At 37.4% G+C, this 72,089-nt stretch overlaps 1 protein-coding gene across 1 annotated transcript; it reads right to left on the bottom strand.

The window, feature by feature from the left end:
• Positions 1–15,554: 15,554 nt before the first annotated feature.
• On the bottom strand, positions 15,555–65,178 carry SLC41A2 (solute carrier family 41 (magnesium transporter), member 2). Its single transcript, XM_010005791.1, has 10 exons — positions 64,485–65,178; positions 61,915–62,022; positions 55,296–55,367; positions 54,351–54,495; positions 52,324–52,470; positions 41,137–41,284; positions 40,501–40,580; positions 27,358–27,489; positions 25,752–25,900; positions 15,555–15,740 (listed from the first exon to the last, which is right to left on the bottom strand). Exons 1-10 carry the CDS (start codon positions 65,037–65,039, stop codon positions 15,555–15,557), a joined length of 1,722 nt encoding a protein of 573 aa, XP_010004093.1. The 5' UTR covers positions 65,040–65,178.
• Positions 65,179–72,089: the final 6,911 nt, after the last annotated feature.

Below are 72,089 nucleotides of genomic sequence, written 5' to 3'. Positions count from 1 at the left end.
TCAGCAAAGAACAAATTAACATAACAAACAGCAGCTGAAGTCTTTTCACAATTGGATTTAGTCTTAGGCAGGATTCAGGTCATTATTTTTTTATCATTCCCTACAAATAAATCTCTCATCCATTCTGGAACAGCCACAGTTTTTATAACTGGGGTCCTAGTTATTAGCCAGAGTGCTGACCCAGTGGCTGGTGAGGAGCTGGTGTCTGCTCCTGACAGCTCTGAACTTCGGAGCGGTTGCTGATCACTGGCTGGTGTTTCACTTGGAAGCAGTTTTGTCTCATTTAGAGGCTGCAGAGCTGTTGCAAGTGCCTATCACAGTGTGCCCTGACTTTCTTTTGTTTGTAGTTCAATGATTACATGTTTGTGAAAAAGAAATTAACCTGCCTGAGGGTAGTTTTCCCCTCTCCTCCTCCAGTATTCCCTACAAGCTATTTGTGTGCTTGTTTGGTCTTGTGTCCAATGGTGCTCATATTTTGATCCAATTATCTCTTCAGTTAGCTGTTAATCTCTCCAACAGATTGTGATGTGAGTTCTTTCATTTAAGAAAAAAGTTGCCTCAGAAAGTAAATATTCTAAAAATTGGATGTGCTTCCCCCTTATCATTTTGTACTTTTCTGTCCTCTCTATATTTTTATCTGTTTTGAGGTACTCTTAAGTTACACAGCTTTGGAGACACAAAAAACCTATTTGACAGCTATGATAAAAAGCTTTAGGTGAAAAACATGTTCAGGAGATCTGAGGGGTGAGTGCTACTCTTGCTGGAATTTTTAGCAGCAGCTTTGGGTTTAATTACCCAAATTCTGCCTCCTCGATGCTGAGCATGGCTTTTATGTGGCCTTAAGCAGTTACTTAAAAGTCACTTGCTTTCTACAAACCTTTATCCCAAACTACTATAACCTGCCCATTTAGTGTGTTATATCTATTTTGGATGCTGTGGTCAGGCTGTAGATTTGTGTTTAAAATGAACAGCTGACATGTTGGGTATGATGGTGTCCTGCATGGTGAGCACGAAGCCCTCACCAGGTCAGAGGAGGACCACAAATGTTAAGGAATAGCTATTTTATTTTATTTTATTTTATTTTATTTTATTTTATTTTATTTTATTTTATTTTTATTCTTTTGTCTGCTGGGTGCATTGTTTGACTGAGCCAAAATAAAATAAAATAAATCTCTTTTCACTGTCCCCACACAGGAGGGTGTTCAGGGTTGTTCCTTCTCATCTCAGTGAGCTGGTGGCCACCACCTCCTGTGTGGGGGCAGCTGGGGAGATGGGTTGGTTTTTCCCCATCCCTTCACTGGGTTTCCCAGCCAGAGGAATGGAGGGTCTGGTCTGCTCTTGAGCCCTAACTCCCTCCCAGGTTCCATGTCTGCCATGGCCACAGCTGGTCCCAGGAGACAAACAGGCAGAACTGCAGCCGCAGCAACATTCAAACTACAGATGTGCCTGTGGGGCCACAAGGACCACCCAAGGAGCTGCTGTTTTAGAGGGATGGTTGAGCAGTGGTGAGCACAGATAGGACCCAACAGAGAAGGTCTCAATTCCCCCTTGCTGCCCCCAGCCTCCTCAAAACCACTGGGCTCAAGGAGTGGTGATCCCTGGCCTCTGAGCAGCTGGTGCCTCCCTGGTGTTTGGCAGGACCAGCACTGAGCCCAGCAGCACCCGCGGCTCCTCACCCAGTGCAATATCCACAGCTGGGACTCATTCCCCCCTGGATTTAACCCATCTGAACATGGTGGTGACTCCTGGGCAGGGGGAAGGCCCCCCAAGCCTGACTTAATCCATGCTTCAGCCTCTTCATAAATCACGTCCATTATCACAGAAACGTGCAAACTGCCTGAACCATGCGCTGCGTAAGACAAGTGAAATAACTAATCCATGAGCAGAAGTGCTTTTAGAAGTAAGTTGACCCCAGATGTTTTAGGGTTTCACTGTAGTCTGCTGCACTTTTCAGGTACAAAAAGGGACTGTCCTTACTATTACTCTTGTTACAGAGAGTGTTATTTTCTTACATGCATGCACAATACAATGTGTACGAATAATTTAACATCGATGTGGGGTTGGATTTTTTTTTTTAACCTATTTGTATGCAGTAGAAGGCTTGTTGTAGAGAAGTATCTCCTCATACTTAAATATACTGTTAATAAAGAAAAAGCTAAATTATACATTGCCAACACAAGTGTGAACTGCTCATGAATCTTTCCTTAAAAAGCCATTCAAGCCTGATTATTTTTCTAATTAACTTCAATTAAATTGAAGAAAGAAAGATCCTCTCTGTGTGCTTATTTCTGGTTCATGCATTCAGGGCTGAGGGTGGGAATTTTTTTGTCTGCATAGCTTGGCTTTCTCACAAGGGTTATTGTGGAAGGACAAGCAGAAGGCTCAAAATTATCTACTGCTATGAAGCAGGAAAGCTAAAGTCATCTGATAACATCCTTCTTGCTCCCTCTTCCTTCTCAAGCTCCCATCCATCAAGAATGAAGGCTGTCAATTTGAGACCTGTTGCATGCCCAGAAATGTCATCCCACCTCAAGCAAGAGTGTTTTAGAGTCAGTCAAATGACATAAACTCCAGTTATCTGAGGAGCTGTAGCCTGTGTGGTTGCCCACCTTCATGTGAATTTGCTAAAGCTAGCTTTGAGTTAAACATTTCCAGTGGTCCCCAGACCTGGATGGTCTCATTTATGGGTTTCACTGAGGCCAAAAAGCTGGCCTTTGAAGACAAACTTGGGTGAGGAAATCAGCACCAAAAATTACACTTAGGAGAAATATATAGTTAGAACATAACTACTCACCATTGTGACCATGTTGTTGGAGGAACCCATGAGGTTAGCTGGGCTACCCTACTGCTGAAGGTCACCAAGACTAGGTTGACTGTGGTTTTGGCAAACAAAGGCTTCAACGTCTCTGAGGATGGAGTGCTGAGATCAATTCTGAGCGACCAGCAGAGATGTTTTTTCCTAGTGGCCCTATGAGATTCCTAGCCTTCAACATGTGTCCATCATCTGTCACTACTGGAGGAAGAGTTAGGATTCACTCCCTAAGTTCTCTTCAAGTAGTTGTAGACTGCTGTTAGATTCCCAGTTAGTCCTGTTGTCACCAGAATAAATAAGGCCAGATGCCTCAAAGTGTCCTTTTCAGTTAGATGCTGTAGGTCACTGAACATCTTTGTGGTCCATTACTGTAACTTCTCCAGTATCTCAACATCCTTCTTGAATTGGAGAGGGCCCTAAAACTGGATGCCGTATTCCAGATGCAGCACTGCCAGTGGTAAACTGACCATTTAATCTGCCAGTCCCACTCCTCACAAGGCAAACATTATTCACAGTGAGAGCAGAGACAAATGGAAAACAGGAAATCTGCTGAGTAGTGTCATAGCACATAGTGGGGCACTTGCTATCTTCAGAGCCCAAGCCAGTCCCACCTCAAACGCCCGGCTACCTGCACTCCCTAATGAACAGGCAGAGCTGCAGCACAGCTTCCTGAAATCACAGCCTGGCTGTGCAGTATTAAGACAAAAACCTCCAAATTTCAAAACATCAGTGATTTGTTTTCTCTACAATCTCATTCAGAGAGGAAGGTAATTCAGAAGGACTTGCTCAAACTGAGCGACCAGCCTGGTTCCAGCCACGGTGCTGGTTGCTCTGCTTCCCTCAGCAGTGTGGCTGGGCAAGGATTATATATGCTTCAAAACAAAGAGATCCTGTTCTGGCAGTGCACGGGTCTCAGCAAGCCCTACACTGCCCTGAGAGAGTCCGTCAGTACCATCTGCATTGACAAAGATGAAGTGTGACACAGAAATGAGGGGCAGAAATCCTCTGGCTCCATGGGGGCAAGTGGATCAGGACATGCCAGGGGACAGGCCAGGCAAGAAAGGACAAGCAGCTGCCAAACTCAACCATGGAGGGGGTGATCTGTGGGGGTCTTTAGGGAGTTGGTATCACATACACATAAAACAAGAAAGTTCTGGTGTTGGGGTAAGAAACAGCCTCTCCACACAGCCCTTGGGCACACAGCTTTTGGGTGGATTTCTTCCTTGCTTTTAAGATAGCAGAGAAGAGCCTAATCCCCACCACTGCCACAGGGACTGACAAAATTGGATTTGCTCCAGTTGTCTTTCTGGCAAGCCTCAATTTTTCCATTAAATAATTAAAATTTTTACAAAATCCCTTCCCATTGGCACTCATCATAGTTTCTGTCCTGCAGCTCCTCTGCAGTGCAGCCCACCCGCTGCTGCTGTACCACAGGGGAGCTGCTGGCAGCAGGACCGTGGCACCTTGGGCACTGGGGAGATGAGTGCAGAGCACTGGGGGACACAAGGTAGCATCAGCATCCTGCACAGCTGAGGTGTCCTCTCTCCTGGGCAAATGACAATATCACCCAAATAAGCCCAGGGGAAGGGATGCAAAGTTTGAAGTCTGTCCCCGTGGTTGCAACACTCTCTGTGAGGGCATGAGCTCTGCCAGCACTTCCCAACCTTTGTTCAGATGAAAGCACATTTCATTTAATTCTACTATAATTACTAAAACAGCCCCCAAAGCCAATGCTCTAAATAAATCTGAGAAACTGGAAGGAAGAGAGAAGAAAAATTAAACTGCAGCCGAGCAGAAAACCAGAGCATATGCTTCCTGATGCAGCAGTGCTGTGCTTTTCTGGCTAGCTGTGTTAGACATCATCACCTCCAAGACTCCTGATGTCACACAAAAATATCTTGCTTTTCCAGATGCACTTACAACTTCACCAAAGGTTGAACATTTTGAAAAATTAGGACAAGATATCTGAAAGCCAGCTCTCCAGATTGTATGCAAATCAAGTTTTTGTTTGTTTGCATGTTTTAAAGAAATCTGTTAAAAGAAAGAAAAAGTCAACTTTATATTCCCTATTGAAATGATGACCAGGAGACCTTTTCCCTCCCTACTGGAAATGTCAATCTACTGAGGTGCTCAGATCTCCTGTGAGACTTGGCTCACTGTCATTGTATGGCTTCTGTTGGCCAAGCCAGGGGCATTTAGAACTGAAACCAGTGACTTACTTACGGATGAAGAACGCAGAAAATATTGTAATTCATTGATAAGCTGTTAAAAATATATTTTGCTGATATTTTTTTAAATGGTATTGACTTTGACATTGAAATTCTACTCTGTCTCCATGTTTTGAGTAAATGCAGACTTGGCATAACATTTCTCTAGGTGGTTAGCAATATACGTCCTATCAGTATACCACAAATAGCGTATTTTGGAAAATAAGACAGCATTTAAAGTAAAATTATGTGAGTTTGAAAAGCTTATTTCGGTCAGAGCTTTTAATTAAGAAACAAATAACCAGCAAAGCTGTTTTTCCTCAGTAAGAGAAAAATCAATCCAAAAGTTTATGCCTTCATTTCTATTTTTTTACTAATACATAAAGCTGTCAGGGTAGCATACAGCTGTTTAATAACAGCTAAGCCATTAGGCTTCAGTTTATTCTAAAAACTAGAATTATACTGTGGCAATTCACGACTTTTTGGCCATCAAGAGCTCTCCATGCTGTCAACAGGTATTTGCAGCCCTATATTAAGTCAAAACCTGCAACCCACAAAAGGCCTCAAGTTTTTGTAAAAGCCTCTGCAGAGACTGGATTTGGGCATTACTGAGGCCTTTCTCAGGCTCCATTTCATAGAATCATAGAATGGTTTGGGTTGGAAGGGACCTTAAAGATCATCTAGTTCCAACCCCCCTGCATGGTCAGGGACACCTCCCACTAGACCAGGTTGCTCAGTGCCCCATCCAACCTGGCCTTGAAGACTTCCAGGGATGGAGCCCCCACAATATCTCTGGGCAGCCAGATTTGTCTTAGCAGACAACTATTCAAGCTAAACCAGGTTCCATTTTATGTTGAAAGTAGAGGCTTTGGTTGTTTGGGGATTTTTAAATAATTGTTTATTCCATTTATGCAATCAACTACTGCATATTTTTTACCATTTTTGTGAACTGGAAAGAGATGGGTGTGGAAAGAAGGTCAAATGAGAGCAACCAGTCATGCCATGGAGAGGCAAGTTCTGCTTGTGGAGGTGGCCAAGTAAATGCTGAGATGCTAATTCAAGAAAAACAAAATATTTTCCTGCCTGGAATTATAGCTATGTGTACTTTATTAAGAGATTTGCCTGCAGTTATATGAAAAGACATAACAATTCAGCTGTGCTATTTTATAATAAAAATAATATTTCTGTGTGTGCAGTTCAGTTTTACAGGCAGTATTTATGATTCCTACAGCAGATGCTTTTAGCTTCCCTTTGCCACTTAGGAAAATTTCAAAAATTAAATCCACAATATTTTTTGTTACGAAAGTTAAAGTCAGTGGTGCAAGGATTTGAAGGGGGAACAGCCAAGTGCAATTCAGGTGAGAAATTAAATCTGTGTAACTACCAAAAAAGATTGTAAGATGGGAGGAAATTTAAGTTGGAAAGTCTCAGTTTGGGAAGTCTCCCAGAATCATTTAGGTTGGAAAAGACCTTTAAGATCATTGAGTCAAGATATTGATAATTAAATTAGGGAAAGCATTTAAGAACACAGTGAGGTGAGTAATCTTGCTTTGCTTATTATAGCAGGTTTGAGGTTACATGGTGAATATTTGCCTGAGCTATTGGAAGCTAATTAAAAACTATTAATAACTCACATATAATGTGAACAAGTATTTCCATGCTGGGAAATGCAGCCGGAGGAGTGTCCATAGGCTCCATCCCAGTTGCTAAGTAAGGAATTTGCACTTAGTTTTTAGTGTCTGGATTCCAGTTGCATTTTTCACAAATGTAAAGATGTCAGATGGAAAACATTTGACTGAAAGCTTCCAAAATAATTAACTAGTTTCAAGTTTCAGAGATTTTGGGCTTGGTTTTGAATGGCACAGGCTCCCACTAAAGCCCTTAAGAACAATGTGCCCTCCACACCTTAAGACAGGATGAGGCTGCAGTTAGCTTTTTGCTGCCAGGTGCTGTCCCTGTGGTAGATGTTACGGTTAACTCCTCTTTAGTTACTAAATGACCACGCAAAGTGACTTTTGAGGCGTGCAGATATTTCCAGCTGGCCACAGAGATGCTAGCTTTCCCTCTAGCAGGACATTTCAGTGTACTTATTCAACTAGGTGTTCTCCAGCTTCAAAGTAAAATAACATTTTTTCTTTGATCAAATAAAAAGCCTCGGGATAATCAGCTGAAGAGATGATGGTGATAGCTAATGGTTTCCTTCTGCAGCAGAGATCTTATTGATGTGATCTGGAAATATGTCATGATAGACATGAACAGAGCTCTGCTGCATGCTGCTCTGCCAGATGCTTCTTCCCTCTATCTTAGAGGCTGTTAAGACAGCAGAGAAGCATCTTAAACCTGGGCATCCTACCTCCCTGTCACTAACAGCAGTTCATTTCTATCAAGTGACCATCAGTTTGCCAGGCAGAGAAATTGTGACTCCCTGTGGTTTTGGACCTGAACTTGAAAATTTTGTATGAAGCCAATTAAATTTGGTGTGGGTTGTTGACTGAAGATTTCAGGTCATATTTCCAGTTTCAGGAGAGGAATTCAGTTGGTGCCAGGGCTATAATAAAGCTAGCTTTTCTCTATGGCCATTGGTAACCCCCTGTAGCCCCGAGAAGGAAGCACACATACCCCCTCCTAATTCCACGGGCAAACCGGGCAAGTTACTGAACTTGCACAGCTACACCTGATACCACCACCCTCCTACTCCTGATCCTGAGGGCTCATGTTGGAAAAGGGACTCCAGATTATTAAGGGGCTTTCAGAGGCTGCTGCAAAGAGGAGACAGCTACCCTCAGAGCATGCAGAGAATTCATAGATCTCACCTCGTCCACGGGGCTGTGAGTGATACCCTCCTGAAAATAGGAAAAATGGGGGGAAAAAATCATTTCTTGTATGTAGCAGGAGAATTCTCTGTAGTTAAGAGCAAGATTAAATCGATTACAAGACTTGGTCCTTTTCTAGCAGGAAACTTGACCATGGCAACATGTGAGGGTTAAGCACAACCATAATACAGCTGAGGTAGCAGAATATCTGCAGGTATGCTGTGCCTCTGAAAAAAAACAGGTAACTAAAAATGAGTTACACCAAACACCTCCATTCCATGAGAAAGAAAACTGAGTGCAATGTTGTTAGAGTTGAATGAGAATCAACACTTAGAAAGGTGAAGAGTTACTAGTGTTGTCTCAGGAATACATGTGGTGAGAGGCTTCCTATGGTAACGGGGCATTTTCCTGCTTCTTGTAATGAGTGCTAGGAATGGTCAGGTTTGTTTCTCTTAGTGCCAGTCTGAAAACTATACATATGCCAGAGGTATGTATGCATTAATCATGGCTATAAGTGCAGCTTCTGTACCTATTAAACATTTATGTAATGCAATAATCTCAAGTCGGAAGGATGCTAAAATATTTACAGGTCTTAATAAATGTTTAAAATGTAATTTTTGTAGCAAATAGCAGAACTGGACTTCCTTGAACTTGTGGATATTTCTGCATCTTCCTACATCTCTAGTAAGACATGAAAACACAGGGAACATGGATTGCAGAGGTATCTGCAAGTTCCCACTGCTATGAAGTTAATAAGGTAAACGAGAACCTAAGCAGATGGTTGAGACACCTTGCATGGGGCAGACTGAAGGCCCGTGGAGCAGAGAGGGGGTAGCTCACTAAGAATCCTTGGAGGGGTTAAAGGAGCTCCCAGCTTTCAGCAAAGTCTTATGATGTACCAGCAACACAGTGGGTGTCTCAGTGCCAGCTCTTCCAGCTATAGAGCTGTCTGAGGAACCCCACACAGCCAGTGCTGCATATTCAGCACAGTGCCAATCCTATATAGTGCCAAGAATATATAGCAAGGCTTTGCTCAAAGCAAGGGATTTGGTTCTCTCTAAGGGGTGGGAGTAGTCATTCTTAGCTCCTGTTGATCTCCTGCACAGAGCACATAACCAGACATGGTATCTAACAGAAATGGGTTTCATGCTCTTTGGTTTGGTGACCTTACAGTGCTTTAAAGAAGTGTCTACAAATGAATCATCTTTCTAATATGGGAATAGAATGAAGGCCAGCTGGAAATGGGAGTGTCTTTTTGTATCTGAATTTGCAGCATTTTAGATCTTTCATTTTGCACAAATGACATGCAGGATTTGTGGCAGTGTTTTCCAAAGGCCTGGATGTCTCTCGTTACAGAGGGGGGGACAACAGTTTCCATCCATATGCAGCAGACTTACGGTTCCAGAGCACTTAGTAGCTTTAATGGATTGGCTCTAAAGAAGGAGCAATGGAAATCTCAAACCATAAAGAGTCTAAATGAATCAGAGGGGAGTTACCAGCCCATCTCCATGTATTAGATAAACGCTGAGCTTGCTTACATCCCAAAGTCATCTATGCCTTTGTCCACAAATTCAGATGATCTTGGTGCCTGAGCTGATGTCAGCTTACAAGCTAACTTCTGTTTTGGAAATGCTGCAAACTCCAGAGATACTCTTCTATTTTAAGTGAAAGCTACCATTCATCTCCCTAGAACTAGAATTAATCAGACATGTCTAAATTTTCCTATTCTTATGTAACGAGTAAAAGTTGGTTCAGTCAGAAAACAGTTGAGATGAAGCATGTCCTAACGGTACTCCAGAATCTTGGAACCTATAAGAGAATAAAATAATTGGTTGCATCAGCACAGAGAAAGCACCTGCTTCAAAAACAAACAGGAAAAAAAGGACTTTGAATAATCTAAAGCTAACCATAGCATGAGGATTCATAGGAAAGTACCTAATGGATGATTGCTTCCCAAGAATAAAACAAGTAGTATTGCTCCTAATTTTTTGAAAACCATTTAGAATGTCAATTTTATTAAAATGTTGCTTTACTGTAGACAGGACATGGCAACAACTTCATTAAGCAAAACCAGGAGATTACAGAAAAAAAACAGTAAGCAGACAAAATGCTTTTTAGACCCTGTTCATAGTCAAACTGAGAATGTAAATCTGAGAACCTGAAGATATTAATTCTCAGGGAAGTGTTCAGTAGCCTCAAAGATGTCTACCATATAATTAATTCAGCACCTCATTTCACTTGCACAAAGCAGATTTAAAAATATTCAAGGAAAGCATTTCCTTGGCCTTTCAAGACTTCTAGCAACTCTTGTAGAGGAAACAATCTCCCAAAAGAGCAAGTTGAAGAATGCTAGGTAAAGGAAGAAGCAAATTTAAAGTATAGTTTGAGTTGAGAAATAAAAGCATAAATAGACCATACAATGAATGAGCCTACATATTAAACAAACAACTAGCAACACTTGAAATCAAATTCAGTTTTTAGATGCAGAGAAAGAATAGCCCATCCAGCCATGCCAATGCTGAATGATTAAGGGGTCCAGTGCTGCTCTTGGGTAGCCAGCAATATGTGGCAATCTTGTGTATTTACTAAACATGTTGGTTCTTAGCTTCAGTTGTGAATTATTCATGTTTTGTTAATACTAGATTCCCTAGTGCTTCCATGCACAGCATGCAGGATGATCAAATTACCATTGATTTTAACAGAAACTTTCCTTTATGATGATCAGAATGAGGCTGCAATGACAAAGCCCACTTCTGCACTTCTTTCTGCCCAGCTTCATATCCAGAAAGCTGATTTTTTGACTTTGAGTACATCTGGGAAAATGATAATCCACAAGATAACTGAACAACAGCCTGACTTGATTAGGAATGGATTAGAGAACACCATTAAAACAATGCATTGTATAACAGAAAACCTACCCAAAAAGAAAAGAAAAATCTTACTAAGAGACTCCCCATCACTTCCAGTACCTTGGGTAGTGTTTTTGAACAGTGTCTTACTTTTTCTTAAAGTAGGTGATAATTCAATTACCATATTCTATTGCCATTTTCTGCACCTCTGAAGAGAATATCCCCCTTCCAACAGCAATTTTGCCATTACTATAATAATGAAGAATTTCAAATGAGTGCTTATACTGCTGTATCCTGGTGTGTGCATCCTGGGTTACTGGTGGACTTAAGAGCTCTTCATGATGCTCAGAAGAGAAGACAAACAGCAAATTCACTAAAAAGATGACAGATCTTATTTTGACTCCTGATTCTGCAAACTATTCTGCATTAGTAAAGCTTTAATCCTCATGATGTTTTAATCTTTGTATGAGAAAAGTCTCATTTAGTAGGCAAATAATAAAAAGAAGTGAAATGATTTGCTGCTTGCCAGTTTCTCAACAGCATTCTAAAAGCCTCAGTGAAATTAATGTATTAAACACAGGAGTGGGAGAGGACATTCCAAATTTAAACATCAGAGAGTAAGGCAAGATGTACAGTGATGCTATGAAACTCAAAATACAGATCTAAATACATTAGAAGAAGATTCCTTCCCTATATATCAAACAGCATAATAAAGCTGAGGAACTATCCTGGTCGTATAACCACTCTAAAAATAAACTGGAGTCCTTCAGTAACTCACTAGAATGTAAAGATCATTTCAAAGCATTACAAAGAAAAAGAAAATAAAACACCTATGGTATGAAATGCTTTTGACTCCAAATTTTAAAGCTGCATTTAGTCATAGTTTAACAAATGAAATTATCCCCTTTCACGCATGTTCATACAATAATTGAGATGGTCAGAAATCCTTCAGAATGGCAAACGATAAACCTTTCAAATAACCTCCCCGACTCCTATTGACCTAGATATATTTCTGAAGTAGAGGGCTGAAAAGAAAGAATAACAACAAAAAAATAGTAGACAGTAAGAATGGCCAAGCACGAGCACTCCAACAGTTACTCAGCATCAGGTGACTAACAGTAACTCATAAAAGCAAAGCTACTGGAGCTCCTGGCTGGTGTAACTCATCAGCAGAATGAAAATAGTCCAACTTATAGGAGGTGAATGAGTCGTTACAAGCAAGAGTCAAATAAAGAAAATGCTACAGGCTGACACAAAAGCAAATAGATGTGAAAAAGCCCTAACCCTAATTAGGCTAGAAATTATAAAGGAAGGCGTGAAAGAATCTTCTAGCAGGTGGAGGGGAGGAAAACACTTGAATTTTAATACCAAGAGTGGTCATTTTATCTGCAAGATTATAAAATATTGCTGCTTTGATAACAAGAGACAGAGTAACAGCTCAGGGTGTCCCTTTTGTTTGTATGCTTTGAGCAGTACAAAAAGCATACAATTTGTCTCTATTGGAATTTTTTGTAACATTTCTTACAGACATACACAAAGTACTTTACTAATAGTGGCATACATTTGAAAAATCAAGTTGGTGGAATACTATGGAGAGGTTGACTGTACTAGTGATAAAATTGGTAGAAATTGGTTTAGGTAGCACAGCTCTTAGATAATAGATTCTCCAGTGTCCAAGAACTCTTTCACACCTTTCCCCATATTATCCCGTCATGTTGTGGAACAAAACTGCCCTAGAACTTGGTGGTAAGAGCTTTTTGCCTTCATAACAACGGGTCCAGAGTTGGCAAACTGTGGAAGTTTTTAAAATCACAGAATCACAGAATATTAGGTGTTGGAAGGGACCTCTGAAGACCATCGAGTCCAACCACCATGCCAGAGCAGGACCATCACAGAATCTAGGGTAGGTCACACAGAAACACATCCAGATGGGTCTTGGAAGTGTCCAAAGGAGACGACTCTACAACCTCTTTGGGCAGTCTGCTCCAGTGCTCCATAACCCTTACAGTAAAGAAGTTTTGCCTCATGGTGGAACTTCCTGTGATCTAGTTTGCATCCATTGCCCCTTGTCCTATCACAGGGCATGACTGAAAAGAGATTGGCTCCTCCTTCTTGACACCCACCCTTCATATATATATATATATGCCTTTTTTTTCTTTATATTAATGACATCCCCTCTCAGTCTTCCACATAGGAATAAAACCCCTTTCCACATCATAGACTGTTTACTCCTTTCTCTTCCTGATGTCAAGGTTTCACAGCTTTATCAATGTCTTACTTCTTTCCCCACTCAAACTCCTCTTAAACCACATCTTACCGAGAGCATTCAGTTTATTTCTCATTTCCATCATTCCCAGAAGTATCTCTTTTTCCACCTCTTCACCAACTCCTTTTAACACAAGTTATATTCTTTTTCCCTTCTTTAAAACCAAGTTTGGCTGTGCCTTTTTACTCTTTTTTCTCCAAATAACTTCCTTGTGTTTGTTCCTGCCTCTCATAATGAATGCTGTGTGAAAGTTTGCACCTCCTCCATTCCTGCAATATGGATTTTGCTCTCTCAACCATGCAATGAACTTTCCTCTTCTTGAAGTACCAGTTTTTTTGCATTACACTTCTCCATAATTTACTGTTTCCATGCCCAGACTATTCCAGTCTGACAACGTATTTCCCCTTCTCAAATTTTGCTGAATTTGTCCCTTATAATATTTCCTTCCCAGTTCCGCAAACATTCACCTATTTGTCAGCAGGCAGTAAAACATTTGTTGCTTATTTTTTGGGAAAATATTTAACAAAGTAAGGATCCTGCCATGGCTAAATACTACAATGCCCTCACCCATCAGATAAGCACAGATCACAAGTATCTCAAGAAATTTTAATTTTTAAGAATCTTGCAATTCATTTAAAAACAACCTCAAAATCCAGTAACTCCAATGAGAAAAGTGCTTGAAATGGCAGCTTAGTTGATTCAGGTGGCAGTTCTGTCAAAATAAAACAACTTGCACCTACATCTGTACCAAAAATTAAAAACTATTCTTGAAAAAAAATAATTAAAAATTATTTACATTTAGTCTATTTTAAACAATTTAATAGAACTATTGCCCACAATGCTACATACAAGAGACTATTTTAAATAACATTAGTACAAACTAAGAAAAGTCAGAGAACCTAGAGTTAGAAACATTTAATCTTTCTCTACCATAATAAAAGACGTAATACATATGATTCATTCAAACAACTATATTATCATAACTGTAAGAAAAAGCTTAAATAAAAATGTTTAAACAAGGCAGCTAAAAGTCAGGCATCTAAATCCATGTGTAGGCACTGAATAGCTGGTTTAATTTTCAGAATTGCAAACACTTTCAACTTCGACAGAGTTTAAGGTGACCAACACCTATAGAATTCCCATTAACACTTATCTGCATAATTAATTTAATTCATCTGAGTAGGTCAATCAAATTAAAAGGGAGTATTTATATGGATTTAATCACATGACTAATGTTTATAGGATTACAACATATGCTGATATATGGATTAATTTAATTTCAGTCTTAAAATTTAAAACTTTCAATCACAACATTTAACGTATGAATTGTTTATTTAACTATGCATCTAGGATGTATGCTATAGTCTTTAAAAACATATGCTGTGAGGAACTCCCACTAGATTTTAAAACAGAGTAATTAGCACATTTTTTCAAAGTGGCAACCAGAGTCCTCATGATCAACATATTATTTGAAATATTGACATATACAAATTAGGGAAACCATTCAGAAACAGTAATTTTCCTTACTGACCATATTACTCCCACAGTTTGAAAGCAGAAATCCTGTTAGCAGAGATTGCTGTATAGAAATAGATGACATTGACAGGACTGACATTTTAGAAGTTTCTGTAACTTCCTAAGTGCCTAAACAGGAAACATCATCTTTTATACCCCAACTTTTAATCGGGGATCAGTATTTACAATTGAATCAATGCCTCTAAATACTTCATTATATCAGGACACTGACCATCACAACACCATTAATATCAATTAGTTAAACATATTTTCCATTGCTAAATTAAAATACATTTTCCAACACAAGGAGTTTTAATCATTCATCCATTACTACTGATCAGGTAATTCTTTGTCTTTACTATAGTATTGCTCTAATAAATTACAACAGCAAAATAATTAGATTGCTCTTTTTAGCACAAAGAAACAGGGCTCAGTCCTGCAAACACTTTTCAAGTGTCTAATTTTATAAATGCTTATGGTCATATTAGTATACATAAAATAAAACTTGTGACAATTTTTTAGACAATCAGCATTCAAATCATCTCAGCTGTTATTATTGACATCAAGTGTGCAGTGGTCAGGGAGCTACAGCACTGAAATTGCAAGATAAGAACATATCATCAACTGACCAGGAATGTCTACAAAAATGAATTCATCTGAGGTCTACTAACCACTTTGGTGATAAGATGAAAATCTATACCCACTTTGTTCCTGGGAAGGAAAGACAAGGCAAGCCACTGATTGGGTGAGATCCTCTTCTTCATCACCAGTGAATGAACAATTAAGAGACTGATCTGGTTTGCAATACAGGTAAGGAACAGTTTTTTTAAAAGACTAGCTCTTTTAAAAAGTTAAAACTTGAGAATAGATTGATTTGCCTTTCATTGCATCTAGCAGCAGAGTAAAGGTCTCAAGTAACCTCCTAGTTCCATCCTATTTTATAAAACAAACCAGACTGAAATCAATAAGGCTGTTTTATATCTGTGTCAACTTGATTCCCTTATACCAAGTGGACCAATCACTTTGAGGACCTTCAAATGGAGTGATCGGTCTTGTCAATTCCAGGAAAAGTCATTGCATCCATTGGAATAATTAGTCTCCAACATCACCATCTCTGTCACCTATGAGCCACAGAAAATGGAAGCCTATAGCTAATAAGGCAGTTCCAAGCAGATCTCCCAGTGCAGTAAGATAAGGGATAGAAAAACTGTCAGGATCTTTTCCTTTTTTCCAGAAGTGATGCACCATCCAGTCAGCAATCCATAACAGAGTAAACACCTACGGAACAGCAAACAACCAAAATGTGTATTACCATCCCTTAAGTCATAGTGAAAGAAAGTCAATAGTCAATGTTATTGTCTCCTTAGTACTTAGCATTATTGTATACAACTGCTTTTGAAACAAATATAAAAACATTGTATTAGTTAATTTCAGACTAAAACTCCCCACAACCAGAGAAAGGGACACTTAGCTAACTTCATTGAGGTAACCACATGCACAGGAAGAAGGAACACACTAATGGCATTCTTCACCCATTCCATGCCTGAGGACTCCTGAAAATGGCCAAAAAAAGTAAAAACTCCAACCAAATGTGCAACTGCACCTCTCACACAAGACACCATTCTGCACAGCAGGAGCATAAGTTGGGCTCTGAGATCATTCAGAACCAACTGATGTTGCCTCAGATGAAAAAATCAACACAGCTGTGATTCTTGTTTCCACAGGTCTAGAACCGAGCTGAAATCAGACATGATACAAAGAATACCAGGTCAGATTAAGAACAGCTTCATATGGAATGTATGAACTGAAAAAATGGCCTAGAAGCTACTTCTATGCATGAAATACCAACTTCAGTCCTGTAATAAGGCACACCTGCAATATATATTATGAAACTGTCACAGCAGGCTGAATTTGTCCCAGAATAAAAGATTTCATTCCCAACTGTGAATGTCTGAACATTAGAGAGGTTTGATCTTCATACCAAAGGTATGCATAATCATTAATCCAATTTTAGGAAAGAATTCCTTTAATGTTTCACAGCTGTATGATAAGAGATTCAGGTTCAGTGGAATCATGTGGAGTGGCATGGCACAAGATGAATGGAGAAAGGACCACTAACTAAGATTCCATTTCTTCTTCTCTCTTTTAAGAAGCTGCTTAAGATGAGATAAACACACTATTTTATGTATTTTTACTCAATCAGATCTTTAGGAAGAACAAACGTAAGATAGTTAATACCATAATTAATTTTTTAAAAGTCTACAATGTACATCTAAAGGAATATGCAGTGTCAAAAGTAGTAAAAGGCACAACATTCACATTTTATTTAGCAAATGATCAATTACTGGTATCTAAAGCATCTTTATGTATGCACTCAGTGACCGAAATACTGATAAGATGGTTGCAAGACATTTCTCCACAACATACGATACATTAAAATAAATGTCATATAAAATATTGTGTAGAAAAGTTTCCCGATTAATCTTTGCTTTGCGAAAGTAAATGTTAAAGTACAAGCTTGAATTTCTAATTAAAAAAAAAAAAAGGAATAAAAAGAAAGGGAGGAGTATTTGCTTAATGAAAAATGCATGGGTTATTTATTTAAACATATCTTCTGAAAAGGGAACTCTGTCGTCTAAGCTAATTATGCAAGTCTTAGGTGTGCTGACTGGAATCCAAACAAATATATTTCAAACAGATGTTTTCTTTGGAAGACTATCAGATTCTTTGAGTCAGTTCCTTCTAACAGAGACAAAAAGGGGCCTGTTTATAAAAGATACTGTACATTAACATCTCTTACAGGATGTGCACAGAAGACTCTGTAGCGCCTCACATCAACAATAATTATGCATGTCCTACTAGAAGATGAGAACATTCATTTCAAGAACTATTTATAATGCATTTATATAACACAACCAATTAGACATAACACACAGTTCAATTGAAATTACAGTATAGGCTTTTGCCTTTTAAAAATCATGACATGAAAACTTTTTGGTTTAATATATATTTTCCATCCTAAAATAACAGACTTACATTGCTGAAAAAAATAGGTGGTCTGGAAATGAAGTTCTGATAATCTTTCCAAACAGTTATTTCTGCTATATTAACTTGTGGATGCATAGTATATAATGCAATTTATAAGAAACCTGGCTTCTGTAAGTGACAGGAAAAAACTTAGAGCATTTGATAATAATTGATACTTCTAACAGTATATGATGGCAGCTGGAACATAGTGCTTGCAGAATAAGTTAAGAGACTGCAGTTCACCATTCTTTATTGGGGTGAGGGAATAATGCTATCAGCATGCATCTACATGGCTAGAAACTCACTGATACTTAAGAATGATATAAATAAGTCTTTAGGAATGGTTACTTATTTGGCCATAGTTGTTGGTGCTGTAAGACAGAAGTCAATCACTGACTTAAATCTTTAATGAGGTTTTGGTTCCTATCAATTTTAGAGAGGGTGTTCAAAGTCATTAATCAACTGCTATTTTTTTAAGAAAATAAGCAAAAGCCCAACCTATGAGTTTGCTGAATTTTTGAAAGTAAGACAGTCCTGAAATTCAAAGTTGTAAGAAAACTCACTCACAAAGATCTGACAGATGTAAAAAGAAGAAAATAATACAAAAGACACTATTAGACTTGTTGCTTTAGTGGCAAGACACATCAGATGTTCTGGGATTTATCAGTGACCTATGCTTCTTTCAGCCAGATCTGACAGATGGCACAGCAGTACAAATACTCTGAACTTCCACTCTGCACTCAAGCTACAAAGAAGAAAACTTTTCTACTTCAAATTGAAAACCAGCTGGTTTTGAGCGGTAAAAATGAAGGGATCAACATTACAGAAAAGCCTAATAACATGGTAGAAAAATTATCTGTTTAGTATTAAATACTGTTTACCAGTCATAAGAAAAGCCTGTAAATATAAGCAGGTTTTCAAGATGTGAGTTACTATTTCAAACTTATTTAACATACAGAGGAAGAGAATAATAAAGTGCTTTTTGAAAAAAAATAAAATAAAAATTAATAGCACTAGAATTACAAAAACAGAGTACTAGGTATTCTCCCAGACTGAAGAATTAAATAAAACCAAGGCTTAAGAAAAGTAAAAAATCACTAAATATCTATATACATTAAAAACGTCTGTGTAAGAAACAGGAAACACTCTCTAGTCAATGATCAAGAAAAAGAAACCTCAGAACAAGCACTGCAAAAATACAGGTAAAACTCCAGATGTTTTGATATTTAAAAGGAAGATTAAAGTTATTACTCTTCTGGAAAAAAAAATACAATAAAAATGAAACTAAAGACATCGATACTTTTAGGCTGTATTCCTACAAAGACCTATCAGTCATGTTGTCAAAAAAAGGCTCAGAAGAAAGAAGCAGCAGCATATAGCATTAAGAACGAGAGGGAGAGACAGAAGGAGGAAAAGAGCAAGACTGAAGACTCTCAAACCCTAATGTTGAAGAACCTGAAAATAAGGAGCATAAGTACACACACTATTTTATAAAACAAAGGGCAGTAACAGAGAGTAACACTTGATACTGAACTTTCTGATTCAAATAATGAATATCAGATTGAATATCAGATTGAATGTTTAAATAAGAGTAAGTCTCGCTATCTGAAGCTCAAATCTTGTGATTGCAAGGCTAGATCTTGTAACACTATGCACTACAAAGCAGTTATGTTTCCTTTATTGCTGGGCACAAAAGTTCCTTTCATTCTTTGCAGGTTGTCAGATAGAAATAACAAGTCTAGCTAAAAAAAATATTATTTTGTCTTTTGAATGTAGCAAGACACCCTAAAAACATTTTCTCATGGAATTAATTTCTCATGACTTCTGAAATGGGAAAAGAATGGAACCCTATTATTTAAAATAATAATGCCTAACTCCCTTCAAATATTTTTAATACCATAGCCTAATTGATACATTGTAGGATGCTACAATATTTTTACAGTTTCTTTCAACTGGGATGACCATATTTCATCAGTGAATGCATGTCAAATTTACAGTGATTAAAAGTATAACATGCAAATATTTGTAAACCAGGTTTAAATCTTTCATGTTTGTATTAGCTTATACATTAGTCACTGTAATTACTGAATTTCAACACCAGACTGGAAAGAGAAATTTGGGGTTTATATTTGCATATGCTTTTTTCACATGGGTGTTATCAAAATTCTACTGTATGTTTAGTATGTAGAACCAAGACCTTTTAGCAGTTTATTCAGCATGCCTTAGATGGACAGGACATCTGTATGTTGCTAGTACTGCTGCTTCACCTTAAATCATTTCCATATGAAGGTGCATTACAAAATAGTTTCATTCTGTTACTTCAGACAGGAAACACAGATGCAAATAAACTGTGGTTACCTTTTTTTTCAAATATCTATACTGACTCAAAATTCACCTATAATGTAACCATGACAAGATCTGATAATTACTGCACAAGAACTCTTATAAATCCATGAATATTGGAGACAAGTTTGGGATTTTTAAATTATGAGTCAAAAACCCCAATTAAGGATCTACAAAACCTACTGTGTCCCAACATCATTCTCACCAGATTTATGGTTTATGTCTTCTAGTGGTTTTGGCCCTTCATTAAGTTAATTTTTAAATTATAAACTACATGTGTCAGATTTTAAAAGGTTTTTGAATCTTCATGTGAAACTAAGTAGTAACCATAGAGAACTCATAATAGATCTACACTGAATTTACTTGCTGACTTTCCATTGTCTGCAGCCAGATTTCAGTAATTCTGTAAACTCTCAGAGTAGGGCCTATATATGTTTTTCAAGAGAAGTTTTTCTCCGCTGTCTTCTCACTGTCTTCATCAGCATATCTAATGTGTCTCTTGTCCAGAGGAAACAAGTCACTATTTCCTCTAAACAAACAGATATTTCCTTCAATGTCTGGCTGCAGAGAAACCACAGAGCAGCAAGGTCTTTTTTTGCTGTTGTTGTTTGTTTTGCAGCTAAGAGCTGCACTATAGTAGCAAGTGCCCAGACAGTATAACATAAATTTATGTGAGACTAAAACTTTATCTAAGTAAAAAAAAGGATACCATTTTAACTGAGGTCGTTTCTAAATCTATTTGATTATATTGATAAAATTTTGTGGGAAGGAGCTTTTTTTATTATTATTATTCCACAGTTTAAATACAAATTCCTTAGACTGTCTTCTTGATTTCTTTGCAGCTTTGCCAGTCACCCTGGTTTGACCAAGGCAGCTCTAATTTCAGGCTGTTCGTTAGCTTTCTGCATGAGGAGTGCAATCCAGTCCATTCAGTGTTCAGGTATGCTCAACCTGCACTAGTTGTAGAACAAGTCTCTCTGTTATGCTACATACATAAGCACTTTGAGCTCAGCTTTCTGGAGGCAAAAAAAAAAATGTATCCCTGATAATGACTCGGCCAGGCTTCTGCCACTGACAGCAACATGCCTGGAAGCAAAAGAGCAGGTGATACCCACATTCAGATCACAGTGAATCTGCTTCTCATGCTGCAATGAAAAAGCACTGAACATGCATAAGCTTCTAGGTTTGGATCTTAGTTTCCACATTTCCTTGAACTGTGTAGTCTCTTTAGCAGTAATATGCTCTACATTTTGGAAGAAACCTTTCCTATTAGAAAAAACAGTATTTAAAATGCATCAATATTTTCTCTACAAACACAAGCTTCCCTGTTTCTCTATAATGTACAGAATACCCCAAGAGATATTTTTCCACATTGAAGAGGCCCATCCCACCACTAGAATCCTCACACTAGTGTGAAATCCAAGACCTTTGTGATGTGAGGAGGAAGTCATTATGAGCACTGCTGAATTCTTAAGTTTTCTATTGCCCCAAACAACCCCAAAGCACCACAAAAGTAACTTCACAGTAGTAGACATCTGACCTTCACTGGATAAGAAGAACTACATTTTGGAATTACTTATTTGCTTGGTAATAGCTCTGGGAATCTCCTATTGTTTGTTTATTCCCAGAGTCTTTAATGTAACTGTGTGCTCAGATTTAGTTAGGAGGTGTGAAAATTCCTTTGAGGGCATTTTGCTGGCTCAGTGAGAAGGTCAACGAACAGAGGCTGTCTTTGAACACTCAAAGCCCTGTGCCAGAACTGATGGCTTGGCAATTCCAGGGCTGCTCTCATTCTACTGCAGGTTGACAAAACACAGGATGAAACTTTGCTCAGTGCAAAGCCTCATACAGTTAAAAAAACACTTGTGCCTTTGTCAAGTATAAGAGGGATTGCTTTTTCAAGTCATACATTCTTTATTCGTCAAACACCAGATGGTAACTGTATGCAGCATGCTGGGATGTGTGCATGTCTGACTTGGTTTTGTAAAATTGTCAAGAAAAGAGTATTCCTCGTAAATAGAGGCTAATCACCAAATGCAAAACACATTTGAAATCAATCTACTGGTTTTCACTAATGCAGATTGGCTTGCCCAGGTACTGTGCCCTGTATATGAAGTGCCCTACATACTTTAAGAGCATAAATTATTTTATTCTATTTTCCTCTGATGCTGTCATTCATAAACAGAAAGCAGACTCTTCACTACAGAGCTTATACAGACCTTTTGAACTGAAGCCTAGAAGTTCTAATCAAATGCAGATTAATATAAATATTTGTGTAGTTTTACTCACCTCTATGAAAATATAATTGTGAAATCTTCACCCCACTAGAGGAAGCAATGCCTTGGATCTCGATAGCATCAATTTATCAATTTAATTGAAGAACATTTCAAGAATATGCATTTATTTAAAGAACAGAAACAACTGTACTATTAAAGGTAGGGAAATTAAAATAAAAGAAACTAAAACACTTTCTGGATTTTTGTAATCTAGAAACTCAGAACGGTTTTGCTTACAGAGAATCAGAGACAATGCAGGTAACACTGTCTACTCACACAGTTTAAAATACTTTAATTCCATGATTTTTAGAAACAACTACATATTCTGTAAAATTGTACTTTTACTACATAGCATATATTTGGTCAATAATAAATAAATCATATTATTGTTAATGTACATCTTGTCATATTAATTAGTTCTTTCCCATAAATATTTCAATTAAATGACATGCTGGGGAGAGAATACCACTTTGGGGAGAGGAATACTGAAGCTTGCAGGCAATCTGAAAAAGCCTTGTTAAAATGCTAAATAGAATTAATATACATGTTCCAAACTTATTGTAGAGATAATGTGGAATAGTATACACTGATAGAGAAAGAGTGAAATATAGAAGTCATAATTAAAGATTTTGTGTTAACATTTCCTTGATTTTTTCAGCTTCCTATAACATTTCAGTTCTGCTTTTGTTATTTCCCAAACCCCTTCCTCTCCATTTTAAATACACGCAGAGCTGGGCAATGAGAGATAACTGGATCTTCCAGTTAATTGAAAAAATCTATTTCAGTCTATGGTAAAACATATTACTAAATAATTTAAAATCTTACAATAGTCACTTGAATTTTAAATATGGAAAATTCACTTTGTTACTGCTGTTTGTTTTTAATATAGCATTAATTTTTTAACATCTTGGAAAAAATGTAAATAGGTGATATATTGCCATAATCATTATTCAGCTTGCCTTTCCACCCTCCAGCTCAAGTAAGGAACTGGAAAGGGCAAAGTAGTGGTATCAAACCTCCTCAAATAGAGGACTGATCATAATTAACTCTTCCCTTTGGAAATCACTATGTTCTATTAAATTGTCATCTACTATCTCAAACATAAAGATACAGCTTGCAAGCAGGCTTGTAATTTTTGACATCCGTTTTCATATGCCTTCCATGCAAAGTGAAAATAAATGCAAAGTCCAGTATACTATAAGAAAAGCCTAGAATGTTCTTTCACTGATCAAAATTGGATTTGCTTTGTTGATAATGGAAACTACAATAATTAGCTGTGAGGTTCTCCAGTTTTCCAGCAGAACTAGAAAAGCTCTCATTGGGAGGATGAAAATATAAAAGAATTCTGGAAAACGTAAGATTCCTCTGTAAAAGTAAGATTAGTAAATTTTGGCTTATGCCAAAAGAAAAAGCAGCTTGGAAACTGTTCTTTACTATATCAAGGTGTATGGATGACATCACTGAAAAAGGGAAGAGGAATGTCTACAAGTGTTTTCCTTGAGAAAGGAAAAACTAAAAAGCACACAACTGCAGAAGGCAATTGCTTCAGACTGACAGGTAAATAACATATGGTCAAGATTTCATGGTTAAAGCAAGAAATGTCTCCCTGAAAATTCTAAATCTGCTCTGATTAGAGGTACGTAAAACTAAAATAATCACTACTAGAAAAATGCCAGAATAATTAAAATGGGGAAAATAATATATTAATATTTTCAGAAGGTGCTAAAAAAAAAAAAAAGGGGGGGGGGGTTCCCAATTTTAAATCTGTTAAGACCCATGAGACTTTATAGACTGCAATATTGTTACTCAATTTCAAAGTAAATCTATCTTGTACTGCCTGTTATGGCTAAAGAGAAGGTAAAGACAAAAAAATCATCTATAAAAGTGAGTGGCAAAAAGAGAAAAAAAAGCTATATGTCTGCTTTATAGGTGAAAAATCAAGAACATCAGGTCTGTCCTTATGGACTGCAATGGAGATGCATAACTGCAAAAATGAATACCCTTAGCAGACCTAGTATTTATAAAAGTCAACTTCACACATGTATATGTGTCGATGCTGGGTCTGAATTACTGTGTGATCTGAGAGTCCTGCCCTAATGCTTTAACTCGGTCTTCAGCTGAACCTTTGCATTTCTCACATCTTACCCTATCCTTTGCTGCTAAAGAAAAGGGTTGCATCCCTGTACATATTACGATTTCAGTTCTGTGAGCAGGAGAAATCCATGGAATTCACATGGATTGATTAATTCAGGTTAACTCCCAAGTGAAATCTCTGAAGTCTAATCATGGCTGAAATCACACTGCAGTCTTACCTCCAGCAGAGGCATTAACAGGCGCTCTTTCCCCAACCTGTTTTGTAAAGCTTGTAAAAACTTAGTATCACTGAGAGAGCCGAGATGTAGAAAACTGGACTAAAATGGACCAAAGGATTCACAAGTTAGAAAGGACAGTCTGACAGAGAGAGCAGACAGAGTGAAAGAACAGCATTGTTTCCTCAGGAAAAAGCATCGTAAAACAAGTGATAAGGCTGCAAACTAGGAATACTATGCAAGAGGGAAATGAAAAGTAACTTTTAACTTTCAGTATGATATTCTCACTTGCAATGGTTGGAACATGACCACTTATATTCTACCAAAAAAATGATAAAATTCTCATTTGAAATTAAAACATTAATAGCTTTTGAAACCTATCTTCATTGAAATAGCAATGTGATAAACACAGAAAAACAATGCAGAATATTAAAAATTATAATTGTTATTAAGGATTGACTGATGATAATGTTGTTTGTACTTCAAGACTAATTTAGTCACATTTTTAGAAGCAGTATGTATATTTAACTTACAGATGTTTCAACTGTATTTTTTTGTGTGAGATGAACAGTCAATTTTTATTTTTAAAATACAATGAAACATTGTAGTTTCAGCCAAGTTTTAGCTAAAAATTGGCTGTGGATTTAGTAAAAACATTTTATTTTGCATTACTGATTTCTATACATGAAATTATTTCAACTTAAGACATTACTGTTTCAAAAGGCATCTTTCCAGAACTGCCCTTGTTGGGTGTGAACAGGTCACTAGGTAAGATCAGCCAAAAAAATGTAACAATGTTTGACAATCAAAGCAATTACAATTTTTTGTCCAGTGATTGCTGTCAGACTTATTTCAACTTTAATAAGTATTAAGAATGCACCAGCCAAGCCATAACATTCTCATCTACAGCATTTTTTACTGTGTTAACTAAAACAGTAATGTGAACCACTTTAAGAGATTTCTATGGGAGTTTTCCTTGATGTATTAATTATTCATAAATGCTACTTTTCCTTCTCTCCATCTTCCCTCCAGTTCATTAAAATAATGGGAGTTTTAGATGCAAAGGTTCCAAGAAGCAGGCAAAAGGGAAAGTGAGTGATGCATGACCGGGAAATAAAGCAGTCAAGTGTCTTCTGAAAAGCACTCACAATACAAATGCACCTGTGTAAGCTGTATACATGTGGAGATAATGAGTTACTTCAAAACAATGCTGCAAATCTGTATTAACCCTTACTGTCTTGTGCTCTTCATAAGATTTCACAAATCAGATAAAACATTATTTTCTTCAAGAACTCGATTTAACACAAGCATTTTCAAGTTGTATTTGCTCTTACCTGTAGCAGAGCTGCAAACAAATATACTGCTATGAAGATAGGAGTTAAAGAAGTGTGGCCACTTTTCATTAAGTGGATAGTGTACAAGAAAATCAGGTGTCCAGGAATCACCAAAAGAAGCAAAACTTGGGCTGATTTGTTATTTACTCCTACAATTAAAAAAAAAATTCCAAAATTCAGTTAAGCTATTCAATTACTGTATCAGATTTTTAGTAATTTTAATATAAAAGGCAGTTTTGGAATTTGATAGCATTGACTATTGAGGAACAGCAGGACTGCACCTGGAGTACTGTGTACAGCTCTGGGGCTCTCAGCACAAGAAAGATATAGACCTGTTGGAGAGGGTCCAGAGAAGGGCCACCAAGATGATCAAAGGCCTCTGCTATGAAGACAGGCTGAGAGAGTTGGAGCTGTTCAGCCTAGAGAACAGAAGGCTCTGGGGAGGCCTCATAGCACCTTCCACTACTTGAAAGGGGCTACAGGAAAGCTGGGGAGGGGCTTTTCATTAGAGAAGATAGTGATAGGACAAGGGGTAATGGTTTTAAACAGAGACAGGGGAGATTTAGGTTAGATATTAGGAAGAAATTCTTCACTATAAGGGTGGTGAGGAACTGGAATGGGTTGCCCAGGGAGGTTTTTGATGCCCGATCCCTGGAGGTTTTAAGGCCAGGTTGGACAAGGTTTTGTGCAACCTGGTCTAGTGGTAGGTTTCCCTGCTCATGGCAGGGGGCTTGGAACTCAATGGTCTTTAAGGTCGCTTCCAACCTTAATGATTCTATGATTCTATGCTTATTTTCTGGTAAAATACTCCTTAGGAATTTTCACAAAAAAACACTCCTAGTGTCTGCCAGAGAAGTTAAATAGGGCCGTTGCAGAAGAGGGTGTAAACTGCCTGCTTTCATGCTGTACTCAGGTAATACCATCTATGTTTTTTGAACTGCAGTGATGTCCTAAAGCCTTCCTAGAAAAGAGGATATTTTAGACATAATATTAAAGACATCCTCGAAAATGCCTTGTATCTCTAAAAAGTAATCCCACATTTACAGTTTTCTCACCTGTTCCAATTCATTTCATAAATATGAAAGTGTAATACATGCTACTGACACATCACATTTCACCACAGTTACTACATTATTAGGAAAAGGGACAATGCAGGAGAGTTTTGGCTGTGAAGCAGAAATGTAGAAAGAAAAGGGGAAATGGAAAGAAGGGACTTGGCTTAGTAATGTTATATATAAAGCTTGGTTTGAGAAGAGTGTTTTGAACTTCTGGAGGTAAGTGACAAAGGTTAGCAGTAGGTAAACAAGCTAAGGAAAGATGAAAATTGAAATCCTTCTAAGAGGGTATCATAGTGTCCTGCCTCATCAATCCCTGTCTTTGACCCTTGCCAGGGTTACACCTCTCTATGTGTTGCCTCCTACAGGAGTTCCTTGTGATTCTCATAGGCAAACAGCTGCAGGGTTTGAAACTGCCAAAGCTCTGCTGCCTTTGAATGGTGTACAACAGTTCCAGTTTGCTGACATTTCTCAATGGTGGCACAGTCTGGCATACAGGGGAAACAAGAGGAGACATGAGACAGTAGTTTTAACTAGAAACAAATACATACCTGTACCACAATAGGTTCTGCATGGGTAATAGCAACCCTTGGCTTCTTCTGGTAGCTCTCCAGGAATGCTGTGCAAATGGAGGTAGGTAGAAATTCTGCTAGCTTGAATAGCTACTAGATTACCACCAATACCTGAAATATGAAAGGGAAGAAGTGGTAACATTTCAACAATTTTTTCCTCCACTAGGCAGTATTTTGCAAATTCACCAACTTCCTCAATGTTTACCACAGTCCCCTACATATAAAAGTAAAAAAGAGAAACATATTTAGAATACATATTAGTTATAGACAGGCTAAAACCAAGCACTAGAATAAGTAAAAAGCTTGGGCTACAAATTGGAGTATCCCTGGATATTTGGAATCCAAATCAGAAATCTGGATATTTGGAGATTAGTTCTACTTCATGGTAAGTGCAAAAGATTCCTTCAAAAGGTCCAATCTGATGCTTTCTCGTAGGTGAAGCTCCCTTTTATTGCTCCCTCTTCTTCGGAAATCCCTCCTGGAACCAGAGAAGTATTATAGAGTTGTGCCACTGCTGGATTACCTTCCTAGGTCGGTATTGCGGGCAAGTATAAATAATGCAAAGCAGATGCACCTCTCTATCTCAAACATTAATGCAGACTTCACACACAAAACAATAGGGCTGGAAAAGACTCCAAGAGCTAATCTATCCTTTCCCCTTTGCTACAGAGCAGGATTAACTATAACCTTCTGCCATTCATAATTCAGGTTGAAAGGACAGGAGAAGTGCCTGAATAACTGATTTTTTAAATAATGGTGATGATGGAGATTCTACTCTCCGTGACAACTCCTGATACACATTCCATGAGAACAAAGATTTTTATGAAACAATTTCTATGAAACAAATGAAAACATGATGTGAAGAGAAGTGGCTGGCATTGCTACAAGGCCACTGTCAATAATCTCTGAAAACTCAAGGAGATCAGGGGATATCCCTAACAATTTGAAGAGGACAAATATCACATGCATCTTTAGCCAAAAAAATTGACATTTTCCCACAGTTTCCTCCTAGACCAACTAGCAAGTTTCAGAATGGATGGGCAGCGTGTGAGATGAGTAGAAAATTGGCTAGCAAGTGGCATTCAGAGAGGATGGTGACCCAACCCATGTTTTTCACTCGGGCTGGCAGCCTGTCACAAGAGGGGGCCCTGAGGGATTGATACTGGGCCTCACATTGTCCAACAACTTCAATAATTACCTGGATGATGGGACTGAAAGCACTCTTACCAGTTTTGCTGATGACACTAAACTGGGTGCTGAGGTGGACCCGTCAGAATGCAAAGCCATCTTACAGGGAAACCTGGATAGGCTGGTAGAGTGGGCTAGCAAGAACACTATGAAGTTTAACAAACACAAGTGCAAAGTCTTGCACCTGGGACAACATAACCAAAAAGCCCAGTACAGGCTAGGATCGGGGTGACTGGGGAGCAGCCTTGCTGAAAGGGACCTGGTGGTCCTGGTGGTTGAGGTGAACGTGAGTTAGCAGTTGGCTGCTGCAGCAAGGAAGGAAACTTGGATCCTGGGCTGCATCCATCTTCATTTGCAGAAATTGAGACAGGATCATCCTACTCTACCCTGTGCTTGTCAGGCCACAACTGGAGTACTGTGTCCAGTCCTGGTCCCCACAATTCAAGAAAGATATAGACAGACTGGAGAAAGTCTAAAGGGGGGCCCCATGAAGATGATCAAAAGGCTGGAGAGTATCCCTATAAGGGTACGATTGAACTAGATGATCTTAAAGGTCTTTTCCAACCAGAATGATTCTGTGAAAGACTGCAGGAGTTATGTCTTTCCTCCCAGGAGAAGAGAAGCCTCAGGAAAGACCTCAACACAGTTTTCCAGTAATTACAGGGCAGCTACAAAGTGGACTGAGGCTTCACAAGAGGACAAAGGGCAATGGGTACAAGTTGCACCAGAAAAGGTTTCATCTTCATATGAGAAGGAATTTTTTACAGTGAGAATAATCATTTATTGGAATAACCACCCCATGTACACAGTAGAGTCTCCACTACTGGAGGATTTCAAGACATGACTGGATGAGGTGCTAGGCTCCCTTTCCAGCAACAGGTTGCTCTGAGAAGATATGATTAGGCAAATCTTGCTGCCACTTCAGAAGGAGAATGTCCTTGTTTATTGTAGTTGAGCTGATTTGTTTATGTGATGCTTAGGGATTTGGCTGATTACAGAACAAACGTCTATAGCCACCAGAAGACACTATTTGCCCAATTCTTTTGAGGATGATGCAGTGGTTAGGACAAATATCTAGTACTGAGAACTCCAGTCTCACGCCTGCTTAAAGAGAATTAATGGCAGAGCCTAACAAGGGATCCAAACTTCTAACAAAAAGGCTTCAAATATAAATCAGGGAATAGGGTAGAAAAAAAATATCACAAAGTTGGCAGAAAGGACTGTTTATGAAACTTACCTGCATCTTCCCTGCCAGAAGATATGGGGAGAAAAAGTGACTTATCCAAAAGGATAAGTCAGTCTTTGCAAATAAAATTAAAATAACAGTAGGGCTTTTTTTTGCAGATAAAATACAGAACCAGAAGCAAAATAAGGGATTTAAACTACAAAAGGGTTTAAAACAATCTAGGTAGGGTCCAAAGTCCGTTTTTCAACTGAGAACAATTATGTTGAGATTTCTGACAAATGCGAAATAGGCATAGAAAGAAATAAAACTAAGGATCAACTACATTTGGATAGGGATCAGATAATTTCTGTGACTGAATTATAAAAGAGCTGTTATGTAAAACTGCTTCTTAATAAAGCTACAAAGCTGGGGATGGTGCCATATGACTAGAAAATATGAGACAGTTTCTCCCTAAAAAGGAGAGGATAAGAGCAATCCAGGTAATTATAAGCAGGCTAACAACTGCAATAACTGGTACATTCAATACAACAACAACAACAAAAAAATTAAAAAATTTGTAAACTCTTATCTCATTATCTCTATTGATTATAGCACTGTGAGAAAAATAAAAGAAGTAAATGGGACTGCTATTCAGTGTATGGTTTGAGGCTTTTAGCAATACAACCATAAACCATGTTCGCAAAAAAACCTCCCAGATTCCAAGTATTTCCTAGGATGTACGCAGTTTCCTCTTGTGACTAATAATCACCTGCTTCAACAAATTCAGACAATCAGAAATATGACAATCTGGACCTCTTTCCTTAATTAATAATGAATGAAACTAAGTGAGTGAAAAGACTTAAGGAAAATGGAAATTTCCCCATTTGAAACAGCAATAAAAAAAACTGTCTGGACAAAGGAGACATGGACAGGCCATGAGATTGGTAGTCAGTCTTTTGATGGATAGCTAATAATAAAAAATCTTTTTACTTTGATAATCAGTGCTTAGAGAAAGTATGCCCCAAGCCCTATTAAGCATGGAGATGAGGAAAAAAAAGTAGTTGAAAACTACTGAAAGTGATTCTAAACAAAACTGCCTAGCTTTGGGACACTGGTAAAAGGAGGTGGTATCTGCTCTGCAAAGGAAATTGATATGCTAATTAAATCAGCCAGTGTGGAATGTGATTTCAAGAGGTGTAACATTCTCTTTTCAATTTTAATTACGGCTAGGTTGAACATATACAATATATTTTAGCTAAATGGAAATGCAGCACCCATATGTTAAGTAAAACTTTTAGATTTCATTTGGTCTGAGTCTCAATAATCTAATATCAGTGGCATATTTTTAACTCAGAGAAGACAGGCAAGTGTACTAAAGTGTGAAAACCTTCTAGAATCTATACATCCCATTCAGTCTCAATCAGCCAATAATGTATGATGATGGACAGCAGCAGTCACCACTATTTTTCAGTTCTGCCATTCATTTACCAGTTCTTCCTAAGAATTTTTGAACCTTTGGGCCAATTTCAACCATGTTCAACTCAAAGACAGAGATACAAATTACCTCCAAGTATGGTTAAACAAGCTAAAAAAGGAAACAGGGGATAGGTAAATGAAGAGTGTGCCCTCAGTAATACAAGCTGCATAGCTAGCACCATAATCTTGCCATCTGGCTAGTCGGCATCTAGCTTGGAGCTAGGCATGATGCCTCCTACCCAACCAGTAGTTTGTTGACACAGAAAAGGAATGATGATGTTGTGGAAAGCAGAAGGAAAATGGAGAGAATGTTGTGGAGAACAGGTACTGCAGGGACATGAGGCCATAGGGAACTGGGGGCTGAAAGGGCTAATTGGTGCTCTAAAAACTCGGGATATAAATCAGCATGGAATCAGATTTCATTATTCTGCTGGTCATAGAAAGGCTTGTATAAAGCTGTGCTTGCATTGAATAAATCACTTCAATATGTACACAGATATTCCATTTGTTTTGTAACAGCAGTTACTGTGCATGTGAAGTTACCTCGGCAGTATCAGATTAATCAGATCCTTGCAAAAAGCAGAAAAGAGACAAAACTCTGTAGGTTGAGAAGACGTCAATACACAAAACGAGACAGCTTCTCAGCATCTTCTGAATGCATAAAATGGCTGTGTGCTCAGCAGCTGCTCATACTATGAAAATCTCTGTAGATATATATGAGGACTGTTTCCATTAACATTTAAGTCAGATTTTTATTTTTTTTTCCTGGAAAACAGTATTGCAGTCATCATAGCAAATAATTAATAATAGAGACTAAATGTGTTAGCTTCTTTCCATTCTCATAAGACCTACAGCACAGAGGAAAATAATTTCTTTCAAAAGGAAAACCCTGCAACTGTTACTGCATTCCTTTCAGAACAGCAGATGAGAGTGTTACTTTTGTCAATAAGCAGAAGAGACATTGTCTGCTAAAGTGTGAAGGATGACTTAAAACATAAAAAGAAAATGGAAAACCTCATCATTTTGTCGAGTCAGTTAATGGCTAAGCAAGAATAAATACTTCTGAAAAATGTTAGCACAGTTCTTTTGTCTACCAAGCACTGAAAATTATATTCAAAGTAGAGCCAAAACTTTTTCCTATATTTGCAAATAGGCCTATGGGCATGATTGTTTTAATCATTATCTGGAAAAAAAATTCCTAATAATAGAAGTAACCATGCTATTCTGAAAACCACATTAAAGTACTTTACATCAATGCATCTCAAAGAACACTTCAAAGCAAATCTGTGTCTCATAACCCTCATTACAGGTAAAAAAAAAGAAAGCTAAGGAATTTGGATGGGTCCTGCTGACACAGACTAGCCTGAGACCATCCAGTGCTCTGTGTAGCACACTGGGCTGTTTTTTTAACTCAGACCTTCTACTGCATGTTTTGATACACAGAGTAATATTTTCCAGGCAAAACTGAGATGAGTGCCTGATAAACCAGAGGGTACCGGATAAGCTAGAGAATGGGGTCAAGATGAATCTCGTGAAGTTCATCAGCAGTGTAGAAATTCTTTCTAATATCCAACCTAAACATCCCCTGCCACAACTTCAGGCAATTTCCTCTGGTCCTAAGTTACTTTGGAGAAGAGGCCAACACCCACATCACTACAATCTCCTTTCAGGTAGTTGTAGAGGGCTATGAGGTCTCCTTTCTTCAGACTAAACAGCCCCAGCTCCCTCATCTGTTCCTCTTATCACTTGTCCTCTAGACCCTTCACCAGCTTGGTAGCTCTCCTCTGGACACACTCCAGCAGCTCAATGTCCTTCTTATAGTGACAGGCCCAGAACTGCACACAGCACTCAAGGTGAAGCCTCACCAGTGCTAAGTAGAGAGGCACAGTCACTTCCCTACTCCTGCTGGCCACACTATTCCTGATGCAGGCCAGGATGCTCTTGGCCTTCTTGGCCACCTGGGCACACAGATCATGTTCAGCTGGCTGCCCACCAGCACCCCCAGGTCCTTTTCCTCTGGGCAGCTTTCCAGCCTTTCCCAAGCCTGCAACATTGCCTGGGGTGGTTGTGACCAAAGTGCAGGACCAGGCACTTGGCCTTGTTGAACCTCATACAATTGGCCTGGGCCCATCAACCCAGCCTGTCCAGATGCCTCTGCAGGGCATTCCTACCCTCAAGCAGATCAACACTCCTGCCCAACTTGGTGTCATCTGCAAACTTACTGAGGGTGCACTCAATCCCCTCAGCCAGGTCATTGATAAAGATGTTGAACAAGACTGGCCCCAAAACTGAGGCCTGGGGGACACCACTGGTAACCAGCCACCAACTGGATTTGACCCTAGTTACCACAACTCTCTGGGCCCAGCCATCCAGCCAGATTTTTACCCAGTGAAGAGCACACTTGTCTGTGCCATGACTTGCCAGCTTCTCCAGGAGAATGCTGTGGGAGATGGTGTCAAAGGCCTTACTAAAGTCTAGGTAGGCAATGTCCACAGCCTTCCCCCCATCCAAAAGGTGGGTCACCTGGTCATAGAAAGAGATAAGGCTGTTCAAGCAAGACCTCCCTTTCATAAACCCACGGTGGCTGGGCATGAACTACGTTATTGCTTATTAATAATAAATCTGGCTTAAAGGAACTTGTTTAGCACTAGGAGATAGCTGTATGAGAGCTAAGAGCAATTTCCCAAAGCACTATTCAAATAGTTAACCATCTCACTCTTCCTTTTGTAAAATTTTTTAAAAATATATATGTATAGAAAATTTCCTGAAGAAAAGTCCTTCCTATGAAAGCACTGATACCACAAGATAAAGCCTACATACTTAGCTTTAATGATCAGTGCCACTTTAAAGAGCAGTTGCAGGATGAAGCACACATATAACTGTGTAGGAATGAGAAACCTTATATACATCGATTCATCAAGGTTAAAGATTTTTATCAATCCACTTCTCTGGAGAGAGAATAATCAGTGACAAAATGCCATGTTGTTCCCAAGCATCTACAATATAGCTTGTGCAATGGGACAAAAATCAATTAACACCCACAAAAGGGAAGAATTAGAACAACAAATTCCCAAATTGATTTTTCTTGTAAATCTATCAAGAGAAGAAAAGCAAGTACTTTCTCACTTTTCTGCTCTCCTGTATACAATCCCTAGTGAAAAATGGTAAACTGTGCCAATTAGTCTTTCTAGACTTAAACAGCTTGCTCTTTGATGTAATTTGTATCATAAAAATAAAATTAAAAATGAAGGAAAAGAATCTAAGTTACAATGGTGACCAAAAACTGTAATTTTGAGTAATTAGATTATCCTTCATAAAATTCAAGATAAATCTTTGCCCTGATCACTCTAACACCACTAACTTCTAAAAATATTTTTCATGCAACTGAAATACCTAGAAAAGGAGCCTAGCTTAACTAAGTACTTTTCAATGTTGTTTTTCCATCCATATTTCTTTTATCTTCCTTTGCACTTTCTAGCATTTATTGAAATACTTAAAAATGTTTGGGGCAGAAGCAGTTGAAAATTATTAGCTTTTCCTCTTGGGATATTTTTTAAGAGAAGTCTGAGACATTATATATGCAAATGATTACATTTTAAAATTGAGTAGTTTATGCTTCATTTAACAGATAATTTCTTTTTTAGGACTAATTAAAAGTTATTCTGTGTAAAAAAATGAAAATATTCTGGATATAATTTTGACATGAAAAGTACTAACTAGTGAAATCTTGTAAAACATGAGTAAGACATAAAAGAAAGAACACACATCTCTAGTAGCATAGAATATGCAGATTTACGTGTACAGGCTAGCAACTAAAATATAGTAAAAGTATAACCCAATAATGCATTGGAATTAAATACCCAGAATCAAAACCCTCCTCCTTTTTTATGTGAAAATAAAGACTAAACTATAAAGTTTTCATACAGTATCAGTGCCTTCAGAGACCATCACATTCTTTCCCATTCAGGATACAGAAAAAATAAATTGCTCTGCTACCACAGAGGTACACTAATGCTTTCCCTTGTAATTTACAGTGGCAAATTTCAGGTGCTCAACTGTCTGAGATAATAATTATCTTCTAATCAAACAACTCCTTTGTTTCGTGAAAGCTGAGAGTACAAGTATGCTGTATGTTATTAAAAATGCATTTTCTTTTTTGAGGAGAAATGGTTTCTGGGTCTTTTCTTTCCATATCCTCCAAAACACCTAATTTACAGTGAAAGCTCTCTGAGAAACCTCAAAGTTTGTAATTCAGTTTATCCCACTAATAGATAAAAAAGGTATGGTTTGGGGAGTATGCTACTAAAGCTTAACTTTCATCTCCCAGAAAACAGACATTCAGTAACATTTGTGTTAGATTTTCTCATATGTGTTTCTCATATTCCTTGATCTACATTTATTCCCTCCAGATATCAAACAATCTTACAATATGTACAGCCAAAGAGTAAGAAATACTACAACCATTTTATGTTACCCTTGAAGAGTATTGCTTCCAACAGTCTGTAAAGGCAAAGTCTTCTACATAAAGCCTGCAAAGCATTTCTGATTTTCATATGTTTTCAGAACTAATTTGCAGAACCTCCATTCTACAAAATGCATGAAAGTAGGATAAGGTCTACTAACATGTTTGTTATCATCCAGTAATTCCTGAAAAGCAAATACTTAGAAGATATCTCACAATGTTTTGATTAAGCATACAATGAAAACGGAGAGGAAAGGGGGTCTGTCTGGTAACTGCATCTTAGTTCATTTCAGCTGCATTTTCAGAAGCATGTAATTGTTCAAGGCATTATCTTTTTTTCTGCACAAAAGGAATTCAGTTACTTGCAGACTGCAATTCCTGAGCCAAATTCAACAGACTGTGATGCTGTAAGAGGATTTGCAAATTTTAACCATCTCATCCATTACAAAACATAAAGATCAACTTGAGTGTCTGGGCTGATGAACAGCCACACTCGGGCTTAGCTATTTAATTCAGAAGTTCAATACATCAGAACAGACATCTAAATCTCAGGTAGTTTGTAAGTACCACAATTGCTAAACCCACAAAACTCTGTATTTATTTTAAAAAAGCAGAGTTACAATTTAATCCAAGGAAGCATAGAATAAAAAATAATTATTCATCTCAATAAATGTTTCTAAAATGGGAAAAATGGAAGAGCAGTTGTGAAATGCTTCTGACCACCAGCAGTAAAGCTGGCTATAAATGCCTGTCTGCTTAACAACTATTTAAATATTCCTAGCAAATATTTTCAATTATTGTTACTAAAGGTAGGAATCTTTGAGGTTGCTCAGACTCCAGACCAATATTACTTAAACCAAAAGATTTATGGCTTCTCACTTCAATATTTGTGATGAAAGTAACTTGTCACACATCTAAGAACACACAAATCATCTAGGCAGGACCAGGTTTAAAGCTACTTAATGGCACACACTGGAAGACTAACACCTGACAACTTTGCAATGTATGCTGTTCAGGATTTCAAGGTGCAGCAGGCACCAAAAAAACCACAACAGCGACAGCTTGAAATCCTGAACAAATTTCCAGTGTCCTCAAATTTTGGTTGGACACAGTCCCAACAGGCTACAATATTTCTTTCAGTTTTCCCTGTTTCTTTCAGGTTTTCTGAATTACAAGACACCTAATTAGGGCAACAAACATAAAGGTAAGAAAAAGGAAAGGGCATCTGAAAAGCATTTTGAGGGAAAACCCTCAGGTCCTTTTGTTACTTAGGCTTACAACAAGAATTCCAAGGCCAGGAAAGCACTGGTAGAGAAAGCTTTCTGCAAGTGTAATATTCAAAAACCATCTGTTAAGTGGTATAGCACACCTTTTATGTCAGCAAATGAGTGTCAACAGATGTGCTCTTTTAACTGAAAGATTTCCTAAACTCCAGTTTACTACACTATACTGACCAGTAATATGAAATGGTGCCAGTAGAATTATGAAACCCAGGAGAGGCTGATCTAACAGCAATCGAAAAAAATCGCCTACCTACAATTTCCTTTACCAGGAGGTGCACCATAAAACAGGCCCACTCTGCATCCTCTACACAGAACACATTTTCTCTTTATTTTCCAACAGAAATACCTCTAGCCTTAGAATTCTGAAGGTTGAGGAGGCTAGCACATGCACATACAACACACATTACACTCCTCTTCTGCAGATGAAGGAAAACCAGAATTCCAATCCTTAGTGCTTCTGTCACTGCCCAGTGGCACTGCAAAAGCATCATTATCACTATTGCCTAGTAACAGGCTATGGGCCTTAGGCTGACTTTACCTTATGCTGGCACTTCGAGACTCTAGTCTTGGCCTATTAGGCGAGTTACGAGCTTATTACGAGCCCCAAAATGGAGCCTGGCATGAGGTTTCACTTCTTAACGTGTTGAGTCTAAGTTTAGGATTCTGAAATACAGGCACAGGACCATAAATAAGTCACATATGGTCCATTACTAGTCAAGAAGTTTAAACTTTGAGAGCTAGGAAAAGACTGCTTTACACATAACAAGAAAAGAAGAAGCTAAGCATGAAAAATTCAGATGAACAATGGAATAAGGCACCTGGTATGGCTGGGAAGATAACATTCTCAGGCACTGAGTAATAGTCCAGGGGGCAGATGACGAAGCCTGCGAGCAGTCTAGAAATACAAAATCTTTGATGAAAAGGCAACATTTTGAACATGAGTGGTGCGATCATCACAGGAATCATCACCACAGGACCACTGTGGGACTGCCACAGTACTAGCATGCCTTTTACTGTCCCTGCCTTCTTGAAGGACTCTTTCCTTCCTGGCTTGATCCAATAGCCCTTATGGCCCCTCCAATAGCAAGGAGAGATTTCCCTCTCTCCCACATGCTTAATTCTTCAAGGATCCTTTGACCCATCAGCTAATCATCCAGGGCTACATACAGCTTCTGGCTAGATGATCTTCTCTAAAGATCATTCAAAAGGATGATTCTGTTGCTAAACTTAGGAAAGGTAATAAGAAACAAAGTGGTACATTTACCCTTTCTTTCTAGAGGCATGTTTATAGTAAAATTGTCATTATTAGGAATTAAAATTATTTACTTATGGCCAATCATTAGCTAAAAAATGTTTAAAAAGTAAAATGTAAACATTCAGGCAATCACAGCCAATTTCTGTGAAAGAAAGACCTTGAACAGGATGCACAGTTCCATTTACAAAAGCAGTCCATAACTGCTATAGGGTAAAAGATCATCATCATTGCAACATCTAGTAGGAGCATGAGGCCTTGAGAGAGGTGCATATCCCTAAGACCTGTATCCATTTACAGAAGCAAGTCTGGAATCCAGTGAGTCTATAGAGAATAAGTGAATCTACAGAGAAAATTCAGAAGTATTATGGTACTGTTCTGGAGCAGAGGTAGAAGCCTATGGGGAAATAGAAAAAAAAAAATCACGAGTTGTTGGCTTTTGTAACCAAGGGATGTCATCTAGGAAAGCAGGACCACTGGTAACAGTGTTGGTTTGGTACATCTGCCTAAAAAGGAAAACCAATCCTCTTCTCTTAGGAAGCAAATCCAGGGGTTTACCAAAAGGACTATTATAAGAAAAGTTACAGATGTGAAGCAGAAATAGTGGGAGATCACTGTTTCTGCCCTGCTCTTTATGTATCTGAAAATCAAAATGGAAACACACAAGAGGTAGTTGCAAGTACTTGCAATTTTGAATTGATGTAAGGACAAGGCGCAGGCAAGGAAGCATAAAGGCTGAAATGTAGACATTAATTTGCAGTTAGCAAGCAACATAAGTGGCAACACAGAAATGCTTCATATTAAAAGTAAGAAGAAAGGAAATATAGAACCTTAATGGGAAAGAAGAACAAGCAACCTGCGTTACAAAAGATTGAAATACTCAATTCCTTTTGTCTACTGCCTTCATAAAAATGGTGATATCTGATCACAAACTGGTATGTATTAGAGCCTGAGGGCAAGTTAAATTTAGTGCATCCTTAGAGAGCTAGATGAACAATCTATAAATTATCAGTGATAATTTTTCAAACTGATTATCTTGGAGGTTAGAGAATACCACAGGGCTGCAATGGGGGAAACAGAAAATACATCTTTAAAAAGGGGCCCAAAAGGATGATCTGGGGAATCTAGATAGCAGTGAAATTTATATTCCTACATAAGTATTAGAACAAATTATTAAAAAGATAATTTATAAGCATCAGAAGACATGAAAGCTGTAAAACAAGCTAACATGAATTTGCCAAGAACATGCTTCTGTCAAAACAATATTATTTCCTCCTCTTACTGAACAGCTTGCCCTATGGTTGCAGCAATAGACGAACTAATTTTCAACTGCAGTAAAGCTTATAAAAATGTTTTGGTGCTGCTTTGCTACATTTCCATTATCAACCTCTGGAAAATTAATTATATAAAGGCAGTGTGGTTAAAAAATAAACCTCTATATTAACATTTTATTATCAAGGTGGAAAGCAAGTGGTCATAATTCATTTAACTGATTGCTTAGAAAACACACCCACATGGAATTTACAATAATGTAAGAAATCAAATGGAGAAAAACAAAAAGGGAAAAGAACATCTAGGCAGCAACACAGTGGGAACATACCTTGTAATTAAAATTAAATGTATATGTATCAACCCTGTGATGTTACAGGAAGAAAAAAGCATTTTCAAACTGCATTAGTCTAGTAAGTTATTAACTGTTGTTAGAAGATAGACCACTTAACTTAAGGATCAAATTTTCACAAATGCATTCTTACACATCTGGAAAGTGCACAGCAAGCATGGGAAATGTCATACATTTTTCTAGAGAAACCTATTTACTTGCCTGTGGCTTCCTTGTTAGTTCTTGTATCTATGTACATTACATGCAAACAGTAAACTACTGTTCTGAAAATGTCCTTGGATGTTCATAAAATTTAATCCACATTTTCCTCAGCAATAACTGTTTCAATACAGTATTTGATAGTTTAATATTTGAATATACTACTTCAATATTTACACTTGCAATTTCTTAAGGCATACATTAGGTTCCTACTTCTTACATTCCTTAGCATGTTTTAATGGTTGTAGTAAATAAGATCAAGAAGCACTCCTTAGGTTTTCAAGTAAACAACTGTTGACATCAAAATCAGAACTTGAAATTAATTTACCAGATACTGATTAGCATAACAGAAATTTTCTGTAGTAGACGTTTCTGAAACCAAGGTATATCAATTGATATATATATATATTGATATATATTGATATATATGTATGTATATGTATATATAGTAGCACATAAATCTGTTAAGAGTCTTACCATTAATTACTGGGGTATAAACAACAATTCCAACTAAGTTAGGATCAGATACAGTTGTGTCCAGAATAAGGCCACCAATACTGAAAATCAAAGTACAATATTTAGAAAAGGCAAGTAATTACATTAATTAGTATTTCAAAACTTTTTTAGCAATCTTTCTTACAACATCTTCAGGTCACAATTTTCTTTGCAGTTCATCTCACCTCTACCTCCATTGCCTTGTCCTCACTAGAAACTAACATCACTATAGTTTTTTATGTATTAAAGTTGGCTTACTGTATTAGAAAGACCTTCAAATTTCAGCCAATCACTCCAGTTTTAAGAGTTATGGTTTTCATTCGACTTAATAATCTCTTAGATCTGTGTGCAGTCTTGACTGGAGGAGATGAATAGCTTGCCGTTTCTTCATTTGACACGGCACACTCCTGCCACTCATTGCCACAGGCTACTGCAGCTTCCCCCACACATTCCCACCGTGACTTAACTTTGTAACTTCCTCGTTTTGGGAAGATTAAAGTTATTCACACACTGCATTCTGGAAGTTCCTTAAATGCTTCTTTTAAGTACAATCAGGTGTTAAATAAGATATATAGACAACGGGTGACTATCAAGACAAAGGAAGACAAATAGACTTACCTGCTTATAACCATGGCAGTTATAACAGGCTCCCATCCTGAATGGAGAACAGTTCTGGTAGCTGGGTGTTTGGCAGCTATGACAATCCCCATCGGAGTCAGAGCCAAAAAAAAGGCACCAACCAAAGGAGATACATAGTAATATGTCTCTAAAATAATAATATAGGAAAAACAAACAAAAAACCCTGTTTTACTTTCAAGACTTCTCTCCAAGGTTTTCCTAATTTAGAACTCCAAAATAAATTACAACCCACATCATGTAATTGAGGAATTTTAATACTCTTTATTGCTACTGTACCTAAAGTTTCAACTACTGCACTAAACAAGATGGTTAACATCTGCCATCTGTGATCAGTTCCCCATCTTTTCAAGGACAGAACTGTCTGTGCAAAGCAGAAATTTTGAAGAGGATTTTTGTCTGATGTTTTATGACAAAAATGCAGTAAGAATGTGGAATACAAAACATTTTTGTAACATATCTACTAGAAAAAAAGAAAAATTGAATGCATTGAAAATGCATGTTGTTTATACACAAATTCATAGCATATGTACACCCCCTCATTTCCAAAGCACAGATAATATGGTAATTTTCCCAGAAAGAGCATTTTCTAAAATGATGCAAGCACAATGTGCAATATTGAGACATTTATATCAGTAGCTCAGTTGATTTATAACCAGTTTGAGCCTGAACTTTCACAGCCACAGTTCTGCTGCTTTCACCTATCCATCAGAACAGCATCATATTTCACAGGAGCACAATTGCAAGCACCATCAAGTACCATCATAAAGCTGAGCTACTAAGGCAAATGGCTGCCTCCACAGAAAGCACACTGATTTTTTTCAGATTCCTTGATTTTATAATCCCATCCACAGAAACTATTACAGTGATCCATGACTTCCTTATTCTACAGTGAGGTAAATAATGGAAAATTTATCACAGCCACAGTTCTGCTGCTTTCACCTATCCATCAGAACAGCATCATATTTCACAGGAGCACAATTGCAAGCACCATCAAGTACCATCATAAAGCTGAGCTACTAAGGCAAATGGCTGCCTCCACAGAAAGCACACTGATTTTTTTCAGATTCCTTGATTTTATAATCCCATCCACAGAAACTATTACAGTGATCCATGACTTCCTTATTCTACAGTGAGGTAAATAATGGAAAATTTATCCTAGTTGCAAATACACACACACACACACACACACACACACACACACATTAACTATGCAAACATTCCACTTTAATATATATTTAGTTTTATGAGAAACACGGTCTTGTATTTAGTGTTAAATATATTTTGTCTAAAATTTCAGAATTTTGATAAGTCTTAATGCAAAATACATCCTAAAATAACAGGTTGAAGTAGTTAATGTAGAACACACCAAAGAAGAATATTTAGTATATAGAAAAGTATTCTCACCCATGTCTTAAGGCTTATCACAAAGGCTGCAAACTCAAGCAATTACTACTTTGATCTTATCTTGGTGGAGCTAAAATTACTCCTGGAAGAACTGCTGCAGAGTTCTTAGAAGTAACTATCCTGTATTGACTGGTAACAACCTCTGCAGCAAAGCTAGCAGAAAAGATAGTAAGATACCTTTCACTGGGCTATCTAAAAGTAGAAAGATACTAGAATGAGACAAATTCCAAAAGCAAAGTAATTTTTCCTTATCTAACCATGCTACAGTATATTATCTCCTACTTCCTTTGCAGTGCCTTTTTTTTTACTCTTTTCTCCTCTTCCTATGAACTAAGAAAATAATTCTTACTCAGAGTATTCACATACACAATTCCTTTATTTAGTAACTATAGTTTTGTTTTAACAAACTTAACAAAAATGACGAAAAATGCACTGATGTGAAGCTCTTGAACTACTTACTGCGCAGCTTAAAACACCTTTCCCTCAACTTGCAATGAAGATCCCTGTGTGTACTAAAATTGGTCACAGGGAAAGGCATAGTTCTTTCTACAGCTGTTTATTTAAAATTTTGCAACTTCTCTCCTTTTCCCCTCTGATTTTCCCCCAAGACACAAATCATACTCCTTGCTACTTTTTCTTTCTCCCCCTTTGTCTGCTTATCTCATATGGAGGGAAGGTGAGGCACTAGCATGTACCAGATGCTGAATAATTGATTTAAAGGTTAGACTGAGAGAATAGCTCTAATGTAGTACATTTAGCAAAATAATTTACACAAAATAAGCTCCAAGTCTTTGCCACATTTTTGGAGAGGTTGCCAGTTTTATTAAATGATAAAGTCTGCTGGTCAGCAAAGATCCTCTGTTGCAAACACTGAGCAGCAAAATACAAATTCAATGGTGACCATTACCCTAATTAATCACTAATTAAAAAAATTCCTTCACTTGTACATCAACAATTAGCTCACTGTACCCTTTGTTATGGGACTTCTACCAACACAGGAAAGGAAATTAAAATTCAGAATAGTATACCTTTTACAATAAAGTTATTTTTTAATCCCACTAACAACTAAAGAACTTAGAATGTTAGAATGTACTCATGAAAACAGGGAGAGTATTTAACTATCTGCACCAGTCTCCAAGCTTGAGGAGCTAGTCCAAGAATGTAGTCCAAGAATTACAAAGAGCACTAAAAATAAGTAAAGTATACTATATATTTCCTTTTTTCTGGGAAAAAAATAATAATAATGCACATAGGCAAAACTGAAATCAGCCCAACAAATGAGCAACTAATACTAATCAAGAATTATTTAACTGGTAACTTAAAAATAAGAAGTAACTATAATAACAATGTAAAATACTAAATATACACATACATGTCATCGTGCCATGGAAATGTTTTGTCAGATGATTTTTTAAAAAGGAAAAAATGGAGAAGACAGTCTCATTAGTGTATGATTCATTAATTACAACCAAAATAAATATAATTTATATCTGCAGTGCAACAGAACCATCTCAGAAGTCAGCAAGTAGCCAGGAGCAAGGGCAGCTTTAAAATTTAGAAAACATGACTAACCCACAGCTAATTATCAAACCTTTTACTAGTTGAATTCGATGTTATTTTAAGTTAGTTAACTTAAAAAAACTACAGGAAAAAAGGAAATACACATCTATAAAATGGTACAAGCTGTCTTTTTTACAGCAAACAAACAAAAAAGTAGATGAACTTTCAAGAGGGTGAATATGTGTTTTACAGCAATAAAACCAAAGTGCATAGTGATATATAAGACAATAACATGAAACAAAATGCAATCAGTGGGGGTTTTTTACACACTAAGTTAGGACTTTCAGTGCTTGGCTCAACTTTGCTCCTTTGACTGAACAGCAGGTGAGATGAGGGGGGGTTTGTGTGTTTGTTTGTTTTTTGCCTTATTTTTCAAGATTTTTGCATGTATAATGTCTTAATTTCACCATGCAGAGAACGGGAAAACTTACAAAATAGGCTTTATACCCAAGTCCTTCAAATTGAATTAGACATAAACCGGATTATAAAAGCTACCTCATTGTTGCAATATTGTCATAAATTTCTTCTTGAAAAGAAAAGCCAGGAATGGCTCTCAGGAGGAGTGGGGGGATCTCCAAGGACAGAACACAGCCAGAGCTTAGATTATTTTAAAAAAAACTTCTGCTACAATAATATACTAGCACTTTCTTGGGATTCTGTGTTCTAAGGTGCTAAAGGGAATGATAAACAAATAAATAGGTCACCAATCATCTTTATGCTGCTAAATAGAGAGGAAGTCAGGTGTACACATTAATCTCTTCACAAGTCTAAGACCAGACAACTGAAATTCACCCTGCCCAGGTTTTTTTTAAGGCAAAGATGATGTAAAAATTAAGGCAAGGCAGTTGCTCCCTACAAGAACTTTAAATTCCACTGCCTTTCTAATAAGTTGAATTTAAAACAGAACTATAGGAACAATTAATAGTTTGGAATTATATTACAGAATCTGCCACAAGTGAGCAATTATAGACTTCAGTTTCCTATGGAACCCCTGAAATTACTCAGCTCCAGTTTAGCTCTTGGGAACAGAGCACAGGACTTTTCTTTTTTAGCTGTGGGAGACTCTACTGTAGAACACCTTACTATAAGAACCTAAAAAGACATTAACCTTGAGATCCATCTTTAATGGAAGGATGTGCCATCTTTCTCTTCATACCCAATTCAAATAAGAAAATGTATGCTACAATAGCTGGAGAATAGGAAAAGGGAATAAACGACTCCTCTTTTAGGGCTCTTCACTCAATTTTGATAGATTTATAGCAGGTATCTTATATGGTAAAGGGAATCTTGTTCAGCCCAGCTCTGCTATAGAATTTGTACCATCCAACAGTGTAAGAACAACTCTTAAAAGCATTTACCTCTTCCATGAACTTCTAACTGTGACCTTACATTAAAAAAAGGAAGGGGGGAAGAGGAAAGATAAAAAGTTCTCAACATAGTCCTCACTGATCTTCATTTATTTCAAGCTCTCATCTCTTCAGTAAACAGTGATACAAACTAATCTTCCAGTTTGGAGAGCTCAGATATGTGACGTTCTATTCCTTGTGCAGAGTATTTACTGTGACATAACTGTTCAGTGCAGTGCCACTGAAAACAGTGCAACCCCTGGTAGGAATTAAAAGGAATTAAAAAATTATACTACTTCAAAGCGATTGATAGGAACCTGAAAATAACCTTCTCAACCTGGATCCGAGATGCATAAAAGATAAATGCATATATTTATTTCACGTTCTGTGAGGAAACTTCCACATGTAATATACTGGGTCTGTCTATTTCCAGAGCTGTCCCCGTGTTCTGACAGAGGAACCGGAGGCAGCGACGGTCGCAGGGAGCCCTCTAGTGCTTTCCCCAGCTGCCTCACAGCGACCCACAGACACAGCTCTCTTCATTTAAGAGTTGTTCAGGCAAAAAGAACTGTTAAATTTTTGCTAATAAAATCCCCTCGTTTGATAGATTTGCCATTATTTTTAAAGCAATCAGATGAACTTTAAAGAAACTATACACATGATGGTCAACAAACAAGATGTTTCATTTGGCCCTAGCCTAGGTAAAAGTGTTGCAGTCCTTTCTTTGCCTCTTGTGGGTATGTCCTGAAGCATCCTCTCAAACCAAAGGCTGAGCACGGGTGTACAGCTCTGTTACAGACAAGCAGAAAGCTCATACATAAATAATTTCTCCCTTCTGGTCTTGTTATCTGAAAACAACTTTTCCCTTGCAGAAATAGGCTACAGAAACTTACGCTTTTATGTCAGTACATTTGAGTAGCTAGGATAGAATAAATCATAGGATAAAATAGTTATTCCAGAGTACACTACAGAGCTGAATCCCACTTGCTTCATTACTAGCCTATACACTGGTTTCCTTCTAACATTCTCAGTGTGCTTGTTATTCTAGCACTAAACAAGCAGGGAAACAAAGAAGAACATAATGTCTGTGGTGTGTGAGGCCAAAGGTCTCATCTAGTCCAAGTTCAGGCTTGTGGAAAGAAGAAAAGAAAATTACAAGTTTAGAGTGATGCTTCTTTCAGGGGGCTCTGCCAGCTTCTGCTGCTGTTTGCCTTTGGGATTTCATCAACTTTCTGTCTGCTCCTGTCTGTCCAATACTACTCAATGGATTCTTCTCTGATAAATTTATCCAAATAGTAAATTCCACAACCCAATCACACATTGTGTAAAAATGTTTCTACAACTTGTTTCTTAACCTGTTTCCTAATCATTTTCTGAATGTTTCCTTACTGCCATTCACAACTTTATATACCTCTTCTGAGCTGAAGCTACTCCATTTTTTTATTCCTTGTTACTATTCGTGGTTCAAATACATGCATCTTGGAAACCACACATTTCCAAGGACTTTGTGATATGTTCTTACTTCAGAAAGACTCTCTGTTTCCTAAGAAATACAAAGACATTGGGGAAGGAAAGAAAAAAAAAGAGCAGAAGCAGTAATTTTAGAAGTAACTAGATAACATATCTCGCCAAAATATAAGTACTTCCAGAAAACCATATAGAAAGATAACTCAAAGTAACTCTTAGAAGTGTACTGGAGTGCACTAATCCTTCCCACCCTACCTGTGTGGGATCTACTTTTCAACTGCAGTGGCTGACTAAAATGTGAGCAGCCATGACAGCTGCAAAAGTAGCTCAGTTCAAACTGAGCCCCACTTCTTTTTTTGTTCCTCCAAGATACGTTAGGCCATCTGTAACTAGACATGTTAATTTCTGGACCTGTGTGAAAGAAAGAATTCCAAGTTTATATTCCCATCTTCTTTTGGGAATTTAGTGGGGGTTTGGGGGTTTTTTTAGATTTAAAAAAATAATTCCTATGTTTTAGGAGGAAGTGAAGTATTGGTAGTAAATCATTACTCTTAAAAAACCCCTTGTATTATCTGAAATGTATATAAAGCGTAAGAAGCAGTACTAGATATAGTCACCAAATAATAGGTGTTGTTTATTTACAAATTACAAATGTAGCTACTATTAAGACCCAGCTACTATTAAAATACCAGCACATGTGATTAAGTTTAGCCTGTGGCCATGATTTTTAAAAATGACAAGGAGTAGAGGAAGCTGTTTAAAACCAGTATGACTCAGTATTAATGATGTACTGTCTTTGAGTCATATGGGTTCACCTTAGGTAATTATATGGAGAACATTACAATGCAAATACATAAACTAATATCCGTAAGGAAAAGATTTAGGAAACAAATGAAAAATCACTAACATACTCTTTGCAATGTAATTTACGAAACAACATTTTAAAAACCATACGTTTCTAAGAAACTTATTTTGAAATATGTACTAGTTAACATTTAAAGTCTGAAGTCTAGCATTAATTACTTATATCAGACACAGGCCTGACTAGAATACATTTCAATCATAATCCTAACCCCAAATCTTACCTCAGTATTAACCCAAATTTAGCAACCTCTTGCAACTCCACACCTACCCAGACAGCTAGTACAGGCCAATAACCAGGCACTTCACGGACTAGCATAAACCCTAATTTTGAATTAATTCCAATAAAAAATATCAATTGATGGGACCTGAAATCTATTTTAAGTAGAATAAACCAGTGTTTCAGTTTAGTAAGACTTTGGGGCATAGCAATAAACCTAGATAAACAGGCTCTAAATTCTGTTTTTTTTATCCCAGTCCTAGCATTAGCTAGAGACACCAAATTTAATGAGAACAGAAGCTTTCTCTCCAGACTTCTCATCAGGAGAAAAGAAGAAATATTAAAAAATCTTTATTAGTATTCTTTTCACTGTAGGTCTATAAACTTCCTTAAGAGAAGTATCTAAAGAAACTATTTGAGAAATAAATTAAAAGAATATAAAGTATATAAGTATAGTTATGAAATAACAAGGGGGAGGGGGGAGAGGGGCAATAACTAGCAACAGGATGAGAGAAAATGGCCTCAAGTTGTGCCAGGGGAGGTTTAGGCTGGATATTTGGAAAAACTTATTAACAGAAACGGTTATTAAGCTCTGGAACGGGCTTCCCAGAGAAGTGGCTGAATCAGCAGCCCTGAATGTGTTTAAAAATTGTACAGATATGGTGCTCAGGGACATGGTTTATCAGTGGGCTGGTAGAGCTAGGTTAGTAGAGTTAGGTAAAAGGTTGGACTGGATGATCTTACAGGTCTTTTCCAACCCAAATGATTCTATGATTCTACAATTCTATGATTCATGGGGCAGATGAAGACACAGGAAAAAAAACAGACTGATTTTTTAGTTCCTCATTCTCTTTTTCCAAGCCTACATCTCCTTTGTGATAATCAAGCATTTAATTACATCAGCTACTATCTGAGCATACTTCTAATAAAATCTACAGGCATTTTCATTTTTAGCAAACATTATGATAATGACCATTCTTCAGTGGTCTGCTCCTTGAAGAGAGCAGGATTTAGACAGTGCAGGTCCTAGAAATCAGAAAAAGTGTTGAAGGGGCTGTAGGAAGATACATATAACTGGTAGAAGAAAACAGGCTGAAAAAAAGTAATTCATTAAAAAATTTGAGTTGTTTATGTGTAATCTACCTGTTTACTATTGCTGTTAGTGGAAAAGCAAACAGTAAAAATCTGTCAAGAAGCCAGACAGAACTCAAGCATGAAGTAGGATTAGATTGTTGCCCTGTGTAGTCAGTCATCAGCAAAGGCCTCTCCTTTGCTGCTCAGCTATTCAGGGTGGTTCTACATTTTTTCATCTTTCATAACAGAACTGCTGTTCTGAAGAAAGCTATAGCTACATTAGCAGATTTATGTTTGAGATACAGTCACCAAATTTGTAAGACAAAACAAAACAAAAAAAGAAAACAGAAGAGAGTAGGGCCATTACTTGGAGAAGTTGGAAGTGGTTACTTTGTATACAGGAAAGCAGACGGAAATGATGGTAAAATAAAACAGGGAACAGAAGGGAGACATGGAATCATCACAGTGTGAGGAAAATGAGATAGAAATGAAATGATGAAACATATTGAAAGCTAGGGAACATGGGGAAACAAAGAGGTTTTGCAGAGGGAGCTGGAAAGCACTTCAAAGGAATCAAAAGGAAACTCACAATAGTTTTGCATAAATAATTTAAACGTCATAGCAATTGCAAAGCACAAATCTATCTAAAATTAGGCTTCACTTTCACAGAATCACAGAACCACAGAGTGTTAGGTGTTGGAAGGGACCTCTGAAGATCATTGAGTCCAACACCCCTGCCAGACCAGGACCACCTAGGGCAGGTCGCACAGGAACACATCCAGATGGGTCTTGAAAGTCTCTAGAGAAGGAGACTCCACAACCTCTCTGGGCAGCCTGTTCCAGTGCTCTGTCACCCTCACAGTAAAGAAGTTTTACCTCATGTTGGGGTGGACCTTCCTTTGCTCTACTTTGCATCCATTGCCACTTGTACTATCACAGGCATGACTGAAAAGAGACTGGCTCCTCCTTCTTGACACCCACTCTTCAGATATTTTATATACATTAATAAGATCTCCTCTCAGTCTTCTCTAAACTAAATAGCCCCAGGTCTCTCAGCCTTCCCTCCTAAGGCAGGTGTTCCAGTCCCTTAATCATCCTTGTTGCCTCCGTTGGACTCTCTCAAGTAGATCCCCATCCCTCTTGAACTGGGGAGCCCAGAACTGGACACAATATTCCAGATGTGGTCTTACTAGGGCAAATAGAGGGGGAGAAGAACCTCCCTTGATCTACTGGACACATTCCTCCTAATGCACCCCAGGACACCATTGGCCTTCTTGACCACAAGGGCACAATGCTGCCCCATGGATAACTTGTCCATCAGGACTCCAAGTGTCAAAAGCCTTGCTAAGGTCAAAGTAGGCTATATACACTGGTCTCCCTGCATCTACCCATTCAATTACAACATCATAGAAGGCTATCAGGTTAGCCAAACATTATTTCCCCTTGGCAAATCCATGCTGGCTACTCCTGATAACTTCCTCTCTTCCATGTGCTTAGAGATGACCTCCAGAATGTGATGCTCCATCATTTTTCCAGGCAAGGCTGACTGGTCTGTAGTTTCCTGGATCATCCTTCTTGCCCTTTTTGAAGACTGGAGTGACATTGGCTTTCCTCCAGTCCTCAAGGCGCCTTTCCTGTTTGCCATGATCTTGGGAAAAGGATGGAGAGTGATAGGGCAACAATATCAGCCAGCATTCTCACCACTTAAGTGCATCCCATCGGGGCCCGTAGACTTGTGCACATTCAATTTACCCAACTGATCTCTAACCCAATCCTCACTGATCAGTGAAGAGTCATCCTTCCTCCAGGCTTTATCTCTTGCATCCAAGGATTCACAAGGGCTGGTCTTATGAGTAAAGACTGAAGCAAATAAAGTATTTAGTAACTCTGCTTTCTCTGCATCCTCTGTTACCAGGGCTCCCACATCATTCATGTAATCTAGAGGCTACTTCCAGCTGACTGGAGAAGGCATCATCAATATCTTCTTCCTGGTTTGGTGGTCTATAGCAGACATTCATAGTAGTTTTGCTCACATTTGCATGTCCCTTAATTCTTACCCATAAGTTTTCAACACGTTCTTCCTCCTGCCCTGGGTAGAACTCAATGCATTCCAGTTGCTCTTGTAGATAAAGAGCAACTCCACCACCTCACCTCGTTGGTCTGTCCTTCCTACAAAGTGCATAGCCATCCATGACAACATTCCAGTCATGGGAACTGTCCCACCATGTCTCAGTAAATGCAGTCATATCATAGCCCTGTAACCTAATGCAGTTCTCCAACTCCTTCTGCTTATTCCCCACACTGCGTGCAGTGGTGTATAAGCGTTTCAGTGAGGGAGTCAAGCACTTAGTTTTTGCTCTTGAAGGGTGGCAGGCCTTCTGATTTTCAAAAATGGTAGCATACTGCCCCACAAGTGCTTGGCTACTACACCCAGGGGCCTCTCTAGCATGTCCAGCTACTTTCCCCTCCCCCTTTTAAACCTAGTTTAAAGCCCTGTCAATCAGCCCTGCAATCTCTTGTGCAAAGACCCCCTCTCTCCTTTGAGAAAGGTGTTTCCCATGAGGTGCCAGCAAGCCTAGTGCTGTATAGGCCATCCAGTTGTCAAAAAAGCCAAAACTGTTGTGGTGACATGAGCTGCAAAGCCATGTATTAACAGACCGTATTTGTCTGATCATTCCTGTGTCATTGCCTGCAACTGGAAGAAGAGGCTTTGAATACATACTTGTTGTAAACTTGCTGTTGTAACTCAAAGTACTTAAATTGCTGTTATTTTGATTTCTGGGCATAGCTGCAGCTCAAGATATATATGAATTTTGTTTAAAACCACACTCAGGAAAAAAAAGTTCTCTCCCAGCAGATGATCAAGATAGACAATTCAGCTCCTTCCCCCTTGAAGGGAGGACACCTGAAGAGGGCTCTGGGAAGCAAATATTTATTTAGAGCTGAGCATTCAAGAAAACCTGGATGAAGACAGGTTTCCTCCCAAAAAAAAAAAAGCAGGGTAAGTTCTGCAACTACACTTTCTAATTCACATGTAGATTGACTGTGATACTGTCAGAGACTTTCAGATATTAGTAGATTGTGGTTAGTGACTTCTATAATCTCCAAAAAGGTCATACAGAATGCTGAAATGTTGACAAAGAAGGTAGTCAAACCAAGATTTTCTAAACCTCCCCCCACTCTGTCTTCTCCACACTCTTCTAAGCCAAAAAAGACACTTAGAAACATACTTACCAAGGCAAGTATAAAGACCCTGACTTATCCATGCTAGTATGGCAAGAGTGATAAGATCTCCAAAACTTGCTGCTATAGGAGTGGCAACATTGTCAGGATTAATACCAGTCTTCTTTGACCCAACAATAACTCCAACCATTATTATTCCTAGAATCAACAAAGAAGACTGTACAGTAAGCATATCTACTATTGTAGCTCCACAGAAAATTCCAAGATAATGGCACTTTCAAACCTGATAAAAGAGAAGGCAGTGCTTTTGTCCCAAGATGATGGTTCTTCCCACCTGCCTGGTGTCTTTTTTTTTTTTTTTAAGTTTTAGCCATTTTAAAAAATGAGGTTACATATTTTAAAAATACAGTAAGCATACACACAGACAAATGAAGAAGCATCTGTACAATTAACTGTTTTGTTTATGATTAGAATCAGCACTATTGAAATTATAAATAAGCCATTTCCTGAAGAAAAAAAAATGCAATGTATTATTTCTACACCCTATAAATTTTAGCTAACTGAAATTTAAATTACATTAGGCTGAAAACAACACAAAATTAAATATGCTGACATCCGATACTATGCAATATTTCCAGTCAGACTTAGCATAAAAAATCAAGAAGTTACATAATAAATTAAAAACTAAATAATATATTAAAATGTTACTTGCCATACAGTTAAAACATTTTAAATTGAAGATGTTTTTTTCTGTTTTTTTCCTATAAACATTAAGAGTACCTTTTTAAGAGGCATTTCCCTGCAGAATGCAAGTGTTTACTAAAAATAAATGGCACATTGTTATTAACAGTCCTCTTTGGCATAACTTAAGTAATTTCTCTCTCATTGTAAAATACCTGTAAGAGCTTCAACTGTCTAAACAATTCTATATGTTACTTCAAAGAGTTTTTCAAACACTGGTATTATAATTTTCAAGTATTTTAGCATTATTATGTTTTGTAGGCTACACTAGGAGTTCAGTTTCAGAGAAATTGCCTAAAGAATTACACACCATTAAATTCTCAAAAGAAATGATTCTGTAGGACCACAATATTTCAAAAGAACCTGTTTCATGTGTAGGAGGATGAATCTTAGAAAGTAATTTCCTGTGCTGGCTCATCGCCAGATAACAACAAAAGTTTCTCCTGATGTTCAAATTATACATGAAAATGGAAAAAAAATGCATTCATGTTCCCCAGTTCTCTTACTGCTCTTAATTCTGCACATGATCAAACTCAACAGCTTTGTAGTCACTAAAAAAAGCGTGTGCTTTTACTCCATGCGAAGTGTTAACAATTCTGTAATTTTCGCATAAGCAAGCATATCAAATTAGTTAAAAAGAAAAAAGGGACATTAAGCATTTCACTTGAATTACTATTATTAAGACTACTGACTATGTATTTTCATTAAACACTTCATAAGTAGAAGTACTTTTTATCCCCCTACCGTTTTTTATGTTTAAATGTTTCCTGACAATTGGGAAGAGATAATCAAATTCACCAGGCCATATGGCTCCGGACAGATACTGGCACTCTGTGCAGAGGGGGACTTGAACATGGCCCAAATGCTTCACATAACAAGTCAACTCATTCATTTCAGATATAAACCAATGCACAAACCAACACGTAAGCAGTATGGGCAACCAGGAAGTTTGGATTCACCTGAGCTAACATCCAGGCTCACTTGAGCTTAGTTACACACTTGAGTTTAGTACTAAGAATATAATTTGTATAATAATAAACATCGAAAGCAGGGAAGAAAAGTTCTCTATCATATTAGGTAAAATCTAAACAAGAAAATTTTTGTTGCAGAAGGTCATGTAAATCAAACTGTTTCAAAGAATATGACAAGAATGCAATACACAAGGTCTGTTTTTCTGCATATTAAACATGCAGACTGCAAAAGAGCATCCTATCCTCAGCCGTGTCTCAGATGAATTACCTTACTGGATTTAAACTGTTAAGGAATAGTAACATAACAAATTCAGCATCTACAGAAAACCAAATAAGTGTAAAAAGTAACAGGCTCACTCCTTTTACCTTGTAAAAGAGAAGCTATGAAGGCAGTTGCTACGCTGCTAGAACACAGAAGGATTGAGTGATCGAAGCGGTATTTGCCCTCTGGAATCCAGCCCAATATAACTGCTGCCACTGCTGCCAGAAAACCAACTACTGTTGCCTGAACCTGGAGAAGATGAACAATTCTTAAAATTGATAGACATAAGAGGACTACAAATTTGTTTTCTGTTTTTCTTTCCTCCTATCTACATTTAATTGCAAGGGGTAAAGGGAGCAGGCTTATCCATTTTGTAGAGGATGATAACCTTGGATGACCAAGAATCTTATGCCAGTAGAAAAGGCCTTACCAACATTACAGAGACTCAATAACAAAAGTAAAATAAGGGAAAAAAAGCTGAGGATTTACCAGGAACCAAAGCTTCACTTAAAAACATGAAGTCGCAGCATAAGCATTTCACATATTTTTTGAGAATGTTGTATTATGAAATATGAACATGAAATACTTCTTGATCTTAAGAAACAGTTGCTTTGGAGAACAAATGCTACTTTCCTCAAATGAACCAGCTATTTAAAATATTGCCTATTATCCAAATGCTCTATTACGTGTTTCCTTTAAACACTGAATCTAATGCAAATATAGCACTAAAAACATTTGAGAAGTCAAATTTAATAGGTTTTGCCAAATCTGAATTTTTTCTCTAATCATCCGATCCTCTCTCAAAAAACTTGGAAAACTAAGTATTCTTGGTACAGTAACTAAGAATACTTTACCTCTTCTTGTGATAAATACAAGCTCGTATTGTGTTAAAGAATTACAGTTGTTAAAAAAAATTACTTGTGGAAACATGGTTGGTTAAATATAAGCCAGTGTAGTAGACTTAGTTTGCCCTTAACAAGGTCCATCTCCACACTTCCCAAGGCTTGTGATGGACTTTTTCAATAACTTATATTTATCCTTATATTTACCTGTTTTAAGGCCAAGTTGCCAATTATTAAGTTCCATTTCTCAATGGGAGAATCCATTTTTCCAATATTTACCTGTCAAAATTACAAAATAATTTCAGACATTTGGCTTTAAAATTGTATTGTTTGAAAATGTACTAACAAGGCATAAACCCACAAATAATTCAACTCATACAAAAAAAGAGACATTTCAAAAGCAAGTTAAAACCAACTTTTTTTCAAGTCAAGTATTGCTGTTTATTTAAAATTGTACTTACACTACAAGTTATGAAAAACAGTTAAACTTAGAATCACAGAATCATAGAACGCCAGATTGGAAGGGACTTCAGGGATCATCTAGTCGAACCTTTCTAGATACTACTATAATTTATAGGAGATGTCTCAGCAACCTGTCAAACTGAGACTTAAAACTGTCCAGTGTGGGGGTATCTACCACTTCCCTTGGGAAACTATTCCAACGTTGACTGTCCTCATGGTGAAAAATTTACCACTTATGTCCAATCAGAATCTCCCCAGGAGCAACTTGTGCCTATTATCCCTTGTCTTTTTCATGTGACTCCTTGTAAATAGGGAATATCCATCTTTAAGTACTGGAACATTGTAATAAGGTCTTCCCGAAGCATTCTCTTCCCAAGGCTGAACAAACACAGTTTTCTCAGTCTACCCTCATATGACAGCTCTTCTACTTCTCTGATCATCCTTGTAGCCCTTCTCTGAACCCTCTCCAGCCTGTCTGCATCCTTTTTCTATAGCTAGAACTTGACACAGTTTTATGTAGTAACTGGTTTAACATTAGTTTACCATGCAAGATCTACCAGCCACCTTACACTCCAGGAATGTCCAAGCACCACCAGCGGTCAGATCCATGGCTGAAAGGGAAACTTACCAGTGTTCAGTGACTTTAGATTGAACCTATTCCTATGGCTCTTAAATTCTAAGACCCAAAAGAAAAGTGTATAGATACATGTGGGTGTGGACACATATATATATAAGTCCAGTCCTAAGGCAGAAGCTGGAAAGATAGCAAATAAATTCTTTTAAGAAATCAAAAAGAACATACATACATTTTTATAATGTATTTCCTACTTTTATTTATTTATTTATTTTTGAATTAGAGGATAAGATCTGAAGAACAGTACTTACTGCAGTATGAGTGTATTTAAAATAATTCCCCTTTTGAGATAACTGAATAATTTTACATGTTAAACAGAAATTTCAGTGTTGTTTTTTTTTTCCCATAGAATACTAATTACTCAGCACACTTATCAAAACACGGAAGGTATTAATGCATTTTTTTTCCATCTTTGGATAATTCCATTCCAGTTGCTTTTACTTCCATTTCTTTACCCCTTTGAATCACTTTGTCATAGTAGTGACTTGCAAGGAGAAAAGTATTAAAAGAAAGCTAACTTAAAATCTTAGAAATCTAATAAAGACACTGTCTCTCAATCTACAATATAAATATTTTACTGTGTTCAAAGTACAGTCCAAGCTCCACAAATACATGCATTAAAGATAAATATTACAGCAATATTTAAGCAAGTGCAGACAAGAATTTCCTTTGCATCCTTCTTAAATATATAAGATAAATATACAAAATGGCAGGCTATGGAGAGCTTCATTCTTTTTCTCCTTTGAAGAAGCTTTTTGAAAACTATCCAAAAAATGCCTGTGAAAACAGTAATCTTGCAAAATACTTAATCCAACCTAAAAGTGAGCTGCTGCCACATGGCATAGGTCTTCTCTTCCCTACTATCAGCTACAAATTCCCATTTTCCTTCTTGAACCACATCTACCAACTCCAGGAGTGAGTCCATGGCAACATAAATTTGCTTGCTGGTTTAATGGAAAACACTTTTTTCTTGTTTTCAGGGAGCAAAAAGGGCTTATCTTCTACCAAAGGTTCTGATCCACCACATGCAACCATGTAACCATGCACAAATGTTCTTAGGATTTGGAAGAGAGAAAAAGAGCAAGACTACTCCTTTCAGCTGCAGATTTCCATAAAGTAGGAACAAGTTTATTGTGATACTGTGGAACAGATGGACCTAAATTTCTAATGCCTAACCTTGATAAGACACAGTCAAAAAGAGTCTGCATAAATTTGCAGGGATGACTGGATAAGTGTTTTGTGCTGTGTTTTGTTTTTTTTTTTTGCTTTCTCTTCATTGAAAAAAGAAAAAGGCATAGAGAGAAAAGGCCATACTGCAAACCAAGACAACAAGAGTAACTCAAACTACAGAACAAAGCTGAAGAATACACAACACACAATATAAATATTGTACTTGAATAGGCAGTTGACCTCAGTCCACCTCACACAGTTGCCAGCACAGCAGTGGGGGAAGGGAGAATGGTTTACATTAACACTAAAGAGAAGTACAAGCTATGTCATGAGGTAAATTAAAAAAACTGTCCTGAGACATATTTAGTGAAATGACTGCTACTGAAGTGGATGGGAAATTGTGAGTGACCAGTAACAAGCAGCCAAAATAGGAATTTGGGCAAAAAGAGGAAAGAAGGTGATCAGACAAAACTTGAAACCAGATATATTACGGACAACATAAACTTTCTAACAAGATATTACTTTTTGGCTGACTACATAATTACAATGGAGTAAAAATAATTAGTTTACAGCCCCAAGAGCAAAGACATGTCTACAAATTCAGATGAAATTATAAGCTAACAGAGCAAGAAGGGTATGAATTAGCTCTAGAGCTGAAATGTGTAGAAATTTCCTCATCAAAAGTAAAGCTGTTCACAGGGGCACAGTCTTGCATTTAATGTAAAGACAGTATCTGGTGGGGAGCCAGCTACTGCAAATGTAGGTCAGAGAAAGGAAAACTAATTATACAACTGCCTCCGAACAACTGTTAGGATATGCCCTGAATTAATATACTCCTTCAGTTTTAACTTAGGATGAGGATGACAGGACCAAAGATTGGATGGCTAAAGAGAGCCGAGGTCAATGAAATCAATGTGAAGAGTGCAAAGGTTGGAATAACCTCTTTCATAGAGGTCTCAGAGAACTGACACATAAATTGCAGGTCCAATAGCAAGCTTTTCGATTAAATTCTCCAGTAAAGAATGATACAATATGGCACAGTACCTGTTTTCAAAACCTAGGGGATGCAAAGCAATCAAGGCAACTAAGCCCAAGTTGTCACTTTTAAGAAGTTACATGTAATAGGTTTCCATACTTTTTTGGTTTGTTTTGTTTTTTAACTAACAAACAGAAACAATACTAAGTTCTTGTGTATTTTCTTGCTTTTGTAGTTGTGCTGAGGGCCACGTGGCTGGCTATCCACCACCTCCCAGAGCTGTGCACGTTGCAACTGGTGCAATGCATGAAAAAAATACGTAAGAAAATGTTAGAAGGCTCTTTGAAAGTTAGAAGCCATTTTTTCTGGTCTTTTTCACATATAAAACCTAAGCATAATCTTGTTAGCATTATCTTGGTAATGTATCATCTATAGTGTTCTTATTTTGCATAGTATTGTTCTCTTAGGCCTCCATGGTGTTGTGCATTGGCGCATACACACACACACACACACACGCACACACACACTCTACAACATTTACTGATGAGCTCTGCACCAGCTAGAAAAAATTAGAACCACTACTGGCAAAGGAGAGAATCTTCACTGAACCATGACAAGTCTCTTCATCCTCCCTGTGAAGGGTATCCAATGAACTTACAACATGACTAATGAAGTCCCAGGAAGTATTTCAGTCATCTGTGTAACTTAGTCCAGGGTCTGTCATGATTCTCAAAGAAGACAGATCATACAAGGAAATTCGAGGCATTAGAGAGTAAACAAACAAATAACAAAAAAACCCAACCCAAACAACACAACTCTGTAAAAATGCAAATCTGGGAAGTAGCTTGGTGCCAGTGGTGCTGTGATGGTGGCTTTGGGCAATGCCAAAGAAACTGGAGCTCCCACTTGCCACATAGCATTTTCTGAAGAAACATACACTTCACTGCCCTCTTTGTAGCCAGTTAATTAACTTTCATGGTGAAACGACATGCACAGAACCAGCCAACATGATTTGGCCATGACAAACATACAACAATTTCTGCTACTGCGGAGGAAGCTGTCATGGCATGCTTGAGTAAAAACCTTTGAAGCATCAGCTGATTTATGTCTTGGTGAGACTTAATGACAGTGGTAAATGGCACTAGTTACAATCCTCAAATTAAGCCCTCTGAGATTGGGCTGTTGTTTCAGTCTTGGTAGGAGCTTTGGCTTCAAATGGAGAAACTGGCTCTGAAAAAATAATGTTCAGGCATCCACCGAAAACTCTAAATTAATGGTATATTCTTAAGGATGCCATTTTGGGCTGTGGGGAAATTGTGTGAACCTCGTGATGCTAACTTTAGTTAACCACACACAGCCAGTGTTGCAGAAAATTCAGTACCCTTTTTCAGTGTTTATGAGAGGCAGATCAACTTCTTGACTTTTGATACATTTGATGGTTAATGTGAACCAATGCATTCCAGTGCACAGTGATTCCCAGTGCACAAAAAGGGTTTGCATGACCCTTTTCCAAATGTCCACTGCAAGATTCACAAACAAGATAGCAGTGGTTAGGATGGAGACATCAGCTACTAATTGGTCCAGAGAAGAAATTCTGGAGTCATGATCTGACACAGGTCATAAGCTCAACTGAGACAAAAAAACTTAAAGATCTCATTTACTAAAGCAGAAGTGGTGGAGCCGATTCTGACTTTTTTTGAGCTTTCAGTAAGGCACTGGTAGCTCTTGGACTTAATGTATTTTTCACTATGCAATGCAAGCACTTTCAATCCTCAGGCCATGAACTGTACCAGTCAGGAACAAATCAAGCAACAGGTCAACATAAAAAAAATAAATAAAATAAAATAAAAAATATTTTTAAAAAAGTATTCATGCCTGACAGTAAAGGCAATAAAGTTCAAACACAAAATATTGTTAAGAAACAGTAAGAATAGTCAGAGAAGTAAGAGCATTAAAATCAAGCAGAAAACAAGACTAGCTTAGACTGTCATTGATAATGATATAACAAAACACATCAATTCTTACACATGAAAGAATGGATCTGGGGCAAAAGTAATCAATGGGAATGACACAAGCAAACCTTCATAGAACTGTTAGGGTTATGTTTGTCATGATGTGAATTTGGGCAATAACTGTATAATGCAGCAGTTAAATTTATTAATGACAGAAAACTGGTAGACCTTGTCAGTACAAAGCTCTGCGATACAGTACAAAAACTGGTTGACCTTGAGGATTACAGCAAAGAAACAGATTACATTCAACTGTAGAAATGCAAGGTCATGCACTTATGGACTAGTAACATTTCTGCCAGAAGATGGGAGTGACAGCTGGAAATAACACCAAAGGACAAACACAAAAAGGACACAGTCATTGATCAGAAAGGGACTGTGAGGTCTAAATCTGACACTGCTAGGAAAATAAGCATACACAAACCTAGAAAGTTTCAAGAGAAATTTGCAAGAGAAATAGGAAAGTGTTAGTCTACAAACCTATAGTAAGGTCTCATCTGGAGTTACATACACCTTTGACCAAACGATTTCTAGAAAGATTCACTCAAGCAGGAACAGGCAGAAGGTGGAGGGCCTTGATGGAGAATGGAAAAATTGTCTCACAAAGGAGAAACACTGCATTAGGCAGTATCTTTGAAATACCTAGTTCAGGCACCAGAAATAGTTTAGCCATGTTATTTGAACTTTCTGTTCACTATAGTCACTCACACACACAAAAAAATAAGCTGTATGGTAAGGTAATCTGGCTCGCTGAGGCTAGAAAAAGGAAGGGATGGAACTATGACAACTATGTAAGAAAGAAGACATATAAAAAAAGATGTTATGTTGTTATGTTATGTTATGGAGTTGACATGCACAAAAAAACAAGCAGACCACCCCAAAAAGCCACCACAAAAAAAAAATAATAAAAATCTAAGGGTAAATTTAGACTAGACATTAGGAAGAAATTCTTTACTGTGAGGGTGGTGAGACACTGTAACAGGCTGCCCAGGGAAGTTGTGGCTACCCCATCCCTGGAAGTGTTCAAGGCCAGGCTGGATTGGGCCTTAAGCAATCCGGTTTAGTGGGAATTGTCCCTGCTCATGGCAGGACAGTTGAAACTAGATGATCTTTAAGGTCCCTTCCAACCCAAACCATTCTATGATTCTGCTTCGCCAGAAAGCAACAAAATAATTTCTTACAGTTGATCAACCAAAGTCTGGAGTAGCAACATTAGCAATGCTTTATTTTGGTGCCACATAAATGGTCTTTAGAAAACTGTGTTCAAAGCATGTACATTTTGTTAGCCTACTCAAACTCCATCAAGGGCAAAGAGATCTGCTAACCTTACAAAATGCAAATGTAAATCTCAAAAATCTATTTTATTTTTTCTGAATTATGACTCAAAAGTGACCAAAGAAGTAAAATTTTTATATATGGAGATTACATAGAGGGTCGCCTTTCTAACCTTGCCAATTTAATAACAGGTTTGAAGAGTTTTCGTAACAGCCAGATTAAGCTATAAACTTGTGTTCCAAAGACACGTTTCCTTTTCAAATATATCTGAAGAGCAAAGGGGAAGAGAGAGTTACTTACAGCAGTTGAGAGCCGGGATGCCAAGGTCATTTCCAAATTTCCTTTGAGACCAAGAAGAGCAGGAACCAAGATAAAAACTTCAGTAACATTCTTGAACACATCCCAATGCTATATATAAAGGATACAGTGGGAAACATTCAATTGAAAAATTATCTTAGACCATTTGCAAAGTATTAAAAAAATTCTGCAACTCATAACTTAAGCCCCTAAAAAAAAATAAATCAATCTTTATATATTAGACTGAAATTAGTAAAGCCAGAACTGTTATCTGCCCAGATAAAAAAGATTTATGACTGCATATTACTACTTTAGAGATGAGAGTACTAAAAGTAAGTGATATAAAACTTGGCATTAGAACAAACCTAGTTAAAAAAAGATGTCATTAATTTGAAGTCTTTTTTCCCCATGACTTTAAAATAGTACCAGGTGCTATGACTGCTCTTAATTTACAATAAGATTTTAATCTTCTCCCTTCCAGCTGTGTAGAAACCTCATGTAGAAACAGCAAGGAATTAGTGTTCAAATGAACAGAGCCAGTAAGTGAAAACAACTTACCTTTATTCTTTTACTTCTAAGTGTGAAATTTAGAAGAGTATAGTTTTCCAAAACCCAGATTTTATAAAGCAAAGACAAACTCTTCCATAATGTTTTGTGCACTGAGTTCTCAGCACCGAAATGCTGTGCTGCTTTGTATGTCTGTCAATCCATATCTTTAATTTGCAATCATTTACCAAACTAACAAAATGTAAATTATCTTTGTATTCATGGATTTGCAATAATTTAAATATTATTGTAATCAAAAGAAAAGGAGTGAATTCTCAAATTTCAAGATCTGAGAATTTCCCATATGCCAAGTTATATATATTACTGGGAAAGAGTAGTCATGAAATTGTGTGTAAAAAACAAGCTTTGGATGTTTGTTGTCTTCAAATTTTGATTTGAAAAACATGTTCTGTCACATTTCAAGATCTTGATATCACAGTTTAATGCTTAGTTTAAGGTGAAAAAGATAGTACAGACATTAGCTATTTATTTTTGCTCTCACTCATTCATGGTGAGCTGGACCAGGAAATCGAACAGTTTTGAAAGAAAAATTAAGAGATACCTCAGCCAAGCTCAAAAACCAGCTATACAAACACATTCCCTTAACAGAAGGAAGGCAAGATGAAACATTTAGTTGAAAACCAGTAGTGGCAGCAGCAACAACTGCCTCTTTTGGCTGACCACCATGCTGCAGCACACAGTAAATCATAAATTAACAGAGTACAAACAAAGCATCTGTACGAAGAATAAGTTGGCAAAATGAAAATGAACAAAGCACAAGATTGGTGTAAAACGGAAAAAGTAAGCAGTAAAATTTGCACATCGACTTTTATCTTCATTTTTCTTGATGTATAAAAGTGTAATTTCACTGCAATTAACTGATGTCCAAGCTTCCTTTACACTGTCAAGATTTGTGAATGACAAAGATGGTCACCTCTTACTCTTCTGTAAATGAACTTTGTAAACTTTGAAGTGTAGCTAAAGAAAACCCTACAGCTGCATGAAACAAAGGAAAACAACAAAACATTAACTTTTCTACTGTATTTCAGTTTGACTATTGTTGTTATTTCATATTTTTGAATATTTATCTGTGAATCCACTCATACAGGGAGAGAGAATCCATGAGGTATGGAATTACAAGAAATTTCTGTTTTTCTAAAAAAACATAAATTAAGTAGGAAATACAAATAAATATAGTCTTTGAAATGAAAAAAAAAAAAAGAAAGCAAGAAAATAAGCTAGTCCAATAAATATTATTTTCTTCAGAATTTTCTTCAAATATCACTGCACAAGGAATTATGCAATATTAAACAGTTACTTTTAACTCCACTGAGATGCTGCTGAGACCTACAGCTGCGTTAAGCTACAAACCAGTCCAAAAAATGTCCTGCATCAGTAGGACTTTAGGCATGTAATACTCCAAAACAGGTTTTAAAAATATTATGAAACTTAAGTCTCAAAATTCAGATAAAGTTGTTTTATCTTAGTCACTTACACCCACCTGAATACTCAAAGAAGTTCTAAATAACTTCATATTAACTTCATATAACATAGGAATGTAATTTACATTTTTGTATACCATATGAATTATAGTGAACGAAATCTATACCTGATTTCCAAAATTTCAGACTTGAAGTACACAAGGAGATAAACTAATGCAAGACATTATTCTAATATTTTTTTCACTCCTATGTATTGCAGCTTCACAGTTAATTCCAGCTCCCACTTGAGTATGTATACATTTATTAGCACCAACAGAATTTTGAACCATTACTATATTTCTATCCTTAGTTAAAGGAGAAGGTAACAGTTTTATTCACCAGTTCACTGCGGCTAAGTGACAACACTTACAAAGAACTGAACAATTCCAAATTATACATTGGAACTGTTTAAGATGAGTTCATAGCAGCAAAACTACACACAGACCCAATTACTCCTCCCTATGTAAACATCTATAGTATAATGCATTAGAATTATAAACCTCACACACTGCCTGTTAAATAACATCTTCCAAAGCAAATACCAACCTGTACAATATCCAAAACCATGCCAGCAGAAACAGTTCCAAATCCTGCTAGCAAAAAAGGTACGAGTATCTGTAATGCCATAATACTACTAGATTCTTTGGGTTGTTTCCTACTTCCTTCCACAATGATGTCTTCATTACTGTCACTAGACAGGTTGTCTTCCTGCAACATGGCATCTGTTTCTGAAGCGTCCATTCCATCACAGTAATTATAACTGGAAAAATCATCATATTTAGGGCTACAGCTAGATGGGCTGTGTCCGTTACTACCCTGAAAACTTGATTCTGAGAAGTGATGGTACTCTGTGTGTTGTTCAGACCTAACATTAAAATTGTGTCCTGCTGGTTGTGATCCATCTTGCCAAACACCGTTCACTTTTTTGTGCCTTTCATCCTGGTTTACTTGGTAAACAACAGGAACCATACTCAAAAGCAGTCTCAAAAATTTATCGGACTGAATTGTATTAAGATTTATGGTCCAGTTTACAAAACCTTCTCTGTCATGAACTTTGCTATTTGTTTTGGAGATGGTTGATCTGCCTTTACAGTTAGTCATAGTGCTACAGAAATACAGGTTGAAAAGCACTTTGTTCTTCAGGTTCCAGCAAAGAAATCTTGTAGATGAATCATCAAGTGCCAAACTGGATTATTTTAAAAGAGATAAACCAAAAGTATCCCTTTTTGCATGCGAGAATGTTTTTTCATTGATCTCAGATCTTCAACAATTCCATAAGCAAAACTGGATCTGAAGGGAAAAAAAAAAAAAGGTATTTATTCAAGCATTAAAATATTTTAACTCTACAGAAGATACAAGATACTGGTTTAAATTTTCAGATCACCCACTATCTTTCCAAAGCAAGTATTTGTAAAAATATCAATCTCCTCTAACATTCAACTGCCTAAGTTGAAAGAAATTAGAAGTTAAAAAGGGAAAGTTGGTGGGTGAAGAAGTTTCACAAGCCCGTGTACATTCTGGTGGGAGAAAGAGACAGCAATGTGAACTGTAAGCAAATTGGTGAGAGCTTTTGCCTTTTTAAAGCCCAGAAAGTCATAATCTTCAGGCAGATACTGTGTGCAGCCCTAGACATGTAGAGGTCTTGAAAGCTGCAGGTCTCCAGACAAACGTATTTCTGCAAGGTGCAAGAGGAAGTGCAAATGGAACCCACACGGTGCACTGTGGGGTCACTGCTTCTCTTCCCACTCTATGCTAATGAGAAGGAGCATGGGGAAAAAAAGGAAAAAAATCTCCCAGCCTTCAAAACTCTGTCAGAGGTGGTAAACCCAAAGCAGTATTCTGAGTAGCAAAGGCCTTATGCATTGACAGTCCCTGCCCTCCAACCTCGTAGAAAGATAACAAACCAATACTGATATGTACAATTCCAAAGCATGCTAATTTAAAATCATGACAACTGATTTTTCTCTGAAGGAAACAAATTATGTTAAATATAAAGAGCTACTATACACATAATAAAACCTGTGATATCAAGGAAAGAAGGCAGTAATAAAATTCAGACCAATTAGTCTAAAATACTTTAAATTAGTCTAATATGAAAAGAAATCTAAAGTACTGTATTCATAAATATGACATACTAAAATGCAATTAACATTAAGGGAAATCAATGTTAGGAGGTAGGTTAATTAAACTAAAGGTACCAAGACACTTATTTTAATTTTGCATGAGGTGTAGGTTGGCAAATATTTCCTGAAAGACAGGTTGTTCTGATGTGTAATAACCACTAAAACATAATCATTTGATCAATAATAACCCTAGATTTGGTCATTTGGCTCTGATTTCTGCAAATCATGCAACTACAATTTTTTATCTTCTATGCTTATTGTAACCTAATGTGCATTTGTTTCTATTTTAAAATTGCCATCATGGTAGAAAATTAAACAATTATATATTTGCATTGTCCTGTAATTAGACATTTCCTCCATCAGAAGCCGCTTTACCTTCTCAACTTTTCAAGTTGTGATAGGTTATGGTAATTTACTAAAAGAACAGTCTTAATTTGACTTGAAGGTTTGTTGACTTTGGTATTTATTACTAGACTCTATGAATACAAGAAAATGATTGGCATAAACAAAGAAACAAAGGTCAGGCAGACTACAGCAGCATGTGGCATAACACAATTCCACAAGCTCAAGACACTGTGCCTGTGCAAAGCTGTGAAAACGTATGTTTACAGACTGCGGGAAATAAAAATAGTTTAAGTTTGGAGGATTGTTAATCCATGCTTCCTAAGAAAATTTGGCTCCTAAGATTATACCATTTATATCACGTTCCCTATACTTTCCTTCCCTCCACTTCAGTGTTTCTAATTAATCCAGTATTTCGGGTGCAATTTCAGAGAGATTTGACAGAGAGTAGAGGTGTCAAAACTTAGTAACTAACAGCCTTAGAAGAGATCCAGACTTGTGCCCTGGCTGTAAGGCATCTCCAAACATTGGTTAGGACAATTCACTCATATGCAGCCACAGCATGTTCACTTCAAAAGTCCTGCTGTTCATTCAGTTGTTTTCATTTTTTATTGAGTGAAGACATGACTTAGACACAACCTGAAGATTTTTCCCTCTACCAATTGCTTTATTCAAGGGAGCTCTGACCAATAAATTAATATTTTTTAAATGACAGTGGAGTTTATCGCTTGATTCAGAAAGAAGTTTTGCAAGATAAAGCAATCTTTTTCCCACAACATCACACGAGAAATTAAAGTAACCAAGACTCCTGCAATAACTTTTGCCATTCTGTAGCAGACTGTGCTAACTTGAACTTTCCAGCATAAGTGCAGAAAAACTCCTAGGCCTCAATTCTGTCTTCTGCACACTTTAATTAGGAGTAACAAAAAAACTTTTGCTGCTGTCCCAGAGCTCTAACCACAGACCAAAATGACTAAGTGCTACAGAAAGACAGAACAAGATGGAATTTTGTTTCTTCTTGGCCCGAAGGTGGCATTAACTAAGTAAAAGAAAATAAATGGTACATTAAGAAAAAGACAAGCAGAAGCAGATGTATCATTAAACCAGCAAACTATTACCAACTTCTGTGACAACAGCAAAGAGCTTTATAGAAGGATTAAGAGCAGCACGAGAGAACAGAAGCTAACAGAATTTGAGGAAAATTACAGTTTCAGGAAGGGTATAACCTATAGGGTGCTGGAGGCTGCCAACTGATTTATGACAATGGGAAGTGGCACGCTACTTAGGAAGCCTGCAGAAGCAAAAGCTTTGGATCACTTCAGCCAGCTGAGTTTCAGCTGGTCACAAGAAACATCTAGATTATAGGAACTTTATGACAGAATTCAATAATGGGATGTAAAATTAAGATGTAAAATTGTCCGTGATGAAAGACACATACTGAGACCCACAGCAACCTCACTGGGTTTTTTGGGGGGTGGTGGTATTTTTTGTGAGGAGAAGTAGAGGAGTAAAAAATGCAGGTTTTTGTTTCACAGGGAACTACCTGGAGAAAATTGCCCGATAGCTTTAACATGCAGAGTCTGAGTCTCGTTGTGGTTTCTCCAGTAGGTTCTTCAGTCACATCACCAGAGTGCTAGACCAGTGACTCATGGAAATTATTCATCTCTAGAACTCCAGCCAAAAATATTTGGATTAATTATTCATATTTTTCTAACATATGGAATTTTATCCTTTCAGATTTTTACTATGGGTTTGTTGTTGTTTTTTTAAAGAAAAAAAAAAATCTTTAAGGAAAATTGTGGTTTCATTGAAAACGAGAAAGTGTTAAAAAAAGAAATGGCATTTAAAAAAAAAAAAAAAAGAGGAACAGAAAATTTTTTTTGGTTGGCATGGACTGCTAACAGCTGAAATAGTACAGAGCAGTTTGGATGACAGTTACTTTTGTTTTTCCTACCAAAAAGACTTGGAATGACAAAAAGTGAGCTAACGATAAATGCCTGAAAAATGAGAACTCAGAAAGACTAATTGAAAAATATCCTATACGGTGAAGAGTAATTACTTCCTCAGAGCAAACAGAGAGGACATAACTATGAAGCCTTCTGAATGTAACTATTCATTTCTAAAAACCTGTTTCAACCAAGATAATTTTCCAAATGTCATCTGATGCAATAATTTTATCCTGAGTTACAGGATGCCTAATATTGCTGTATCTTTAGGAGTTGTTTGATGGTTGTTTTTTTTTTCTCTAGAAAATGCAACAAACCATCTAAGGAACAGTATTACCTCAGGGACAAGAACTCCCTAAGAAGCTCTAGCATTGACTAGAACAATGCCAATTTTACTGTGATTTCTAGTAAAGGTATAGCCAGTTAATGCACCGAGCTCCAGTAACTCACATGATGAAAAGGAGGTTAAAAATCTCAAAAATCCCATCCCCATTTTCTGTAGGAAGTGGATACAAGTGAATGTGGTTTCATGCCATATAATCAGGACGTTACAGAGAAAGGTGAAGTACTAAGAAAAGAAAAATAAAGAGACAAAGATCCTCCGAGAAGCCAGGAATCAGCCTCAAATTCATTCTACTTGGCATGTTATTTATGAAATGAAAGGACACTTTGTCCCTACAAGCAAAATAATGAGCTATGCCCAGACCATGAGTTTCCACTTCTTTTTTGTTTCCTAAGTACCTATTTTTAATAGTTTCTTCTTTTCCTTCACACATAAAAGTTACTGTTTTGCTTTCTTTCTCAATGCTGCAAATATAAACAAGCATAAACAAATAGTCCTGCAAGCATACACAAATAGGAAATATAGCCATATCCTGCTGTTTGCTGAAAACATGTTCCTGAGAAGTGAGACACTGCACCATTTGACAGATTAACAAACCAATTTTCCCCATAACAATTAATACAATTCATACACAGAGCAATTAAAAAAAATACACACAGAGACAGCAGATGCAATGTGGAAAACGGACAAGCAGAAGCAGATGATGTGGAAAATAAACAGGACCAAGAGCTGGAAGAGATGCTGACTTTTGGAAATGGATAGATGCTTTAGAAAAATCTCAGATACCTCAGCTCTGAGGCTGAACACCTGACCATTATCGCATTATTCCTTCACATTTGATTGGTTTTGATTTATCTGACGAAGATGAAAATAACAAAGAAAATGTAACTGTTCGTGAAGAAGAAGGAAAAACACCCTTTATTACTACCCAAACAAAATGCCAACATTGCTTCAAACATGCTCATGATTCTGTTTTCAAGAACACGGGAAAGAGATGCTTCTTCCATATTCCTCTAGGAACATCCGGTACTAGCAGGATTAAGGGACTGGATTCTACAGCTAAATTTGACCATTTAATGATTAGACTGCTGATAATCTATTTAAAGCATGAAAAAACAAACAAACAAAAAAAAAAAAGTAGTAATTAAATCACCATGCTTTTTTAAGAACTTCCAAAGAAGGGGAAAGGGGAAGACGTGGTGAATCATTGAGTGTGAAACTTTTGTAGAGTCAGCATTATGACAGGCTAAACCAAGTATTTGTCTAAATCTAAGAAAAGTAAATTGTTTCAGAGTCTAGCTAACAAAACCAAAAGGTAACACTTACCTGAATAATACTGAGGGCTTTTACCCTCAGCAATCTAATCACACTTCAGTCAAAACTCATTTTTCCTAAAAGCTGCAAACATTTTAAACAGGTAATCTTTCAAAGCAAGAATAACTTCTAGGCAGTCTACAGTGAAACACAATAGCTCAAATATGCCTACCTCAGAAACAACTCTCAGTACAAGAATGAGCTTTGGAAAGGGATATTCAGGAAAGTAATATGAAACATTAATGAAATACTGAGCTTTAATATTTTGCAATAATAAGCAAAAATGAGACTGGATTATATTCTGGCTTCAGAGATGTAGCTGGACTCTGCAGGGAAAGGATGAGAGGTAGTGGGCACAAGTTGCAACACAAGGAAATTCCATTTAAGCAGAAGCAAAAGCTTTGTTTTACCATGTGGGTGGCTGAACATTGGTCCAAACAGTTATGGACTCTCCATCCTTGCTGATATTCGAATCCCAACTGCACATGGCCCTAAGCAACCTGCTCTACTTGGCCCTACAATCAGCAGAAGTTCTCACTGTGACTAGTCTATTTCTAGACATGTCTTCTGATCTCAACAATTCTGACATTCTATGAAGTTTGAAATCTGAGGGCTTGGGGGGCTTTTTTTAAGTTCAGAAAGGTGACACATGGATCTGCATGGCCTCTTCCCCACTATTGTGTCCTGCGTACATAGAAGTTCCCAGTATCACACTGACATCCTTATAAACAGCTGTGGCTAATCATTTACATCTTTGTACCCTGGTGAACTTATCAACAGAAAGTGAAAGCTACATTATATAATCTCAGCACATATAGAAAGTAAACAAACAGACTGTACTATCATTAACCATTTTGTAGAATCTGGAATCCCCGGTGATGCACTGGACTAAGATTATTCATACTAGACACTTAATGTTTGGTATTAAAGACTGGAAAACATGCCAAAATTTAACAAATGTTCCGTGCAAAGCAGATATATGGGCATTACAATCAATTTCCTATGTGTTATGGAGTAAACTGGTTGATGCGGTTTTTATTGTCTGGCAGTTGTAGGTCAAATCAACAGCAAAAGAAAGAGAAGAAAAAATAATGAGAGGATAAAAACAGACTAAAGAACTTCCAGATGCCTTCTTGAATATAAGCAACTTAAAGAGCTACCAGCCTCAGGCTCACTTTCAGACAAGTTTGAGATTGCTGCGTTGCACTTCCTGAACCTGGTGGCTTTCGACTCTGCCCTCAAGGAAGAGAAGAGCAGCTGTCAGAAAAACATTTGGTTTGCCTCTGTACTTTTAAGGCAACTCAGAAGAGACCAAAACAGTGGCAGAAACAAGGAAGCCAGGCTGTGAAATGTGGTTACCCTGTAAAATCACCCAGATGGAACACCAAGTCAAAAAATACCAGGCAAATCACATCTGGCCCATCAAAAGCAGGTGGGAAAGCTTGAAATAAAAGAAATTAGGCAGTCCTACAGATTAAGTAGCCAAGAGGTACTTACCAGGATGAGTGCCAAGTGTACTATTTGGGATCCTGATAACAGGTTTCTACTGTCATCACCAAGGAGGGATGAATTGCTTATTAACCCAGGCACTAAGATACAGACTTCACATTGTTTTTTATGGATAATATCCTAAGGAATTTGAAAAGAAAATTATAAACTTATTTTTCCTTCATATTGTACCATTTATGACTCTAGTTTCACAATCTCTTTAAGCAGTGGATGTAGGGAATGCTGCCAAAACAGGTCTTCCCACCTGCTCTCACATTTCTATCAGCATTACTGAAATGGTAAAGTAAGGCTATCTTAGGATGTCTACTAAAGCCAGCTAGGACTTTACCTGGAAAAGATACATGGGCAGACTTTTTTTTCAGGTATTTATGTTTTGTTCCTAACACCCAAGAATAAACAATTATCATAATTCCATTTATCAGACCCTGGCTAATGAAGTGTGGTCTATAACCTAGGATCAAATGCGAGTGAAGAAGAGACACACAGGGGAGGGAATTTTAATATCCACTGAAATCAAAGAAAGAGAAACAGCTACAACTTGAACTTCATTGAAAATTAATGACGGAGTGGAAAG

Source organism: Chaetura pelagica, unplaced genomic scaffold (assembly GCF_000747805.2).
Source record: "Chaetura pelagica isolate M959 unplaced genomic scaffold, ChaPel_1.0 scaffold79, whole genome shotgun sequence".
In the NCBI taxonomy this organism is placed as follows: Eukaryota; Metazoa; Chordata; class Aves; order Apodiformes; family Apodidae; genus Chaetura; species Chaetura pelagica.
This window is presented reverse-complemented; position numbering and strand designations above follow the sequence as displayed.

Bases quoted from the DNA above. Each gene is read 5' to 3' on its own strand.
- SLC41A2 (XM_010005791.1), bottom strand. From the start codon at position 65,039: ATGACTAACTGTAAAGGCAGATCAACCATCTCCAAAACAAATAGCAAA. The intron at 54,496-55,295 runs GTAAATATAAGG...CATCTTCTCCAG, and splicing joins GCAACTTGGCCTTAAAACAG to GTTCAGGCAACAGTAGTTGG. The intron at 25,901-27,357 runs GTATGTATTTGT...TTTTAATTGTAG, and splicing joins CAGAACCTATTGTGGTACAG to GAGTAAATAACAAATCAGCC.